The 65,692-nt window shown below is 33.6% G+C and overlaps 2 protein-coding genes across 2 annotated transcripts; one reads left to right on the top strand and one right to left on the bottom strand.

Moving 5' to 3' along the window:
- Window positions 1-6,781: 6,781 nt before the first annotated feature.
- LOC132718438 (protein sel-1 homolog 3-like) lies at window positions 6,782-60,417 on the bottom strand. Its single transcript, XM_060702138.1, has 24 exons — window positions 60,265-60,417; window positions 55,603-56,164; window positions 54,050-54,176; window positions 53,338-53,474; window positions 52,641-52,756; window positions 52,032-52,090; window positions 51,473-51,608; window positions 50,765-50,903; window positions 50,035-50,249; window positions 49,357-49,491; window positions 40,766-40,883; window positions 40,020-40,081; window positions 35,910-36,029; window positions 35,273-35,410; window positions 33,058-33,120; window positions 30,727-30,900; window positions 29,489-29,613; window positions 28,276-28,359; window positions 25,565-25,655; window positions 24,169-24,259; window positions 17,268-17,374; window positions 9,440-9,567; window positions 8,708-8,810; window positions 6,782-8,338 (listed from the first exon to the last, which is right to left on the bottom strand). The coding sequence occupies exons 1-24, from the start codon at window positions 60,316-60,318 to the stop codon at window positions 8,237-8,239; spliced, it is 3,186 nt and encodes a 1,061-aa protein (XP_060558121.1). The 5' UTR covers window positions 60,319-60,417; the 3' UTR covers window positions 6,782-8,236.
- On the top strand, window positions 19,122-23,995 carry LOC132718439 (uncharacterized). The gene is made up of 2 exons (XM_060702139.1): window positions 19,122-22,201; window positions 23,104-23,995. The coding sequence occupies exon 1, from the start codon at window positions 20,089-20,091 to the stop codon at window positions 21,541-21,543; it is 1,455 nt and encodes a 484-aa protein (XP_060558122.1). The 5' UTR covers window positions 19,122-20,088; the 3' UTR covers window positions 21,544-22,201; window positions 23,104-23,995.
- Window positions 60,418-65,692: the final 5,275 nt, after the last annotated feature.

The raw sequence follows: 65,692 nt of genomic DNA, 5'->3' as shown, positions 1-65,692 counted from the left end.
ATGACGAATATATTTTAGGATTGGGAAAATAAAATATCGGTGACATTACGGGATACATTAAAACATGATTTTATCTTCAGTGAATCAAAATGAATTCACAAACCCATGACCTATGGCGAAATGACTACCATAATAAGTAAAGATAATAAAGATTCATGAAAAAATACACTAACTTAAAATAGTAAAGCGCAAATTTAATCCCGTTATTAGTGTACGATATTGAATGTTGATAGCGACACGGCCTCAGATTTGTGTTCATTAAAAATTATTGTATAATTTAAAATTATTGTGTTTTGTCTTTTGTATACCTTCATTTCAAGTTCACATCAGTAAATAATTGTAATCATTGGCTATATTCACCTTTCAGGTGTTTAATGCTTAATAAATGTTGTTGTTGTTGTTGTTGTTGTTGTTGTTGTTGTTGACGACGACGAAAATTTACTAATACTGTTGTCAAGACAACAAATTAATTGATTTAATCAAGCCTGAGACACATATTATCAAAAATTACTTATGACTTGTCAAATAATGCAGCAGTTGCTTTAACTCCAGTAGTAATGGATTAAAATTTGTATAAAATAAGTAATCTTTGTTGTAATTTGGCAAATTACATATAATTATTATGCACTTGAAGTGTAAATAATTATACTGTCTGTAAACTTTAGATATTATCATTCTGATTTTTTAATGATTTATCTTTTTTAAACTGGAGGCATGTCGCTTTAAAGCCTGCATAAAACTTCCGGGTAGGCACAGGAAATAAAGGTACAAAGGTTTACATTTCCCCACTTTTCAGTAAATGTATTAAAGTGGTTCATATTTTGATTATCACATAGGAAAATTGTTGTTTTTTTTGTATATTATTAACATAGAAACTATAATAATATCGTGAATTAATTTTATCACAAGCTGGTCGTTGTTGAGCAATACACGAAGGCGATAGGAAAGTATGATTAGTAACAATAACATACCCACATATGATTGAATATGAAATATTTACATATCCATGAACAGATCGAATCTAGTATATACTAGTTCATGTTGTTTTTTACAGTATCATATCAGACTGAATAACATCTAAATTATAACGCAAATTTTATAAATTTTAACTAAGACAAACTATATTTTATATTATATGTCCCCGGCGTATAATCTTGATCTTTTGTTGACGAACAAAACTGAGCATTATGTCTATAAATAAGCCCGATCAGGGTAGTATTCTTTCGAATAAAAAAGAGATGTTTGTAAAACAAGCATGTTCCCCTCGTAAGCATGTCGGAAGGTACACGCAATGTTGTCAAGTTATAGGTCAAAAACAGTTTAAGGGCCAAGGGCCAATGGGTTGTGAAGTTATTTGTCATACAAGTTCAGTGTAACCTTTAACTTTGACCTTTGACCATGCGACCCAAAAATTAATAGGGGTAAACTAATAACAAAAACCAATGCACCTGTGAAGTTTGAGGACTTAGGGATTGTTGGTTGTTGAGTCATTGGTTGGAAACCATTTTGACATCTAAGGGCAATGTTACCTTGACTTTTGAGCCTTTTGTGAGCTTTGCTGTATTCCTTTAGGTTATCACCAAGCTTTTAGTTTAAACATAACCTACTAGATAGGCCTATCACCTTGGGTTGTTTAACTGTTTTCCTTCAGGCTATCATTGGGCTTCATGTTGCTAAGACCTACTAGATAGGCCTATTACCCGGTGTTGTGTGAGTTTTACTGTATTCTTTGAGGCTATGACCTGGACTTTAGTTGCTATAAGACTTACTAGATAGGCTTATCACTGTGGATTATGTAAGCTTTACTGTATTCCTTGAGGCTATCACCCGGCTTTTAGTTGGGACTTGACAACTAGATAAGCCTGTCACCGAGGGCCGTGTGAGTGAGTTTTACTGTATCCCATCAGGCTGTCCCAGGACTAGACCTACTTGATAGGCCTATCACCGGGGGTTTTGTGAGCAGCTTTACTGTATTTCTTGACGTTATCACCTGGCTTTTAGTTACAACTAGACACACTCGATATGCTTATCTCCAAAGTTGTGTGAATCTTACTGTATTCCTTGAGGCTATCACTGGGCTTTAAGTTTTGCGAGTAAACCTATTAAATAGGCTTATCATAGTGGGTTGTGAGCTTTACTGTATTTCTTATCACGTGGAAATCTCCCGGACATTTTGTTTGAAGCCACATTGTGCATAGAAGACCCTCCAAAACTAATACAAAAATGAATTCGAGTCTGCAGTGGAATCAAACACGTGTTGTTTTAACGATTGGCTCGGGAATATGTTCGGCTTTTTTCTTGTTTTTTTTTTACGAAAATTTATACACTTTATTTACAGAAAGAATAAATCGCCGGTTCAAAAAAAAAAACGATCATGCCACCCGGAAATCTCCCGGACATGTTGCTTGCGTTAGGATTTTGGGCCTTATATTGTGCAAAGAAGACCTTCCATACTAATGGGGAAACTTCTAGAAAATTGGAGGGTTAGTAAACAAAATTTCTTAGAAATAATTGCGAGTCCAAAAGGCGACCATTTAATGGGGCCTTAATTTTCTCGCGTTACAGCTTTAAACCTTATATTGCTATGAAGAAGATCCTCCAAACTAATTAAGTCAACATGATCATTCCGTGTTTTTTTTCTGTTTGTATGTTGCGTTCATTTTACAATGGCTAACTGTACATGACATCAATTCCTGTAACAACGTGCTCTTAAGCGCGTTTTTTTTGTCATACGCCATTTTATTACATTCATACCACAAGGTTGTAAGACTGTTGAATACTAAGAAATACTTTGTTTCGGAACCGGTCCTTTTTGGCATGCACAAGAATTAAAAGAACGTCGTTTCGAACTTGCTTATTATTGGACTGCATAATAAGAAAAAGTAGTTTCGGAACCGGTCATTTTTGTCTATATACATGTAAGTATATACACACAAAATAAAACAATGCTGGACATTGATTTAAACATATTTTATTGCCAAAAATAAGACATATACATACATGTAGACAGTTACAATACAATGACCTGACATATTTGGCAAAAGGGTTGACCCACAAGTTCTCTCAACATTAGCAACGGGTCTTCCCTGATGCAATAAATTACAATAAATTATTTTTCAAGAATGACTATCAGTTAGATAGAAGTAACAAAACTCACACATATATAGTACTTGGCTTTAAAAATGATTTTAGGTAAGAAAGAACAATAAAAATGATTAAGTGTACATGTTCTCTAGCTTGAATGGTATTTAACGATGTTAACTGATTTTTATATATTTGCGGTACAATGACTTAGAAAACATGTACATTTGCCGAATATAACAAAAACAAAAATAGATTTTGAGAAAATGAAATATAGAAGGAAAGAAATAGAGGAAGAAAGGAAAGAATCTTGTCTGTTGTTTTGCAAAAATGAAAGAAAAATACATTAATATTTATTGGGATTGTGCTGGTTTGATTTCAAAATCAAAAGCGTTTGCTTACTTTTATGAAATGCTGAACAGTCAAAAATATTTTATTATTATTTTCTAAAGACAACTCTTTGTTACCAACTAAAAGTAATTGGACATTTAAAGGGTGAAATTGCTTTAATTCGTTAAAAAGATCAATTCTCTCATTCCGATATTTCGGACAAGTAAACAAAAAATGGTTAACATCTTCTATCTCATAACCGCATGAACAATTTGCATCCTGTGACAAATGATTGCAGAATAAGTGGAAATTTAAGTTACTGCATGCATTTCTCAGTCTGCAGTGTAAAACTGAGAGTTTTCTTTCACCTGTAAGGTACCATTTGGAGTGTCTGTAGATCGAAAGGTTGATTTCTTTAATAGAGATTTAAAATGTGACAGAGTTTCTACAGATCTTGTTTCAGGTTGCAAGTTGTTCCATAGCATTACGGACGAAGGCACAAAAGAAGAAGGAAATATATGAGTCCGTCTGTTTAAAGTTGCAAAGTCTTCTGAGTTTCTAAGATTGTATGGTGTTGTATTATGAACTCTTTCTGGAAAAATATTACTTAAATAATCAGGAACGTCTCCATTATGAATTCTATATGTTAAAATAAGTTTTTGGTACGTTCTTCTATCAGATGGTGAGAGCCAATTAATTTCTTTATATAAATTTTGGAGAGAAACTGAACGGGTTAGGCCGCTTACGATTCTGGCTGCCTCATGCTGTATTATATCTAACGTATCTTTTTCATAATGTGTACACCCATCCCAGACTACAGAAGCATATTCTAAAAGAGGTCTAAGAAATGAAATATAAATTTGGTTTAGGGTTTCCCTATTTAGGGAATATTTCAGTTTTCTCATTGTACCTAGTAATTTAGAAGCCGATAATGTTATACTTTTAATATGATCGTGCCATTTTCCATTAGAACTAAAAGTTAAGCCTAAATGTTTATGACTTTCAACAAATTTTACCGGTATGCCATCAAATTGTAATTTTGGATTGTTAACGTTGGATTGTAAAGTAAAAAGAATCGCTTCTGTTTTGTTAGGATTAAAATCTACAAGCCATTTTTAGACCATAAGTTTATCAAAGCTAAATCATGATTAATAATTCCTTCTAGATCGAATATTGATGATGTTGTACAAGACAAAGAGGTGTCGTCTGCAAATAAACGAGTTATACATTGCAAATTTTCTACAATATCATTAACGTAAACAAGGAAGAAAAATGGCCCAAGCACCGAGCCTTGGGGGACCCCTGCGTTTACAGTCAGTGGTTGTGATAAAGAAGACCCTACAAAGACCTTTTGACGTCTATTAAGTAGATAACTTTCAATCCATTTCAACAAGTTACCTTTGATACCATTTTTCTGAAGTTTCAGAAGTAAACCCTTGTGCCATACTCTGTCAAACGCTTTAGATATGTCACAAAACACTACACAAGTAAATGTTCTATCATCTAAAGATTTAACTATTTGTGATATATATCTAATAATTTAAAAATCGTTGAATGACCTTGAAGGAACCCTGACTGTTTTGAATAAATCAAATTATTGGCTATTAAATGATTGTATATATGTTTATAAACAATTCTCTCCATTAATTTTCCTATACAACTTAATAATGAAATCGGACGATAATTTGAAGTTAAATTTGTATCACCAAAGAGGCATTACAATAGCTGATTTCCATATGGAAGGAAATATACACTCTGCTAGTGACCTATTTAGTAATAAACATAGGGGTTTACACACAGTACTACATATATTTTTGAGCAATTTTTGACTAATAAGATCTTCACCGACTGCTTAATTAATATCTAAATTCCTTATAATATCAATTATTTCATTTTCGGTTATAGCTATTTCAGAAATAATAGAATGCGTGTAATCATCTAAAGTGGGAAGGGTCTTGTCCGTATCGTTTAAATGAGAAATGGACGCAAACTATTGGTTTAAGCAAATTGCCTTCTCTAAGTCTGAGAAATATAATGATTCTGTTCCATCGTTATTTGTAGTCTTCAAAGGCGGAATAATTTCTGAATATCTTTCTGTTTTTATGAACTGGTGTATTAACTTCCAATATTGTTTAGGATTATTTGCATTTGTTTCTATTAAAGTGTTCTCTAAATTAGAATAAAACTTTTCTTTGGCATTTTTCTTTGGGTTTTTTCTTTAGATTGTTTACTTTGTTCCTTAAATGTTTATACATTGTCCAATGGTAAGTATTTTTTGTAGAAATTGCTATTGATTTTTGTCTATCCCTTTTTCTTGAATATAATCTAATTTTAGAGTCGTACCATGGTTTATCATACGGCCGAATTGTTACTTCTTTATGTGGAATAAATTTCTCCGTAATTTCGATTAACTTTTCTGTAAATAAAACAGCACCATCGTCAATATTCATATTATTAATAAAATTCCAATTTGTATTTGATATACAGTTATTTAAACTATTAAAATCAGCTTTATTGTATAACCAGACTTTTCTTTTTATTGTTTTATGACATCTTAAAGGAGATTTTAAAAATATATTTGTTGCTTTATGGTCGCTAATGTTAGAAGGAACTGGTAACACGTCACTATGTAAACATATTAAACCATCAGATATGAGTATAGGGTCTATAAGTGTAGATGTTGAGTTTGTTAATCTAGTTGGTGACGAAATAACATTTGTAAGATTGTATAAAAGCATGATTTGTTTAAGATAGGTATTGTCTATTATTTGATTCTCATTAATGTCACCTACAATTGCTATGTTTTCATATTTATCTAAAGCATTGTCAATCATTATTCCAAAATCATTCCAGAAAGCTACGGGTTTACTGGGATTCTATATACACAATAAAGTAAAACGGAAATTGCACGAAACTTAATTTCTAAACATATTGCGTCCACAGAATGCATTTCATACTCTACTCTTCTACTTGAAAGTAAATTTTCAGATACATAAATCAAAATTCCACTAGAATGAGCAGTTGCTGGACAATGGGCAAATCATTAATAAAATATAACAACTTTATAATTAACTCATTGCATTTACTGATTTAGAGATATATAATATGATGTGATTTCAGCACCTTAACAAATGAAAAGCTGTTTTATACTATGATGATATAATAAAAAATGTTTTATTGATTGTACTATGCATAATGACACGTTATATGGCCAACTATAATAATGCAAAAAAATTCTCGAATTTTCATTGGTTGTCGTATTTAGATATATGTTCTAAACTTAATTCCTATAAATTCATGCGCCCTGCTTTCATTTGTAGGTACATGAATAGTACATTTAATAATTAACAAAATGGCAGACACTAATAATAATAATTTGATAAAATACCTATTTTGCTCCAGAAATGCTTCATTTTTTCTCAAAAGTATTTTTTTTTGTTTTGGTTTCTTGTATATACACTTTTGTTTCTATTCGGCTATTAATAAAGTTATTGTGATTTAGTATTTTGTACAGAAGTCAAAATACTACTTTGCTTACATTTTGCCACTTTAATGACCAACAATTTCACACTAAGCGTTATTTTTTCAGATGATAAGCCCACATGCATCCACTTAAATCATTTTTTAAACATTTAAAAAACTCATGTGTGTCTTAGCTTAAGAAGAATATGTATTAGTTTCCGATGCCAAGCATGTCTTCGACAAGGCTGTCATAAAGTAAAAGAATCTAAACGTAAGAATCAAATGTTCACTGAAAAATATCTTTGCGCATGCACTATATTCGTGAATTTCCGTAAAAACTACTTAAACATGCGAATAATACAGTGATTGAATAAAAAGAATTTGAAATTTTATAACATCTGTAAATAGTTTGAATGTAGTCTTGAAATGCTTATATAACCCTCGGCTATGGCCTAGGATATTTTAGATCTTACTTTGGCTATATTCTCCTATATGTCTATAACCAACAGTATCAAATGTTAAATGCTTATATAACCCGAGCCGCTATGAAGCAAACATCCGTCGATGCACGGTTATATAACTGTTATCAGAATATTTTCAAAGATATCATATTATCGACAACTGCTATCTTATATTAAATCCTTTTTTTAATTTACAATATATGGATAATAATCATTTCTACAAACGCGATTATGGTGGCTGATTTGCGCTATGTTGTATTTTTGATCCACGGAACGTCGGACGAAATCACGAAAAATACGAAAGTCAACTTGTAATCCGCAGAGCAAAAATACAGCAGGACGCAAATCAGTCACCATACGTTTTAGAACAGAACAGAACAGAACAGTTCTGTTACGTTTTAGATGATGGTACATAATAAACAAATGTTTATACAAAGTAAAATAATCTTTTAAAAAGCTTTCTAACGAATCTTATATTGAATCTTATATTGAACACTTGCTTTGAAATGGCAACAATCAAGATAGTTAGTCCAATGTAAACAGATGTTACACACTTGATGCAATATGATGATTACTAAACATGTATTTTCGTGACATTTACCAACTAAAATGTTATGAACTAACTAATTGTGTTATTAACCGTACACGTCATACACTATGTATATTATCAATATTATCACAAAACACGTCTTGCGTGTAATCATTATATTCAAATACGTATCTTTCATAATAATGGTAATAATTTAGCCATAGATTAATTATGTTGAAAGATATCAGCCAATTAGCGTCGTGGCTACGTTTTCCAAGAAATCATATTTATTTTATCATCACGGTGGACTCGCGTTATATTCACAAGGTGTAGCTATGGAAGTTTGTGTCTATAGTTTGTGACAAGACTTGCGTTAAATGCTGTCTGTTTCGTCATAGTGTGCACGTATCTGTGTTCGTAATATTACGTATATTGACAATGCAGTCATAGCAGCGATTCCAGTGAAACTCGTTAGCTAAAAGAGAGAATATAATAAAATAACATATGTGAGCCTTTTACTACAAATCATGTATGTACAGTCTGACGAAACACAGACGTGATTAACAAAATTTGATTCACACACCTTAGGTATAAATGCTCAGGCTTGTTTGTTCGGGGGAAAGGGGGAGGGATTACTATGTCGAGATCCAATGAATTTTCATCAAAGTACAACATGTACAGTCGGACAGACGGACAAGGGTAAATCTATATGCATAAAAGTTATCTCTTTCATTATTTTTGTACTTTTTTATTTACGCATAAACGCATATATTATATTGCAACAGAAAGGAAGAGATACAAATTGTTCTAAATATGACATATTTTACATTTAAAAAGTTTATACCTTTATGACGGTCTCGTACTTAATCCAGAAAGCCAGCATCTGTATTCTCCACAGTGCCAACGAGCACGGCATATACGCTTCCGATTTCTTCGAGTCCTTGCATCTGTTAACAAAATATTTATTATTACGAGAATGTTCGTGAAAAATTTCGTTGTTTCTGGCGTATGTACACATTTACATATTAAAGGCCAATTTAACCTCAGAAATGCTTTTATTTTTCATTCCTCACAAGAATCGAGAGTGTAATATAATTTTCATATAACCAGATGAAAATAACTTTTTGTACTTTTTTAAAAAAAAAAACTTGAATTTTCTGTTTATTATATACTTTTTTCTTTTTTGGACTTGACAATTCTCAGGACTTCTCCTTTATGCTTGTGTATTGTCTGAATTAACTTAATTCAGACAATACACTGGTGTATTCCCGGTCTACTTTTTGTTAATTATCAAAAAGAAGAAGTCCGGCAAGACACCGGTGTAAATATGGAAAATATGATTCACTGCAGTGAAAAATAATTTTTTACAGTGAAAACACAGAAAATGAAAGTACACATTTTCATTTTATTGATATTTCTCAATATTGCTTTTATAAGTAAATAATAAAGAACATATATATTTCCAAATTATGATTTGAACTGGGTTTTTTTCTTTGTCCTATTTAATCAACTGAAAATAGTGTTATTTTTAGCAAGTATGAATGAGGACTGGCAATATAACCATATATGTACATACCTTGTATATAAGTGTTCCAGCAAAGTTATATTGTTTGATATTATATTGTTAGGAACATGCAAGGCTCTAAAATGTTCTGTCGGAACATCAGCACCTTCTTCAACCATAAATGCCAAGTTAAACAAAGCCTGAAAAACAGAAACGAATGTAACTGAAACAGACAACAAGGGCACTTGCAGGAAATAAGGCAATTTGCGGCTGTAACGGCATCATTCGCTTCTTATCGAAACATTAAGTTTACTAGTTCAGAAATAAGGTCGGATTCAGCATTTAACACCGAGGTTTAATGCGTAGTAATTGACCACCAAGGCCGTAGACCTGAGTGGTTTATTTTGTTCGTATCAAAGCGACAAAACCCGTGTTAAATAGCCAATAGTACAGCTCAGACCGATGTTATTTCCATTCTAACTAGATAACAAGAGGGCCAAGATGACCTTAGATCGCTCACCTGACCCATCAAAATCATCCGAGCTATTACCTAGACAAGCATCCTGACCAAGTTCGATGACAATTGAGTCAAAAATGTGACCACAAGAGTGTTAAAAAGGTTTTCCATGTTTGGACGTTGTGACCTAGTTTTTGACCCCAGGTGACCCATATTCGAACTTGACCTAGAAATCATCAAAACAAACTTTCAGATCAATTCATCAAAACAGTAGCCACTAGATTGTTAACAAGTTTTTCATTCCAAATGACCCATTTTCAAACACCTCCAAGCAATTACCTAGACAAGCATCCTGACAAGGTTTGATGACAATTCGGTTAAAAATGTGACCACTACAGTGTTTATAAAGTTTTTCCATATTTGGACGTTGTGACCGAGTTTTTGACCCGAGGTGACCCATATTCGAACTTGACCTAGAAATCATTAAAAAAAAACTTTCAGATCAATTCCCAGGATATTTTGATTAAACAGTAGCCACTAGATTGTTAACAAGATTTTTCTATTTTTAGCTCCTGTAACAAAGTTTTTCATTTCAAATGACCCATGTTCGAACTCATCCAACCAATTACCTAGACTAGCATCCTGACAAAGTTTGATGACAATTGCGTTAAAAATGTGACCACTAGAATGTTAATAAGGTTTTTTCATAGTTGGGCGGTGTGACCTAGTTTTTAAACTCAGGTGACCCAAATTTGAACTTGACCTAGAAATCATCAAAACAAACTTTCAGACTAATTTTAAGGTTATATGGAAAACAACAGTAGCCACTTAAGTGTTAACAAGAGTTTTCCGGTGATCTAGTTTTTCATCCGAGATGACCAATGTTCGAACTCATCCGATCAATTACCTAGAAAAGCATCCTGACAAAGTTTGATGACATGTGACCACTAGAATGGTAACAAGTTTTTTTTTGATATTTGGGCGGTGTGACCTAATTTTTGACCCCAGATGATCCATATTCGAATTTGACCTAGAAATCATCAAAACAAACTTTCAGACCAATTTCCAAGATATTTGGATTAAAACAGTAGCCACCAGTGTGTGTTAACAAAATTTTTCTGTTTTTAGCTCCTGTGACCTAGATTTTTTATCTGAGATGACCAATGTTCGAATTTATCTCAGCAATTATCTACAAAAGCATCCTGATCAAGTTGACGACAATTGGGTCAAAAATGTAACCACTAGAGTTTTAACAGAGTTTTTCCATATTTGGCCGGTGTGACCTAGTTTTTGACCCCAGTTGACCCATATTGAAACTTGACCTAACAATCATAAAAATAAACTTGCATACTAAATTCCAGGATATTTGGATCAAAACAGTAGCCACTAGAGTGTTAACAAGATTTTTCCTATTTTTAGCTCATGTGACCTGGGTTTGCATCCGAGATGACTCTTGTTCGAATTCATCCGAACAAATGCCTAGACAAGCATCCTGACAAAGTTTGATGATGATTGAGGCAAACATGTGGCCACTAGAGTGGTAATGATTAAAGGTGGACGGACGACAAACATTTAACGATCCTAAACGCTCACCATGCTGAGCTACAAGATCACTACAGCTATTTTTGTTGTTGTTGTTGTTGTTGTTGTATTGTGTTTACATCAGTAGTCGATAATTCAGTGTTCTTCCCATTTTAAATTGACGTCTTCCTGGCGCATTTATGAATGAGATAATTAGGATGACGTTATTACACTGCTGCGTAGTTTTTTTTTCTAATACAAATTATTTCAACAGATATGGATAAAAACTGTGGTGTAAGTGTTTATGAGATGTCAATTTAGTGTAATATATGATAATGAAACATTATAAGAATTTTAACAAATATTCAATAAAAATGTGTTATTATTGTTGCCGTTAAAGGTTGTATGTATCCCTTTTATCGGAGGGAGAACATGTATAAATAAGAAGTATCTTAAAACAAGAGGGCCATGATGGCCCTGAGGTCGCTCACCTGTATAAAGGCACCCGGAGCGGGGCCAGTTTAAACCCCAGGGCTTTTATTTGAACAAACTAAGAAGACACCCATTAGAAGATGTTTCACAATGTTATGTTTTTACTACACACACATGAAAAACAATGATCTACTCCCCCCCCCCCCCTTCAGGGCCAGTTTTTATTCAGGGGCTTTTATTTGAGCAAACTTGGTAGACACCAATAAGAAGATGTTTCATGCTAAACATCTAAGCTCTAACTCATTGGGTTTTTTAAAAGAAGATTTTTTAAGTTTTTTCTATACACATATAGTTAAAAACAATGACACCCCTGGGGCGGGGCCAGTTTTGACCCCAGGGCTTTTATTTGAACAAACTTTGTAGACACTTACTAGAAGATGTTTCATGCTTAATATCTAAACTCTAGCTATTTGGGGTTTTTTCAAAGAAGATTTTTAAGTTTTTGCTATACACATATAAGGAAAATCAATGACACCCGGGGCGGGGCCAGTTTTGACCCCAGGGCTTTTATTTGAACAAACTTTGTAGACACTTACTAGAAGATGTTTTATGCTTAATATCTAAAATCCAGCTATTTGGAATTTTTCAAAAAAAGATTTTTTTAGTTTTTGCTATACACATATAAGGAAAATCAATGACCCCCGGGGCGGGGCCAATTTTCACCCTAGGGCTTTTATTTGAACAAACTTGGTAGACACCCTATTAGAACATGTTTCATGCTAAATATCTTAGCTCTAGCTCTTTGAGTTCTTTAAAAGAAGATTTTTTAAGTTTTTACTATATGCATATAGGGAAAATCAATGACCCCCTGGGGCGGGCCAATTTTGACCCTAGGGCTTTTATTTGAACAAGCTTGGTAGACACTCACTAGAAGATGTTTCATGCTAAATATCTTAGCTCTAGCTCTTTGGGTTCTTTAAAAGAAGATTTTTTAAGTTTTTACAATATGCATATAGGGAAAATCAATGACCCCCTGGGGCGGGGCCAATTTTGACCCCAGGGCTTTTATTTGAACAAACTTGGTAGACACTCATCAGAAGATGTTTCATGCTAAATATCTTAGCTCTAGCTCTTTGGGTTCTTAAAAGAAGATTTTTTAAGTTTTTACTATATGCATATAGGGAAAATCAATGACCCCCTGGGGCGGGGCCAATTTTGACCCCAGGACTTTTATTTGAACAAACTTGGTAGGCCCTCATTAGAAGATGTTTCATGCCAAATATCTAAGCTTTAGCTATTTGGGTTTTTTAGAAGAAGATTTTTTAAATTTTTGCTATACACATATATGGAAAATCAATGACCCCAATTTTGATCCCCTGGGACTAGGCCAATTTTGATCCCAGGGCTTTTATTTGAACAAACTTGGTAGACACTTAATAGAACATGTTTCATGCTAAATATCTTAGCTCTAGCTCTTTGAGTTCTTTAAAAGAAGATTTTTAAAGTTTTTGCTATACACATATAAGGAAAATCAATGACCTCATGGAACGGGGCAAATTTTGACCCCAGGGCTTTTATTTGAACAAACTTGGTAGACACCCATTAGAAAATGTTTCATGCTAAATATCTTAGCTCTAGCTCTTTGAGTTCTTTAAAAGAAGATTTTTTTAAGTTTTTACTATATGCATATAGGGAAAATCAATGACCCCCTGGGGCGGGGCCAATTTTGACCCTAGGGCTTTTATTTGAACAAACTTGGTAGACACTTATTAGAAGATGTTTCATGCTAAATATCTTAGCTCTAGCTCTTTGGGTTCTTTAAAAGAAGATTTTAAAGTTTTTACTATGTGCATATAGGGAAAATAAAAAAAACCCTGGGGCGGGGCCAATTTTGACCCCAGGGCTTTTATTTGAACAAACTTGGTAGACACTCACTAGAAGATGTTTCATGCTTAATATCTAAACTCTAGCTATTTAGGTTTTTTTTCAAAGAAGATTTTTAAGTTTTTGCTATACACATATAAGGAAAATCAATGACCCCCGGGCGGGGCCAATTTTGACCCCAGGGCTTTTATTTGAACAAACTTTGTAGACACTCACTATAAGATGTTTCATGCTTAATATCTAAACTTCAGCTATTTGGGTTTTTTCAAAAAGATTTTTTAAGTTTTTGCTATACACATATAAGGAAAATCTATGACCCCGGGGCGGGGCCAATTTTGACCCCAGGGCTTTTATTTGAACAAACTTGGTAGACACTCATTAGAAGATGTTTCATGCCAAATATCTAAGCTCTAGCTCTTAGGGTTTTTTAAAAGAAGATTTTTTAAGTTTTTCCTATTGGTTGCCATGGCAACCAGAGTTTTTAATGGAATTTAAATTTTTGAACAACTTTGAAAGGGGTCCACCTAAGGATCATTTCTGTAAAGTTTGGTTGCAATTGGCCATGTGGTTTAGGAGGAGATGTTGTTTGAAAAGTTTGACGACATATTTTGAAGGACGCACGACGCACGACGCACGCAGAGTGGTGACAAAAGCTCACCCTTAAGCACTTTGTGCTCAGGTGAGCTAAAAAGATACCGAAATAAAACTGGTTAACTTGCATATGCTAGTTCTTAGTTTTCCATGCAAAGTCATAAAAAATGTTAGCATAGCTTGCATAACAATGACATAATAATTTCTTGTTGGGTTATTAATCTTGAAAAATGGAACACTTTAAGATGTATGTGTTTCTAAACGAACCTGTCCTGTCTCGGTTCCAACATATACGAAGTCGGAAGGCATTATGACTTTATTTATTAAACCCATCGGCGGCTGCACACTTTTTACTTCACATTTTATGATTATTGTACACTTAGAAATGTACACTTTAGGCCGCACAATTCACACAACACTACCATACACTTTTCTTCTTTCTAAATACGGCCATTTCATGTTTAATATGATATCTAAGTTTAATGCGGCCGTCAGAGAACATAAATTCACTTAAAATCCAATTTCGGGATTAATAATTCCATTTCGGGAAAAGGTTATCGTGAAACGGGAACTTACCGGAAGTTGATATTAACTGGGCGTCTGATGCCAAGATGTGCCTAGTTGAAAATAAAAACTTGAAACTTGAAAACTTGTCTATTCCTATTTTTTTTCTTTATTTTATGGATAAGTTGCGAAAAAAATGTAATTATTTTGACTGTAATTTATCAAAAAATGTACTAAATTCTATACTGTAATCAGTGAAAATGTTACGTAATTTATGAGTTATTCATCAAAAAATTGTGAATGCGCAAAGAAAACGAAAGTTCGCAAAACTTCGAATTTGTATAAATGCTAATTGACATGGGAATCCGAATATTTATTTGAATGGAAAACGTAATGAGACAGGAGACCAGAAAAACTGTTTTGGTAAACAAAAGTGCAGGTTACCTCCTGGCGTATTCCAAATATAATTGGACAGGGAACCAAAATAACGGATGAAGAACACCCATAATGATAGATCTCATTCAGGAAAGGTGCTGCGCACAAGAATGATAAAGCTATCGTGCATTATTTTTCAGTTATTGCCCTTTGTTATTTTTCATGCTTATTTCTTGTCTAGACAGTAACTCATCAAGTATTTACTGTATCAGGTATTCACTTGAAACTCAAAATATAACTTAGTCTCCGTTCGTCCGTCTGTCTTTCCCTCCGTCCTTCCGTCCGACATTTTTGTCCGGAGCTCAAAAAGTATTTGAGGTATCAACTTGAAACTTCATAGGGGATAGATCATATTTAGGAGGAGTACAGTACACATGAATGGTAACTCTACCCTGTATATTTTTCAGTTATTGCCCTTTGTTATTTTCAGCCATCAATATTCACATAGGTTTCAAATCTGTAATCACTTTAGACATCAGTTTTCATTACCAAAAGACCTCTTAAAATTGCATTATTCTGCTCTACTACATATACATTCTTCCAATAAGCAAACACATTTGGCGGGGGATGGCCATGTTATCATGGCTCTTGTTAATTTGAAAACACACAACGCAAAGGTTTAATGTTTATTGCAACGTGAGGATTTCTCCGTCAGAACCGACGCACAAGTATAATTAATCAAAATTTTCAGACCAAAGGATCGGTTTGTAATCTTAGAACAACAATTGCTCACAAAACTGCCTCCCGCGTTTATTTTGTTTTGAAAACAAAAGCTGCCAAACAGCACGTAAGCATTGCATGATCTCAATACAAGAGCACAGCAGTGGCGGGCAATATAAGCCCGAGTGTAAATTTGTTTGAATAATCAAAAATAATATTTCAATAAGGACAGAGACCCAATCAACAGATAAGTCTTAAAAATGTTTTATCTCAATTTTTCTTATGTCCAAGGTGAACGCATTTTTACCATAATTATGTTCCATGTTTCATAATGCTTTTATAGAGGTCTGTTTGGCAATGCTATATGCCGAATAAAAAGGCATAGTATTTATACAAAAGATGTATTTTCCAATACCTTTCTCTACTTAATATCAAATATGTAGAGGTCCATGAGGTAATACTACATACCAAATATCTAAGCTCTGGATATTGATATAAGTTTTCCTGTAGAAGTCAATATAAATTCTATGACCCCAATGGTTGGGTCAATATTGACCCAAGGACTACGATTTATATCAAATCTGAAGAGGTCAAAAAGGCGATGCTACAGGACAAATATTTCAAGTTTTCACAAAATAAGTCTGAAATGTCTTGTGCAAGACTTTATCAATTAAGTGACCGCAGGGGCGGGACTAATATTGATCCAAGGGGCATGATTAATGACAGTTTTGTAGATGTCAAAAAGGCAATGCTACATGTCAAATATCTAAGCTCTAGGCATGGTAGTTTTACAAAATAAGACTAGAATGTGTCTTCCTTTGCAGAATAAATTAACTATGTGATCCCCGGGCGGGGCCTATATTGACTCAAGGGACATGATTAATACCAGCTATTTGTGGTCCACAAAGTGATGTTACGGGCTTAATATTCAACCTCCTCTGGACATCTTACACATACTTGTAGTTTCACACAATAAGTCTCAGGATGTCATTTTCCTATATTAGTCTATATAAATCAAGTGACCTCTGGGGCAGGACCGATGCCCAAACCTGACTTCTGCACATCGTCTCATTATATGTAATATTTCTTCCAAAAGTTTTAATTTATTTCTATTTGTTCAAAAGATACTTAGCGGACACGAAAGTTTGAAATTCATACACAATGATCAAGTGTGGTCCTGACCTGAGGAAAGTCCTATTGTGCCATTATAGTTTGCATTGCTGCCAAGTATTTTCATTTCCTCCCACAGCTTCAAAAGATACAGACTGGAAACGAAAACTGCTAACAGACGGAAGACGGATAATATCGATTCAAATTCTAAGTAACGGAAGCTCGCCTGTGGCTGTAAAGGAACAAACAAACGCACTGGATTGTTTCAAACAGTTAATATAGAAACTCTTCTCCGTTCAATCTTACCTGAGGATCATTTTTCTTGGCGGCCTCGACATAGTTCTTTGCGGCTTGATGCGCGTCCCTTGAACCTCCACAGCCATACCAGTAAAAATCCCCCATTTTCAAAAGTGCTATAAATAGAATTAGAATCTTCATAAAAATAACTTTTAACATCTTATAAGTCCATCATGTCCCTATAATGCTTTTATTTTTATAACCTTAAAGCTTTTTATTTTTGGTGTACTTATTTTGTTTCCAAAATGTTACTCATCGGCCATTTACCTAAACAATCATTTTTTTCTGTTGCTTTATGGCAATTGGTACAGTTAAAAGGATTTTGTAATTTCGTGTGGAAGTCAAAATACTACTTTGTTTACCTTTTGCTACTTTATAGATAAATAATTTCACATTAAGCGCTACTTTCTTCAAGTAACAAGCAACGCTTTTAAACAATTATCTTAACGGAATAAAACCCACATGCTTGACCTTTCTAAATAAGTAAATATTTATTCGATCCTGAAGGATAATGCGCCTTTAAAGATACACTGATGTATGTATGTGTTGCATTTAGTTACAACTTACAATTAAACTGTCAATCATGTACACAATTCCACAGAAAGGCCGTAAAGCTACACGTTTTGATATTGAAATTGAATTTTATCATTAATTAATATAGTGTTTTATGCACATCATGTTCATTTTCAGTTGCGAGGATCCCTTGACTGTTATCGATGGGTTATCTCCCTTGCGGATGTTTGGTGGTACTTGTCGAGTGAAGGTTCACGTAAAAAACATGCATGTAACGGCAAATGAGGTCTTTGCGACAAGCCGCCACACTAACAAGTTCGAATTTCTTGACGCAATGGAATCCTTCTTGACGTAAAAAATAAAATCAATCATATGTTTTACATTTATAGATACAGTACCATTTTACAACAACAGAAAGACGAAATGTCAAAGTAAAGGCAAACTGTGAATCTTTCCAGGCATTCATCGCAATTGCAGTAAGGTGTCGATGTATAAAGTTCACCTGAGAGCTATATTCAAACTATTCACTGAGAGCAACATGCGGCGTAACAACGCATCCAGCATATTGGTACTTACTTAACAGTACAATTTTTATATTGAAATCAGGCAAAAATCAATTTTTGAAATATCAAGCGGCTTAAGCCATTCATCATTTTAGGGGAACATTTCTCTCAACAAGTACGTACCGAATAGCGAAAAGTGCAGACCATGATTAAGTCGACATGAATACATCATTGTAAGTTATTGTATATAATATATTGTTGATTATTTATATTATTGAAAGATTTGTATTGTATTACGTCTTTCTACACTATGTTAAAAGGAACTCCACTTAAAGATTTCCAGACATCAAATGTGAATTTCTAATATATATCACCTGGGGCACTTAGAACATAGATATTAAGAAATATACTAAGAAATAAATTGAAATCGCTTTTTGAACTATTCTTAGCCCAATTTTAGAGAAAAGCGTTGCGATGCCTCTCAATGTAAGGTCATTTACACAATTGAAATAATTATTCTGGAAAAAAAACTGGCTAGAGCGAATTATCTGAAATTTTGCACACAATTTATTAGGTTTTATGTACATTAAATAGAACATTAATTTCTGAAAAAAATATTACTTATGCCGTAATGTCTAAAGCCCGCAGTGAAGTTCTGTGATCTGTGAGTACTCATCTTTTCTTTGGTGTATCAAAACCTTGTGCATTCATCTTAAAGTCACTTTCAAAAATAAAATGTCCACAAAAATGTAAAAATTCTACCAGTAAAATACGATTCTTCTTATAACCATAACATTAGGGCAACACTCCCAATTTGTTATTGATAAGTGAACAATAGTATCAATATAAAACCTTAATCTAAGATATTGTGACCCAAAAGCCACATATGTTACAAAAGCAAAATAAGAATTGTTTCAATAGCAAACATTTGTACCATAACAAAATTTGTTCCAATAGCAAATATATGTTTCAAAAGTAAATGTGTTATAATAGCAAATATATGTCCAATAGCAAATTTGTCTTACAATAGCAAACGTGTGTCCAATAGCAAACATGTGTCAAAAAACAAACATAAGTTACAATAACAAAGAAGTCTTACAATAGCAAACATGTGTTAAATCGCAAAGATGTGTTCAATAGCAAATATGTCTTACAATGCCAAACATGTGTTAAATAGCAAAGATGTGTTCAATGTGTTCAATAAGAAAGATGTCTTACAACAGCGAACATGTGTCCAATAACAACCATGTGTTACAATAGCAAACATGTGTTCAATAGCAAACATATATAACAAATATAAAACTGTAACATTCATTCACAGTAATGTTTTTAACCTGTTATTTTTAATAACCTATCTAAAGTCTTATATAGCAGCTACAAATTTTTACTTTTATTTCTTAAATATTCAGCATTTTTTTGCATTAAAATATCAATAAATGCAATGTATATTACATTAAAATCTACATTATTCGTTACTTAAATTTAAAACTATTACTTTTTCTTCATGTAATTTTCGATTTCCAATCAGAAGTTTATTGTACATATTTTAATGATGAAGAGAAAACAGGTAAAAGCACACTCTTGTAAACAAAACATGCCGGAAAAAAACTTATGTGACCATTCCCATAAAACTTAAGATACAATTAAACACTCCTGTGATAGAAAACTTATGAATAACAAATGTTTCACTCTTCCTACTTTTGTATGGACATCTCAACCATTATTGAATTGTCGATATATCAATTAGCACATGTCTTCCTATATAAGAGAAAAAGTCTTCAAACCACTTCATTAGATACCATTCAACATTGAAGATGGAACAACCAGGGGCATCTGTAGACAAAGCCAAAGAATGGGTTGGAGACGTAATTGCAAGTGTTGGAAGATCTTTCCGAAGAACGCAGACAATGCCGCGGAGAGCCAAAATTGCGTCTTTTTACAGCAAGCAAAATTACCAAAGGAAAAGAAGCGCAGAGTTCGAAAATTTAAGGACGGAGGAATGTACCTACTTCAATCGCTTAAAATCATATTGGTCATCAGCATTTCAAGACAATGACGGACCTGAAGATGATGAGATGAATGGTTCTTCTAACAACGACGATAACGGGCCTGAAGATGACGCAAGACATGGTTTTTCTAACATCGAAAAGGGTTTTCATCAAAAAAATAATGCAAGTTTAGAAGTGAAAAATATAATGAAATCAACGACGGCTCATTCGTCAAGTTGTAGCATGTCTATTTCTGCCAGAGCCCTTGATGGATCGACGTCAAGTTTGTGCTATAACAGGATGTCAAGAAGAAAAAGCGAAATTGTACACACAGAAATTGTCCAAAGAGTTTCAATCGGGAATGAAAACGCCTATGGCCGTTTAGTATCTCAACAAAAAGAATCTACAGATTCTGGTTGCTGTATTGACTACAAAGGATCAATGGATGAACAGAAGTCATTTGAAGACGAACAATATTCATCTAAGTATTGGTGGAGAACAGAATTAGAAAATTTGAAACAAGATGATGCAATAGATGATGAGGAGTCAACAAAAAATGTTAGTACGGACAGTAACACAACGCCAAATGAAAGAACAAAGACGGACTTTGAAGAAACGTTTTCAAAAAATTATTCAGTGTTTTGCGAGAAGTTGGATAATATACAGAAGGCTGCCGGCGTCTCTTTTGACCAAGAATGTATGGCAAAATCTCTGTCTTTCAACCTCAACTGTTTGTCGTCTGCTTCAACAAAGAATAAGAATACATCAGTTTTGCGTAAAACACCTAAACCTGATGGAGTAATTACAATAAGCATGCAACATTTCCAAAAGTCACGACAGTTACGAATAATCTTACACTCTGTAGAAAGTTCAGTGGAGAACAACAGAAAAATGCTCTGTAAAGTTACACTCACGGGGAAGCGCAAACCGCAAAAAGGAAAATCACGGACAACTCGTTCTAATAACGGCAATGCTGATATTAAGAAGACGTTTTACATGAATTCTGATGAAGATTTGATTGGTTATGTACTGAATATACAGCTCCGCACAGTGTCAAGAATTTTGAAGCGACAGACCGTAGTTTGTGAAGCAAGTATCGCCTTGGAGAACATTGACCTTGACCTTGATACAACTATGACAGTCAAAATGTATGATCCCGATACCGTGAAACAGGTACTCATTTTTTTCTTAAAGTATATTTCAGCCGCGTCACGACAAAACCAACATAATGGGTTTGCGACAGCATTGATCCAGACCAGCCTGCACAGCCGCGCAGTCTGATCAGGATCCCATGCTGTTCACTATCAGTTTCTCTACTTGTTATAGGGTCTACTTGTTATACGGTTTGTAAGAGAACAGCTTAGACCCTGACCAGACTGCGCGGATGCTGGTCGCAAACGCACTATGTTGGTTTTGTCATGACGCGGCTCATTTTATACAGAAAATTTAAAGTTGATTTATTATAAGATCTTCTAACAGGATGTTGAAAAATGAAATTTTTACAGATCTTGTTCAAAAATAGCATCATAATGAATCCTCTGAACATAGGGGGAGATATAAGAAAATATGCCAAAATTAAGCAGTTGATAACTTTGAAAAGCTATAAGTTATGTTATGTTTCAGCACAAAGAGAGCAATAAATAAAAGAATCACATTTTAAAAGACACAAATAACGATAGTTTACTTATAAAAAACTGTATATATAGGTATAAAACTGTATAATTACAAATGGAAAAGTGTGCCCTTTCAATGGAATTTGCCACTTACACACGTGAAATGCACATTTTAATTGGAAAAACTCGTATATGCCAATCAAATACATTTTTTCTCTCTTATTTTTCTTCCAGGTTGGTAATGAGGATACAGTGGATATAATTTCTGAAAACAGGTCCATCCTTGCCGAGGCATCAGCCTTACTGTATGGAACATCGGAGACAAGGTATTGCTTAAATATGATTTGTGATTTTTAACTTAGAATTATTTTAAAGTAATGTTACCATCATGATGGATAGATGAATATCATATCTTTGCAACACTTCACATGTAAGTGAGGAGCTAAATAAAAACACATACCTTTTGTAAGGTAGCTGTATAGCTTTCACGTACCTTACCTTAGCTTCCTGAAAAGCTTTGCCATTCATTTAGTGAGGTAGCCATACCTTTAATAAGCTAGCTGTATAGCTTTCACGTACCTTACCTTAGCTTCCTGAAAAGCTTTGCCATTCATTTAGTGAGATAGCCATACCTTTAATAAGCTAGCTGTATAGCTATCACGCACATTACCTTAGCTTCCTGAAAAGCTTTGCCATTCATTTAGTGAGGTACATGTAGCTGTATAGCTTTGCCATACCTTTTGTAAGCTAGCTGTATAGCTCGTAAGCTAGCTGTAAAGCTTTGCCATACATTTCGTTAGTTATATGTAGCTGTTTAGCGTTACCAAACCTTAAGATAGTTATGAACTTTACCATACCTTACGTAAGCTTGCTTTATAGCTTTACCGTACCTTTCGTAAGCTAGTGGAATAGCTTTACTATAATACCTTTCGCAAGCTAGCTGTAACCCTCGCATATGCGGGTTTTGAAGCTATGGTATTGAGCGGGAAGTTATCCAAATTGAGCGACTTTACAAAATTGTCATTGACATTAAGCCTCATAAATTGAGTGTCACAACGTATTAATTAGCAGCAATCAAATTATTTACTTGGAGCAAATAGTTGTATTCGTTGAAGATGCTGTTGTTGATATGGTATAACAATATAAGGTCTGTTCGGAGAGTTGAAGAGTTCATATATTAGCTACGTCATTGAAACAGTTTCTAATGATACCCTATTATTTCTTTCAGTAATTCTAAAATGATGCGACATCTATCGCTCCCACATCTTCGGCATGATGGCGTCAATTTCAACAGATATCAAAGATCCATGACACTTGAAAGCAAATACCGTAGCCATCCCAGAATTCCTGACAACAAACTTGGGTCGCTTCTGAACACATATAGCATTTCACAAGGCACTTAATTGACTTCTATTTATAGCCACAGTGTGATGTTCTTGAATGGCAATCGCCATCTTCTTCTGTTGTAAATGTCAAACATTTTAACAGTAACAATGCTATGCTAGTATTTTACTATAGAATTTTTCATCGCCATGTATATATTGATGTTCAATTTCATTGTTTCTTTATTTGTTATTGATTTATTTGTTATATATGTATGTAAAAAAATAAAATAACAACTCACATTGACCAAATTTTACTTCTGTGAAGAAAAGGGTATGTATATCATAAGGTCGTGTGAATTTGGAATGTTTCTGTAATATACATGTAGTGCAGGAAATATCAATAAAGTGCTTAAGAAAACAAGTTGTTGTTTTTAGTGTTAGGCCTATATGTGCATTTCTTAATAATGCATTTGATTGGCCTAAACACTGCTCTATTATAATACTTTAAGTTTGTAGTTTGTTTCATACTTAAAGCATCCTTATTGACCGATCCTATAAAACTACGTCAGTATACGACAATCCTATTTTGTGTATCAAAACACAAAGAAAGTCCATTAACATCATCTAGTTATTTACTTTTTGTTGTTGCCATTCCTTTAGAGACAAGATGTTTACAAACAAAAGGATTGAAGTAGCGGCACTTCGATTTTAAAATTTGTTGCCAAATAATTGAACTTTGTTTTCACGTACAGTATCCTCAAAATTTTGTTTTTGCCAAATACATAATCTTTTTACACTTACCGTATGGATCAACAAATTGTTTCATTGCAAAAAAAAAATATCATTTTGTAACTTACCGTATGAATCAACAAATTGTTTCATTGCCAAATAAATTATCTTTTTTTATACTTACCGCTTGGATCAACAAATTGGTTCATTGCCAAATAAATTATCTTTTTTACATTTACCGTATGGATCAACAAACTGTGGCTCTCGTTGTGTAGACATATTGTATCGGCTCCAGATACATTCTTTCTCAATAAAACTCGTGATGCCATCCTGGAAAGAATAAAAGTATTATGGCATGATAATTTACAATTTGATTATGATAATAAAAGTGACATTGTGCTCATTTTTTCTTTGTCAAGGGGAGCTAAATTAACTATATATTTCAAAAGATTGACTATTATTAACGGTGATTGACCAACAGTTGATATTGAAATATGATCAGGATAAAATATAAATCTCCCTAAGTTAAAAACGACTGCACTCTTTTTTATGAATTAGATGTTACAGGTAAATTCCTTGGATATTTAAATGCACATCCTTGGGCCATCTGAGTACTTTATCATTCATGCAACAAAGCAACTGATAACATTAAAAGGAATAATGACAAAATGTAAACTTATTTTGATTTTCATCTGTTGACTTACTATATACCATTGGATGGGCATATTGTCACCTTAAAGTTTCCGGAAAGTAATTATGTTTCTCATAGTATGTATAAATTCATTTGTATTTCTGTGGCTATAAACATTTTACTATGTTTTATGCTTAATAAGTTGCGTAATAAACTTCGTACTCGTTTTAAAACAGGACGTTTGTTGGGGCAGGTATATTTATTTTGTCTAATGTACAAGTTGGAACGTTTACCATTGCTTTTACATTTTGGAAAATAAGTGCATCAAGCAGACTAATCTATTATGAACGGCAGTCTACTATAGTAAACGATTGTTTGTTTGTACCGGGGGATTGGCTTGGCTAAAGCTACATATGCGAAGTTCCGGATAAGAACTTTACAGGAGGTCTCTAATTTTTATAGAAATCTGTCAATAAATATATGGTTACAAAATGCACGTTGTTTATAAACACGTGTAAAACAAACATTGTTTATGGTACAGGGTAAGCATAAAATTAATAAATATGCGGTGGCAGGGACTTTGTTTCCACGTTATCAAAGTATTACTTTATTTGTTATAAAGATTTTGACAGGTTATATGGCACTATATAAACGATTGGTCGCATATATTACCTGAGCCGTTTAACGAGATAGTTATATTGCGAACAACCGTTTATATACGGTCATATTACCTGTCAAGAGACTATTGAACTACATGTAATATAATTATTATCATTATAACATGGAAACAAAATCCTTGCCACTACACTCAATTAAATACACAAAACCTCTGTTATCAAAGGAAAACATATTCATAAACTGCAGCCTTGTATACAGAATAATGATAACATCACTGTTACAAACGTGCATTTCAATAATGGTCGATAGAGGGGTAAAGCTGATTCACAATGGAACATATAACCACCAGTCCTTGACCACATAGCCTCTTACATTATCATTATTACCTTATTCTCCTCACATAACCATGCATTGTTGAATGACCCAACTTCAACACCGGCATCCGCTGCTAGAGCGTAGTAAAATAAACTTATGTCTCTGAAAAGTAAAATACTATAGTATATCAATTTCTTGAAATATATAAATGTCAACCTGTTGAATCAATGTAATGGTTACCCCTGATTTAAATTTGGAACAGTCCGTTCGATATTTAAGGGATTTCAATATCAAAATTGTAAAATTGAGCTACCGACAGTAAAAAGCCTGACCAGACTGCACGGATATGCTGGCTGGCCTGCCTTTATACTGGTAACAAAAACTAATCACGGTGTTCCAGCAGATTAAGTGTTAAAGTGGATTTGTCTAAATTGTGAACATTTTCTATAAGTATTTCAAATATCAAGTGAAGAAAGTTGCCTTGAATGTGAACGACAATTTGCCATAAAAGTAGCAAAATGAAAATCAAGTGAAATTTTGGCTCAATACTTTGTAGTAAATCAATATGACTTTACATGTAATGGTCAAAAAGCGAATGATAGTCAAACTATATAACCATTTCAGAAATGGTAACAAATCACCAAAAGTAAAAAAAGGAAATAATAACTAAAACAGCATTTTTGGGGGCTTAACGAACCTTAGAATGTTATTGCATTTACTATATGACAAAACCAACATAATGGGTTTGCGGCCAGCATGGATCCAGACCAGCCTGCGCATCCGCGCAGTCTAATCAGGATCCATGCTGTTCGCTATCAGTTTTTCTACTTGTTATAGGGTTTGTAAGCGAACAGCATGGATCCTGATCAGACTGCCCGGATGCGCAGGCTGGTCTGGATCCATGCTGGTCGCAGACCAATTATGTTGGTTTTGTCATGACGCGGCTCATATGTAGCGCAGTGAATAATTATATAGAGTTTATTTGTGTGTTTTGCATGTAAGATTGAAATATAATTTCACTGAGTGAACATCAGATGCAATATTTTCACGAGTGGCGTAGCCTTTTTTTTCACGAATGAAATATATTTCAATCATATATGTAAACCAAATAGATTTTCTTTTTATTTCATGCTTTTTAAGTGATTTTAAGTATTTTTCTACTGATTTTGCCGCTTAACGTCGCGCATTCTCCTTTTTGACGTTATCACATCATGACGTCACATCATCAATTTTTAAATATAGTTCTGTTAAATTTCTCTAATTTTGTTACATTTAACATGATGTTTGGAGACCTCGACTTTCTTTTCCTAAAGAAGCAAAATTACGTATGACGGCATTTATTTCTGCCTGTTATTCCATTTATTTATGATTTTTTTTTTCATCTGCATTCAGATATAGTCCGGCTACAGTGGAAATTATATTTTATAAATTTCAGTAGTGGTTTACATGTATCAGAATATAATCATCTGATATATTACAATAAAACACTGGAAAGCATGAAATAAACATTCTTTTTATAAAAAAGTGTTTAGTAGAAATATTGACAACAAGAGCTGTCACAAAGACAGCGAAGTTCGACTAATAAAATACTGGACGCAGTAAGGAGGACAAAACTATGAAAGAAAAATCAATTATGTATAATTATGCATTAAGTTATAGTAAAAAAATAACATTTGTCAACATAAATTCCAAGATCAAGGGGAATAATTCTTGAAATAGTCATGCTAGAGTTATGGACCTTGTCACACAACATTTGTGTAATGATAAGAAATATATATCTGAAGTTTGAAGTAGATACCTTAAAAAGTAAAGAGGTTATTGTATTTCTTAAAGAAAATCCTAAGTTCAAAGAGAGATAAATCTGTGAATATTGCTTCAAGAGTTATGAACATTGTCACATAAAATGTAATTGATGATAAGGAATAAGTATTTGAAGTTTGAGGTAGATACCTTTAAAAATAAAAAAGTTATAATAAAAAATAACATTTTTCTAGTAAAAAAAATCTAAGTTTATGGGGAGATATTTCTTGCAATATTGGCGCTAGAGTTATGAACCTTGTCACATAAGATGTGGATGATAATAACGTACATTGTAAATATATTTGAAGTATGAAGTTGATCCCCTTAGAAATAAATAAGAAACAGTAAATTTAAGATATTATTTTTTATGGAAAATTATAAGTTCAAAGGGAGATAAATCTGTAAATATTGGTGCTAGAGTTATGAACCTTGTCACATAAGATGGGGATGACGTAAATATATTTGAAGTATGAGGTTGATCCCTTAAGAAATAAAGAAAAAACAGTAAGAAATAGCATTTTTTGAGGAAAATTATAAGTTCAAGTGGAGATGAATCTAAAAATATTGGTGCTAGAGTTATAAACCTTGTCACATAAGATGGGGATGATGATAAGGTACATATATTTGAAGTATGAGGTTGATCCCTTAAGAAATAAAGAAGTAACAGTAAAAAATAGTATTTTTTAAGGAAAATTCTAAGTTCAAAGGGAGATAAATCTGAAAATATTGGTGCTAGAGTTATGAACATTGTCACATAAGATGTGGTTGATGATAAGGAACATATATTTGAAGTTTGAAGTTGATACCTTAAGAAATGACAAAGTTATAGTGAAAAATATTTTACTGCACCAAAACTTTAATCTAAAATCTGGACGCGGACGCGGACGCCGACGCCGGGGCGAGTAGGACAGCTCTCCATATACTTCGTATAGTCGAGCTAAAAACTAAATGTAAAAAGAAGAAGTTCAGTACATTAGTATACCTTTTCCCTTTCCGGTAAAATTGAAGGGCTTTTCGAAGCACAAGACCAATCGTGGGATTCTTCTCGGCGATAAACCGAGCCCACCTGTAAATTGAAATTGAAACTGTGTGTATATTAAAACATTCATACGCAGCAGATGACCTATAATTTGTATAAAAATAGATTTAATCACAATCATTGACATGTGCTCGTTAGTAGAGCAATATTTTGTAGTGAAAATTCTATTGTAATCCACTAATCTGATTATTCAAAATTAAAAGATCCGGGTCATGTAGGGATCAGGCTGTAGAGCTTCAACGAGTCAACTATACCCTTCCGGACCTACTATTTCGTATATTAGCCTCAGAGTAATCAAATATGGTCCAGAACCGGAACTGGAACTAAATTCCAAGGCAATAACAAGGTTGCTCAGTCTTAGAAAACAAATGTCATTGACTACCTTTCTTTCACTTCCAACTTGTGAGTATTAATTTTCCTGTTGACGAATTTCATTCATTTAAATTCCAATACTGTGCTAGTTAGTATGTATTTTTAAGATAGTTCCCGTTCATTGACATATTAAAGTGACAATAACGAGAACTGATAGGCGTGAATACGTGACGTAGAGCAACCCGCTACCGTCAATGGCCGTTGGGGCAACGGACCTTAAATGATCTCATACTTTTACACATTATCATAATGCTGGAAACAACTAATTTCCCAACCTTTGCTTTAAATGTCTTTACTTTTATCACCTTTTAATCGTAATCATTATAAACATTATCATCATAATAATGTTTCATTCACGTTATTAGAGGAACTCCACTGAGATTCAAAAGTCTAAAACATAAAACTTGAAAATCTTATATAGACCAGCTTGGTAACTTGAAAAAGAAAGATAAAAAAGAAAGATATGCAAAAGATAGTAAAGAATTATACACAGAAGTGATTTGAATATTGTATTTTTTATTTGCTTTCTTCTGTTTTAATTTTAGCCCGATTTGAGTAACGCTTTTCAATTTTGGTCATTTTTCACAATTAGAATTGTTAATCAGGAAAAACGCGGTGAGCGAATGATCTGAAATGTTGGACACAAGTTATTGCCCTTGACTTCCATCCAATGGATTTTTAATCTCGAGTCCCGCCGTGTAATCAAAAACCAAAGTGGAGTCCCTTTAACACCATAATCATTATTACCATCATGACCTTTGAGAAGACTGAGAAACTAACTTACTCTACAGCTGTGTATACATTACGGCGTTGTCTGCTCGTGCCCTTGATAGTCTGGTAGGCAACTGCTGTCCCGGCGTCTATCTGTCCACGTGATGCAGCATATATAAAGTAGTCCAATGCCAAGTCCTTGATGAAAAATAATAAAATCACATTTTAATATCGGTTCTCAAGAAAATACAAAAAGGTTGTGATTGACTGATTGAGTGAGTGATTTATTGATTCAGTGTTTGATTGAGTGATTGATTGAGTGATTCAGTAACTGACTGATATTTAAGATTGTAACTACATGACCTCAATGTCTTTTTGATCCTTTAATTTTTGTCACAAAAAATAACGTTATCCAGTCAAAGGCACTTCGTTTCAACTTAATTGCATTTATAATGTTGATTTGCCAAATTACTGATTTAACCCCTGTATAATAAAATACATTTTAACAAGAATGTGACATACCATTCAAATAAATACAAATGAGTTGAAACCAAATGCCAGTTAATCGAGAAGACTATTGTTCACAGACTATATATATAAAAAAGTTAACTTTTTCACTCACACGGCTTCAATTAAGTTCCAAAATTTGAATGTCAGAGCCTGCAAGATGTCTAAAGTTGGAAATCAAATTATATAGTGAAAGAAGGAAAATCATTACATTTTGGAAACAACAAGCCAAAATAAAGCAGTGAATGACTTCCAAACTCCCGGTAAAACATCCGGAATTCGTGTTATTTCTGTTTAAAACGGAGCGAGTAAAATAATTTATCATATTTCGCAAGAACTAAGTAAATTGGCAATGAAGAGACAAAGGAACATGACAGTTATGGTCTCAGCCTGGTACGGAATTAGACCGAACCCGTTGTAGTAGGTAGTTCTTTAAATTTTTGAAGTGGTCCAATTTAAGTTTTCTCTAGTCTGATCGGTCATAATTGAAGTGTATTTATTGCATGTGTGTAGTTTTTTTGTGTGTTATAGGATGACTTTAAAAGTTATTTTTTGTGTATTTTCCCGGAACTCATTTGTTGGCGGAAGGGTTAAAGATGTACCACGCACCAGTAGTCAGGAGTTTCCAAAGTGATGAATTTAAACAGTGTTAACACAGAATGGAGATTTCTCAAAAGAGTTGATGGCTAACATTATATTTCGGGCCTCTTTTGCCTTAGATAGTGTTGATGTAAGCCTCAAATAAGACTAATTTACTATAGAACAAAGAGTGCGAAAATTCACCAGGCCGACACCTTATCTTACCGCGTTCTTCTCTTTGTCCGGATAAGTACCGTATAAATGGAGTATACCCAGGTTATACGCTGCATCCGGGTTACCGAGTCTGTATGACCTTTCATAATATTCGGCTGCTTTCTTCATGTCCCGCTCAAAATTCATCGCGTGCCAACCTATAGCGTTAATTGCAGCTGGATTTTTCTGTAAAGGTAAATATTTGAACATCTTCCAAAAGTGTTGATCTTTATGGTTGTTGTTTTTATAGAACATACATGTATGTTTTGTACATGTTAATTAAAGTCAATAATTATGACAGTTTGGAAAATATTATTGCTTTCTATTAGCAGATTTTCCTCTTTTGTCAGTTTACTGAATTTCAATTCTGAACATGATAACAAAAAAGGGATGATAAAAAGTTTTATATGAATAGGCTTACTATTGTTATATCATTAAGATAATATATTGCATTTTAAGCTTCATACATTTTACTATGAACAATGTAAAAAGAAGAGGTAGATCTATCGTTTCAATAAAAGTTTGAGCCTAAGAAAAACTGGTTAACCTGAATAAGTTAGTTATTAATTTTCCATGCAAAGTCATAAAGAAATGTCAGCATAGCTTGCATAACAATGACATAATAATTTCTTGCAGGGTTATTAATCCAGAAAAAAATTGAGTAAACTCAATTTCTAACACTAACATCTACATGTACACAATCGGTAAGGCAATTTTTTTTCATAAATACTTGATTAATATGCAAAATTATATATAAATTATAAACATTTTATCAATTGGACACGTCAATAATCATAAATTATATTAGACATTTATTTAAGGGTATCTGAAACGTTCTGGTATTATTCTCGTTATTTTGGACAAAATGTAAAACTCAGATCTTGTGTAAAATAAACTCATTAAGTTTTTACCTAAAATAACAGTTCACTAGAAAATATAATGAGTGCAAGAAGTATTGTTAAACAGAACTTAAATATCTGAGCAATTTAACTATTAAGTTAAAGAACTATCCTGTACATTTTACTTTAGAACTATCCTTTACATTTAATTTCATAATGGCAATAACTGTCATTTACATTTTAGTTAAGAACCATCTTAGAATAACAAGAACAATCCTTTAAATTTTATTTGGCCAATTAGATTCCCAGATTTCATTTTGTAAGTTTAAAATGACCAATGAAAACTCTTCTTATATTCAGTTCTTCCATGTAAATTTTACAGGAAGTCAAACTTAAAACAGACCGGCCTTCGGCCTGAATAATAATATTAGTAAAAATTAAATACATTTGAAGGTCGAAGTCAAATATTCATTGAACAGATCTAAACGCTGGCAAGGGACTCCACTAAGGGTTTTTTTGGCATGACGGAACTGAAAATGTTTAGATGGAGGTCTGGACCAATTACAAATAATAGGAAATTTAAGATCATTCATTCCCTCACCTTATTTTAACAGAATAATCATTTTTAAAGTGCAAAATGACCAAAAAATGAAAATCCTTGCAACGATTTTCACTCAAATCAGACTAAGAATTGCGCAAAAAATCGATATCTAATTTGAGTATATTTCTTTATGCTTTGCATTTTTTCTATTTTAAGAGCTTCACTTGATCCATATAAGAATTTTAAATTTTAGTCAAGGAATGCACTCTCCTTACGAGCTTGGTGTCTTCTTGAGCTATGATATAAATATTATGAAATAAGGTGCTACCTATGGCGCGGAAAGCTCTTATGATTTATGATTTAAGCATAACATGTTTAGTGTACATGTTAACCAGATCTATCATGCAATTCGTTAATAAGTTAATGCAGGTATTTTGTACCGTAAATAGAAACAAATAAATTGGTGGTGTTCAACCTACCATCGAAAGAGGGACCACTGCGCATGCATCGGCGTTTGGAAACTCCCGTCTGCCATTTTTTGTTAATCTCTAATCACATCTGTTGTCTTTACATTATTTTTAATGTGCTGATTTATCAAGTAACGTTTTGCATTTATCATCGTTACTATAGTTCTTATGGATGAAATTAATGTTTATTTTCTGATTTTGTACATCATTCTTTCACCGGTAGTGTTATTTAGCATGCGCCTGCTAGCCATAGTCTGAATTATGTAGACGCTCATTAAAAGCGCTATCTATATTTAGCTCCAGTTGACACAGCTCTTTAGGTATAGGATATATATATTTTTTTTTGGAATTTTCATTTACTTTTAATTTGATTTCATTTGAATTGATACGCCAAATACATGTTATGTAAGAGTGCTACAGCCTTCGCAGGGCCTTCGGCCCCGCTCGGACTTTCCGCGTATTACGGAAGTAATATACATTTTGAGACATCATTTACCTGTTTTGCTGCTTTCTGTAACTCGTTAAGTCCTGCTTCAACATCTTTCTTTACACCTTGGCCCTGAAGAATATTAATAATCATAATATGAAATTAGGTGTTACCTATGGCGCGGTAAGCTCTTATGATTTATGATTAAAGCATTACATGTTTAGTGTACATGTTAACCAGATTTTGTACCGTTAACAGAAACGAATAAATTGGTGGTGTTGAACCTATCATCGGAAGAGGGACCACTGCGCATGCGTCGGCGTTTGAAAAATCCCGTCCAACATTTTCTGTTAATCTCTAACCACATATGTTGTTTTTACGTTATTTTTAATTTGCTAATTTATCAAAAAGGATTTAAAAGTAACTTTTTACATTTAATATCGTTACTATAGTTCTTATGAATGAAATGAATGTTTATTTTCTGATTTTGTACATCATTCTTTCACGGGAAGTGTTATTAAGCATGCGTCTGCTAGCAATTCTGAATTATGTAGACGCTCATTAAAAGCGCTGTGATATCTATATTTAGTTCAAAAGGATTTCAAAATGGCGGCGCCCAGTTAACTAAGGATTTTTTTCACAGCTCATTAGGTATAGGATATATATTTTTTTGAAATTTGCATTTACTTTTAATTTGATTTCATTTGAATTGATACGCGTCATACATGTTATCTAAGAGCGCTACAGCCCTCGCGGGGCCTTCGGCCCCGCTCGGACTTTCTGCGTATTAATTTGATAATTCAAATCAGTAACAATATCATTTCATTAGGTTTTTATGGTGCAGCTTTTAGAAAAAATAATTTATATGTATCAGTTAACTCTTTGTAATTTAACACTCAACCTGTTCTTGCGAATCTGACTAGTGCAGACCAAATTCATGGTCTTCACAGTTCGCTAATCAGTTTGTACATTATTTTTTATTGTTTTTTTTTTTTCAATAAAAAGATGAAAATTGAAAATTATTATTATAAGATTTTTAGAGTGGTAATGGTTAAAGTATATTTTGAGCTATTTGTGACTAGTTAACCTTTTTATCAGTACATTTACTTTGGTATAAACAATATTCTAAACATAAAAATAGCAGTTGATAATTTTGTTAGTAAACATTTTGCTCAGTTTTCTTATATCTTGTAACAAATAACGAAAGAAGTTTTGTTTTTGCTAAATCATATGATTTTACAGTTAGCACTTACCACTATTTTGTATACCTTCAATTTTTGCATACCTTTGCCAAAGCTACAATAGCATAACGAGCACGAGAAAATACTTGCATTTTTAGGTGTTCACTATCGTTTGCTCTTTAATTGGCAATTCGTGTAATTATATTGCTCTAGTATTTTGTATGAAAGTCAAAATATCGTTATCTTCATTTTTGTTATGACCGCAAGCACTGTTTAATATCTGACATGTTCTTGTACTGTTCAACATTTGGCATGTTCTAAATTCATTATGAAAACATTATCACATGTAAGGCCTTTCAAAAGACTAAAAAAATATTTCTGAAGCATGATGCGTCTTTGAAGTGTCATAATGCAAAGTTAATCGTTGTCAAGTTGAACTGAATATGCTAAAAAAAGATTGACTATGAAAATTGTCATTGACCAATTACTGATAAAATATAACAACTTTCTAAAGGATAAGAATATTGTTCATTTTTATCAATTGAATGTTAACGGTACATACACAATTTATCTGTGAGTCATGTGGGTTCTTGATTGTTCACATGAACTTAAAACAGTTACGGCAAAATGTAAAGTAGTTCTTGGTTTAAACATATGAGCCGTGTCACGACAAAACCAACATTATGGGTTTGCGACCAGCATGGATCCAGACCAGCCTGCGCATCCGCGCAGTCTGATCAGGATCCATGCTGTTCGTTATCAGTTTCTCTGCTTGTTAAAGGGGTTTGTAAGCGAACAGCATGGATCCTGATCAGACTGCGCGGATGCGCAGGCTGGTCTGGATTCATGGTGGTTGCAAACTTGTTATGTTGGTTTTGTCATGGCGCGGCTCAATTATTTATTCAACAAAACATTTAACAATGAACAATATTTACAAGTTATTTTTGACTTTGACCTGTACACCCACGATTTACACTTATGTCGTCATAATGTTGCCAGATGGATTTTTTATCTGTCAGCAAAACAGAAGAAAATCACAACAGTTATTTTTAAAAAGTACGAGTACAAGAATTATTTTTAACGCAGACGACACTTGTACCTACCCTCATCAGTACAATACCATAGTCATACTGGGATTGAGCGTCACCAGTTTCGGCGCTCATTTTGAAATATTCGACAGCAGACGCTAGGTTTCTCTTTAGTCCTTGTTGACCCCAAAACAATGCTCGTCCAATACGATTCTTCAAAAAAAAAATGAATTTACAATTTATTATTCATGATCCGCATAAAACTGATGTGTTTTTATAGATGGAATTCTGTCTAAAGAAAAAGATGTTGTAATTTGGTGTTCATCAACATCAACACGATGAACTTCCGTCCATGTGCAATTTGCAAACAGTCTAATAGATTGGCAAAGGACTAAGTTCCCATTAGTTAGATATAATTGCGACACCAATAGAACAAATTCTGTTACATAAAATTTGACGCCAATACCAAAAAAAATAGTTCTGTTTATACTGTAAGGAAAATATTTTTAAAAGCTAACTTTTGGGCAAATAAATAGTTGAGAAACAAAACAAAATAGGGCAGATACAAAGACCCGGATCATAACATTCCTAGCTCAATGAGGATTTAAAATGGATTTAAAACTTTATGTAAGAAAAACTCGAAAATACATGTGTTGTTGTTGTTTCAATTTTTCAGTGGGGGGTATAAGTAACTGTGAAATTTACTAGTCACCTGAGCAGAGAGAACGCCCTGTTTTGCTTGAAGAGTCAACCAATGAAAAATGTCTCCATCTTCGTCAGTCTGTTCATGTATTGCCGCTTCATCTGTCAGTCTTATTGACTCTGTGAATACCTGATATACAAAAAGATACATATACATACTCACAAAGTTTGTTTTATTTAATCCAAACATGCTTCTATTTACTTGATTGAACAAGCACTTGTCTTTGCTAGGAAACAATAGGGTTTAAACAACACAGACCCTAGGTTGAGGGACAGACATTTCAACAACTAGACCACTTCTCAAGCGTCCGGTACGGGCGTTTCAGTTTCAATATGCAGTTGCAAACCACAGGCCTCAAAGGTTGTTTGATATGAGGGACTGGAAATATTTATTTTGAGATTAATATTACATTTGATGTAGGTCTAGACCAATAACATTTGCGCAAAATTACATAAAATTTCTACACTCCTTTTTCCAGAATGATTATTCAGATGGTAAAAAATAATCCGAATGAAAAGCGTTGCTCGCTTTTTCATTCAAATCGGGTTAAAATAGCCCAAAAATATGATTTTTAATTTTGTCTGAATATATTTCTTAAATATCTTTTGCATATCTTTCTGTTTTAAATGTCAAAGTTGATCTATGTAATAGAATTCAAATTTTATGCTTTTAGGTCTTTGGACTTCAGTGGAGTTCCTTTAAGGAATAAGTAACGGGATCACATTTTTGTTTAGATAATAGTTTCTTATTTTTTAAGAAAGTGATGTGATGATAACCAACATGGTTCTCTCAGTACTTATTAACCTTTTCAACATGCTCGGGAAAGAAAGAAACATAAAGGCCGTAAAACGGAAAAAGCAAACTGTTTGATATTTGCTTGAAAGTGAAAATGACCATAGGACTACACTTGGAATTTAAAACTGGAAAACAGGATGAGTCTTTTTCTAGAAATACCTCGTAGAGATGACTCATCTTTTCAAAATCAGCGATCGTTGGATTTTGTACTTTAGCTTCCAGGTCATTGCTGCGAACAAAATTGGGCAAAAATGTTTCATGGCAAACTGTAAAACAGTTTAGTACAGTACTCGATGTCTACACTTTTGCAAAGAAGTGCTAGATACTTTTGATCATGAAAAAGCGAAAGACCGTAGGAGGGGTTTTATGATCAATCACAATGAACACAATGAAAGTGACCTGCACTGTCCGGAGATCGTCCAACGCTTTACCAATCAGTGAACTAACTGGGCGGTGCATTTATATGTATGATAAATGTAAAGGAGTCTATAAAAATCTTATTGTTGATGCATAACAACCAGTAAAGTATTTAGGTATCTACTTGTACGATTGATCATGTATATTGTCGTTTTCGAGCCTCTTTTTTAGGATTTCATATTTAATCTATCTTATTGTGTTCATCAAACTGAATTATTTCGCCCTATCGATACTGACATTAATTAAATAACCCAGTAAATTTGACAGATCAATTAACAAGGGAGAGCAACAATCATTTTATTTACTCTTCCGCACTTTATAGTCCCGCAAACCACTGATAAAGCGCCCAGGTGGGCACCGAACAAGAATGGGCGAAATTCGCAATGTTCTGACCATAATTGCAACTATACTCATTATTCAAATTGACGCCTAAACTATTCAAATTATCCTCTCTGGAATGAGAACTGAACCCGTGTCCACCCTGCAACGAAAGTTACGAAACCATTATTCCATCAGAGTGATTGATAATTTGAACGCTGTGAACAAGCTAAATCAAACCAGGTCAGCAACATTTTAGATTTGCCTATTTTTGAACGACCTCTAAAGTTTCGACTTTTCGCTATTTTCATATAGGACTGAAACCAGAGTAGCGGCAGCGTTTTAAGACACGTTAAGAAAACTGAAGCCTTCTAAAGACACCATATGTCATTATATAAAGACATTCATTAAAGTTACCAAGGTATTGGAGAAACTGTAAAGCGTTATGCTAATGAAAACCAGGAAAAAACATCCAGACTTTGTCACCATCCCCTTAGAAAGGAAAGATAAAACTACTGTTGGAAGTAAACAAGTTTGTTAACGGGAATTAAAGTAATAATAATGATGATAATTGATAAACATGTCTCTTTGTCAAGCTGCAACTTTGCGTTCATTAACACAATGATGTAGCTGGAATCGTGAAAAGTTAAATATTGAATGTTCTCAAAATTGCTACTACAATGTATTCCGGACGTGTATATATGTTTAAAAATGATTATTTCATTTCTTAAGTAGAATAAATCAAATACAAAAAATAAGGTCTGCTTATACTTTTACATTAACTGAAACGAAATCTTATTGCTTGTTTATGTTGTCCCAAAAAGAATGCAATTGCGTTCCTGTCAAAAAGAACAAAAATGAAACGGTATTCAAGAAGCGAAAAGGGTCCATAAAACGAATGAACAAACCAGGTTATTGTAAACGTTAATGATTCAGTGATTCAAAAGATGAATTCACAAGATTTAAAGTTGGTCACCAATGCAAAAGTCTAAATGTTGGCTCCATTTAATAAACAAGTTAAAAGTAACCCCGCCCCCCTCAGGTGTAAAGGGGGTAACAGGGGATTGAGTAGTGTTTTTACCAACAACAAGAGAGAGGAGCCGGGATTTGATATCCATAATATTATGTTTGCCGTATTGCTTTCAAATGTTCCTTATGGCTGTGTTCATATGTTTTTACTTCATAGTCTTTGACGTTCTGCATATATTCTGCAAGTTAAGTGCAATCTGCCAACAGACATTAGCAGCAAAGTATCTTTTAAAACTACTTCAGCAAAGCTCTAAAAGAAGAAACACAACAACTACACATTCCTTTTTGTAAAACCTGTTCTATGTTTCAAACACACCAGTAACTTTTGTTTGTTTTCTCAAGGAAAATTAACAGCCGTATATGGTTTCACCAACCTCTTTTTCGTCACCTCTCACGCCTTTTATAGCACGTCTTTTTAAGGGGTGTTGTGTAATTTCCTGTTGATTATTTATTCACCAGCAGCATAATATATATTGTTATACATTTCTTTACTACACTGAAATCTTGTAGCAACCGAAAAGCAATAGTAACAGCTCGCTCTGAATGTGTGGTGGTAAATTTATAATTCATAGGGTAGGACTTATATAAAGATTCTCCGTTCCAATAGTGACCGTTGGTACTCTAATGTGTTTCGACGTAAAGAATTAATTGTACCCAGGGCCCCGGCTGAAAGCACTACTAGAAAGCCGTGGGTTGGGATGCGGCTCAATTCGCATATCTTTTATCTATTGTCGTTTTAATTATCGTTTCTTTATTTGATAAATTAGCTTACATCACAAGCAAACCGCCGATTGAAACGATGATGTTCCAAACGTTTATGAGATGTAAAAAACTTGACTATTGCTAGACTATTACAACATCTTTAATTGGACTTTGTATTGAAATGTGGATCACCATTTAGCTCAAGAAACAGATCTAGACTTGTCAGAGTTGAAACTATTTATCGTAAACATATTAAAGCAGCATGCCTTCAGATTCTACTAACTTTCATGAAATTTTGAAAATGTTTTTAAAAGTATAATATTGTTAAGTGGACAAAGTTACCACATTGTAAACGACACTTTCAATCCACGAATATTATTAAAAAGAGGTCAGATTATGCAAAAATGGTCCTTACTGCGTTAGTAACGCAGTAGAAATAGGCGGATAAGCAAAACAGCCAGATTCGGTGGTATTTGTTTTTGGTTTCAGACAGATCACAGAGAGTCACGTGGTATAGGCACTATGGCTTGAACATTAACTAGCAAAATTTCGCCAAGTTGTAAAAGAATTTATAAAACATTCTCATTTTATTAACTTTGCTATTACTTTTTGCGAATTATACAAGTTGTTTTGGGGGCTTTTTTAATTTTTAAGTAGCACGCCTGTTGACTTCTTTCTTTCCTTTTTTGCGATAAAAGGAGTAAATTCTGTAATATTGTGAATTTGTACATGAAACATTGTACATTCAAAGTTTTACTCGGATAGTGAATATTTTCGCGTTTCACAAATTATAGATTTATTTTTCTTATTTGGAGGCGTGTCGCTTCAAAGTAAGAGAATAAGGTGTAAAAAACCTACATCTGTGTCTTTATGTTTTTCTTTGTCTGCATTGGTTGTATCGGCAACAAACTTGAAATAGCCTGAAATGTTTATTTTACTTAAATTACAACAGTATATGCATGTTTAAAATGAAGCAAAAACAGTTATGCTGACATGTCAAAATAATTTTCAAATAGACACTTTTCTGATATAGGGAGCTTTGTCATTAAATAAAACAAACTCATGACATTTGCCGTATTTAAATGTGGTGCGCTTTTAATATTAGAACCAGCGTGTGAGTATAGCCATGCTGGTTTGTTCAAAGCGCGACCCATGCCAATAGCCACGTTTAAATTTGTCGAAAGCTTTTGTAATGGAGTAAAACGTTGATAGTTTTGATGTTTATTTCGTTTTTTAACTTAATATGCTGAAACATAAAGTTACAAATAGCCAGCACATCTGTACTCTGTACTTAAATGTTTGTTCGTTTGTCGGACATGAAGTGTATCGAGCTTACGACGGAGGACAAGATCCCTTCACCATTAACCTGTTGGAACCGGAAGTGATAGCCCTTTGCCTCCAGTATAGAGCCATACAAGCCTGCAAATCTGTGTAGTCTGACCAGGCTCTACACTGTTGGGTGCTCAATATTTGCTATCCAATAATAAAAAGCTTTTCAAATTTGAATGGACTGTTTCGAGTGTAAAACAATTGCACAAATTCAGCAGGATAAGGGTTCAGGTCTTGTTTGTATATGTTTTTTTTTTCTTGCACGAGGAACTTACGGTAGCTCTGCTCCCAGTCTTCCGTGACACCATCAATACCGTACCTATGTTTGTGTCCAAGTGACAGGGCAGCCAATCTATGGTTGTCTAATGCAGCTAACATAAGATATGCTTGACTCTGTAAGATATAATGGGTGTCTATATTTTAAGTTTTAACGTTTTCTTGCCATTTTTGTGTTTGCATATTTAAACCGAGTCGTAAGGCGAGAGACCGAGAATTATTTTGCAAATAATCGTTTTTATACAGCCTTATAACCAGTCATGAATCTTTGAAACGAATATTTAATACAGCAAACTTTTTATATGAGAAAAAGAAAGTACTTAATGAATTGACAGCAGCCGTTAATATACATTGTAGTTTATATAAACGCGACGATTATCCAATGAAATGCGACGTTACAAACAGTATTATCAAAACATTGCAAATACACACGTACGTTACGCCATGTTTTCATTGGATAATCGTAACGTATAACATTTATAATACTGCATGTTTGTAACGTCGCTTTTCATTGGATAATGGTGACGTTTATATTATTAGTTATAAAGATTCTTGACAGGTGAATATGTCTAATTTGAATAAAAGAATTAATAAACTATGTATGAGAAGCTGCGTTCCCTATTATGGCACAAGTAATGTTGTACAGTGTACAGTTGTACAGTGTACATTTTATTATTATTTTCAGGAAATGCAAAAACGAATGTTGGACATGAAAAAGAGATGCATGCACAACATTGATATGCATTTTGTTTTTATTAATTATGTTTAAGTTTGTTAAATAACGCTAGTTCTAAGGAAAGGGTCAAATTCAACTTATCAATTTTGTAGCTATAACGTTTTGACTACGTGCAGATAGGTTTTAATCATTTCATTAACAGTTTTAAAATGCATGCGTTTTTTTCATTTAATTCATTCGTTGTGGCCACCTCTGGCTCAAAGTATTGCGTCAACGTGTCGACGCAAAGAATTGACGAAACGTTGAACAAGGTTATTTGGAAGATTGTTCCATTCCGCTATCAATGCATTTGTCAGATGGGGGATATTTTGTGGGGCGTGATGTCGTCGGACATTTCTGCCAAGCACATCCCAGATATGCTCTATCGGATTCATATCTGGAGACATTGCTGGCCATTGCATGGTATTGACGTTGGCTGTAGCTAAGCGAGCGCGAGTTATCCTCGCCTTACACGGCGGTCGGCATGACTGAGATTGTAACGATACTCGTCTGAAAACAGGACAGCATTCCAGTCACGTCGCCGCCAGTGACGGTGCGCACATACACACCTAATAGGGCCTGAAGATGGCGTAAAGTGAGAATACCGCCTGTATATGGGCGTCACGCTCTAACTGGGCGTTGTTGCGCGCGCAACCTATTGCGAATGGTTTTTGCAGTTACGTTAAACGCGGACGCGGTCAAGGTCGCCGGTCAGAACCTGTCACGTAAGTGAGTTAAAATAATTGCACGGTCGTCCCATTGGGTAGTTGCCCTTGGCCTACCTGGCCTTGGACCTTTGCCCCACCCGGCAGCATTCCTATTGCTAGATTTCTCTCTGCTTCTGATAAACGTGGTATTGTGAAAGCTCTCAAATTTAGAAGTGAATAACAATAAATTGTTATTGAACACATGTATAGTGCCTTACATCATTGTCAATCTGACATCGTTCAGCATGCACTGGGTTCACGTGCAAAAAGTAAACTTTTACGCTTAGCTGCATTCTACTGACAATACGCGGTCAAAACAAAAACATGTATAGTGTATCTATAGTATTGTTCAACAACATTGACCTGGCACTCTTGCATTTGACCCTGAAATCGGTATATTCCGTAACCGTTACGTTCTACTTTTAAATCGATATGAATGTAAATATCCAATTGTTACAATGGTGAAAAATTGAAAATCACTCAAGCGCAATTGACGTAAACCCTATTTCAGCGATTTTTTTTTCTTTTAATTTTTAAATTCCCATTTTCTAGAGACTATTGCAAACCGTTTTGTTCTGTGCAGTATCTGTGTAGTATCTAAAATACATGTAACTGCCTTTATAGCGTGTGTGAGCTAAAGCATAATTATAAGATTGCATAATGTCACAAGGAGTTGCGTTGAAAGATTCTGTAATGAAATAACAAAAAAATATAATTGTGTATAAAAACACCCTTTAAAGGGTATTCTAAAACCAGTTGTAGTAAAACGATTTCAAGTTATTTTTTTGAAAGTAAATTTTTAAAAAAAAATCATAAGGTAATGTTGGTAAGGATTCGAACCAGAGACCTTCAGAACGGTAGTCCGACATCTATACCAATACACCACACCTCACTGACGAGTGAAGTTAGAAAATGTATCGATATATTCGATAGATACTGTTAAATGACCTTTACGAAAGTTAATGAAGTGCCAGGTCAATATTGTTAGACAATACATGGATACTCACTTCACATGTTTTGATTTAAATCACAAATTAGAAAATATTTAAAAGAAGTCAGATTTCTATTTTTTTTTTGAGTACATATATTTCGTTTCCAGACTATTTAATATCAATCAAAAATTAGACGCGTGTACCATATCAGAAAAATATTTTTATGTTAATTTACTAATTTTACAATGGCCAATCAGATTCCGAGATTTCAGATTGTTATTTTAAAATGACGAATGAAAAGGTAGGTTACAGTTGCGCTCAAAATAGAGTCGGTTAGATTGACTTCCCCTGATGGCGTTGCAAATGGCATAAAAGTTCAAATGGGAGGCTACTGTTGCCCTAAAAATCGAGTCGGTAAGAGTTACCTCTCCTGATAACATTGTAAATGGCGGAAGGGTTCAAAAGGGAGGTGACTCTTTCGCACAAAAATAGTAAGTAAGAGTGACCTCCCCTGAAAACATTGCAAATGGCGTAAGGGTTCAAAAGGAGGTAACTGTTGAGCTAAAAGAATTGATTAGAGTGACTTCCCCTGATAACATTGCAAATGGCGTAAGGTTTAAAGGGAGGTAACTGTTGCGCTCCAAAAAGAATCGATTAGAGTGACTTCCTCTGATAACATTGCAAATGGCGAAAGGTTTCAAAGGGAAGTAACTGTTGCGCTGAAAAAATAGTCGGTAAGAGTGACCTCCCCTGATATCATTGCAAATGGCGTTAATGTTCAAAGGGAGGTTACTGTTGCGCTAATAATATAGTCGATTACAGTGACCTCCCCTGATAACATTACAAATGGCGAAAGGGGTCCAAAGGGAGGTAACTGTTGCGCTAAAATAAAGTTCATGAGAGTGACCTCCCCCGAAAGCATTGCAAATGGGGTAAGGATTCAAAGGGAGGTAACTGTTACACTTAAAAAAGAGTCGATTAGAGTGACCTCCCCTGTAGGCGTTGCAAATGGCATAAGGGTTCAAAGGGAGGTAACTGTTGCTCTGAAAAAAGAGGCGATTAGAGTGACCTCCCCTGATAGCATTGCAAATGGCGGAAGGGTTCAAAAGGGAGGTAACTGTTGCGCTAAAAAAAGAGTCGGTAAGAGTGACCTCGCCTGGATAGCATTGCAAATGGTGTAAGGGTTCAAAGGAGAAGTAACTGTTGCGCTAAAAAAAAAGAGTCGTTAAGAGTGACCTCCCCTGATAGCATTGCAAATGGTGTAAGGGTTCAAAGGGAAGTAACTGTTGCACTAAAAAAAAGAGTCGGTAAGAGTGACCTCCCCTGATAGCATTGCAAATGGCGTAAGGGTTCAAAGGGAGGTAACTGTTGCTCTCAAAAAAGAGGCGATTAGAGTGACCTCCCCTAATAACATTGCAAAAGGCGGAAGGGTTCAAAGGGAGGTAACTGTTGCGCTAAAAAAAGAGTCGGTAAGAGTGACCTCGCCTGATAGCATTGCAAATGGTGTAAGGGTTCAAAGGGAGATAACTGTTGCGCTAAAAAAAAGAGTTGGTAAGAGTGACCTCCCCTGATAGCATTGCTAATGGCGGAAGGGTTCAAAGGGAGGTAACTGTTGCTCTGAAAAGAGTCGATTAGAGTGACCTCCCCTGATAGCATTGCAAATGGCGTAAGGGTTCAAAGGGAGGTAACTGTTGTGCTCAAAAAAGAGTCGGTAAGAGTGACCTCCCCTGATAGCATTGCAAAAGGCGGAAGGGTTCAAAGGGAGGTAACTGTTGCGCTAAAAAAAGAGTCGGTAAGAGTGACCTCCCCTCATAGTATTGCAAATGGCGTAAGGGTTCAAAGGGAGGTAACTGTTGCTCTGAAAAAAGAGTCGATTAGAGTGACATCCCCTGATAGCATTGCAAATGGCATAAATGTTCAAAAGGAGGTAAATGTTGTGCTCAAAAAAGAGTCGGTAAGAGTGACCTCCCCTCATAGCATTGCAAAAGGCGGAAGGGTTCAAAGGGAGGTAACTGTTGTGCTAAAAAAAGAGTCGGTAAGAGTGACCTCCCCTGATAGCATTGCAAATGGCGTAAATGTTTAAAGGGAGGTTACTGTTGCGCTAATAAAAGAGACGATAAGAGTGACCTCCCCTGATAGCATTGCAAATGGCGTAAGGGTTCAAAGGGCAATAACTGTTGCGCTTAGAAAAAGAGTTTTTTTAGGGTGACCTCCCCTGATAGCATTGCAAGTGGCGGAAGGGTTCAAAGGGCAATAACTGTTACGCTTACAAAAAGAGTTAATTAGGGTGACCTCCCCTGATAGCATTGCAAATGAGTTTAAAGGGAGGTAACTGTTGCTGGACCAAAACGCCTTTACGAACGTTTAGTTGTCATTATATTAGAGATTTTCAACCATGCGACCACATACATGCATCGAGGACATGTTTCGAAAGAAAGTGACCACATACACGCATCACAAGATTCCCCTTGTCTTACGAGAAAGGGACAAAGATTTGTCCGCCCTTTTATTAAAGGGCAGACTAAAAATATGCCTTTGCCTTATTTATAAGGTGGCTAATTTTCACAGAATGGTTTATATACAACTGTAGTAATGCAAACCTAGCTGGAATCAGTTTTCGTCCTTTTAAGTCTGCTTTGAAATTTTAGAAATATCTTATATAATTTCTTGGAAAATTTTGAGTTTGAAGTATTTTCCACCTTTCGTTATTTGTATATAACATGAATTATTCTATTTTTGCAAACATGAACGTTTTATATGCATAAGATATGGGAGATAATACATTTCTCACTCTGTTGGTAAATATTACCCTGGGGGCATACGTATTTTCAAAAGTACGCATTTATATATCTAAATTTGACTTTTCCTACTTGTAATAGAAAATAATGTGATGGGCTGCAAGAAAAAATACAATATATAAGTTGTAACAATTGTCATATTCACATATTGCTTTTTGATCTAAGCTCATTCAAAATTTGAATAAATTCTAATTATACAGTTTTCAGTTTGCTTTTAAACATATCAAGCATATGCCTTTAAACTTTCATGTCAATTAAACACTTTTTAAGGACACACAGGACACTTAATTTCAAACAAAAGTTTATACTCGTAGGAAAGTTTGGTCGAAGTGAATTTTGTATTACCTGTAAACAAGGGGCAGGACGTGAAGTGGTTGCACACTTGGTTCAAGCGAGCGAATTGGTTGCAAACTTGACAAAATGGCAAACACGGCGTGATTTTTTGAAACGGGTGAACGAATTTTTGCCAGGCAAGTAGGTTTCTTTGTTATTTTGAAGTTCATTAGTATGTCTATTCCATAATGAAATATATATGCCACACCTCGGTTAAAGGTTTCAGCATCCTAGATTCTGTTTTGACCGAAGTTATTGAAGATATAAACTGATCATGTAGATATTTTGAAATTTGACATGTGACTGTTCTGGTCGGTTTTTTTCTCCTAATTTATTCAAATTTGTAAGTTTTTTAACTGCATTTAACAATAACAAAATATGTTTCTGTCAATGCTGTACAAATGGTTTTAGTTCGCAAGTCCGAAGATAACATTCAATACACAAAAATATATTGTTCAAGCACACTTTTGGTTGCAGACTTATACTTCAAGCATTTTTGGTTGCAAACTTTGTGTGTCAATAATGTGGCATGCATATTTTTAAGCGAGAAATAATTAGCAATATTAAGGCAATTATACCCGTTCATCTAATAAGAAATATATATACAAATTGTGCATGCGTGCAGATATATCCTAACACAGGGTCTTTCAAATAGATAGAAAACACAAATATGCTTAATTGAAGTTCATTTGTGTTTATCTTCATCATTTTTCTCCTCGATATACTTCTTTTCTTTTTACAAAGTCTTAGGACTTTTTTTTTATATCTTGGCATGACTAACTATAAAGGAAAAGAAGAGAAAAATAGCAACAAACAGCTTTCATTATTGTTCTTTTTTTTGAGATTTTGAAATAAATTTGATTGTATAGTAGATACAAACTATATTAACATTGACACACAGGGCATTATTCACATGTGTCTTTAAATTGTTCCTTATTATTGACCAATCGAAACATCTTCCAAATTCCCTAACTCGAACAATGACTTTAAGTAGTTTTGTCACATATCAGTCAATGTAAATTACCATCGTATATCAGTTATATTATGATCTAATAGCCAAAATAATTTTTAGAATACAATTGACATATAATTATGATATGTACATCAAATCCGAAATATTGTAAACAAGCATGTCATTTTAACTTTTGGTTTATAAGTACATTACATACTTTATGTCTAAAGCAACTGCTGATCTTTACATACGAAACAAACAAAATAAACATTTATTGTGGTTTTTGATAAACTTTGGAAAATTTTTTGCCGAGTAACATCGTATGTGAGCACATATCCTTATGTTTATAATGAAAATAATTCACTTACATACAGCAGTACTCTCACATACGTTTTTTTGTATGTAGTTTTCATTTGCATTTTACATATGATGACATATTTTAGAATTGAAGTATCAATAAATATTTTTCTTCTATGTGCTATTATTTTGTTTGCAGGCTTTTACTGATGATTATAGTATTGAACTGAGAAACCATGTAATTTGAAACATAAAAAGTGCATACTTGTTGTAAAAGAAGAAAGTATAAATAACATTTATAACAAAAAACAAGTAAAAGAACATAAATGTCAATAATTGACATTGAAAATAGGTCAATAAATATAAACTACTACAATCCTTTTGCAAAGTTGTACTATGGATTTCAATAGAATAAGAATAAGTTTGCAAACCAAAAAATGCTTGAAGTATAAGTCTGCAACCAAAATGTGCTTGAACAAGATATTTTTGTGTATTGAACGTTATCTTCGGACTTGCGAACTAAACCAATTTGTACAGCATTGACAGAAACATATTTTGTTATTGTTAAATGCAGTTCAAAACTTACAAATTTGAATAAATTAGGAGAAAAACCGACCAGAACAGTCACATGTCAAATTTCAAAATATCTACATGATCAGTTTATATCTTCAATAACTTCGTCAAACAGAATCTAGGATGCTAAAACCTTAAACCGAGTGTGGTATATATATTGCATAATGGAATAGACATACTAATGAACTTCAAAATAACAAAGAAACCCACTTGCCTGGCAAAAATTCGTTCAACCGTTTCAAAAAATCACGCCGTGTTTGCCATTTTGTCAAGTTTGCAACCAATTCGCTCGCTTGAACCAAGTGTGCAACCACTTCACGTCCTGCCCCTTGGTAAATGCTGTCAATCACGAAGAGCTATTTCGATGCACTCAGGAGGGAAATATTACGGAGCTTCAATGTGGATAAAGGAACGATACGAATAAGAAAATAATAGTGAGCTTGGTTTTCTGTTAGAATGTTAGAAAGATTCATAACAGGCAGCCTCAAAAATAAATGTTTGCCTTCAAGGGCAGCATTTTCACTTTAGACGCCTGTAAAGACACTCTGGGTTGATCTTTCTTGCATACATGACCTTAAGTGATGATTGCATCAGTGAAATATGTAAAACTGTATGTAATCTTATTGTGGCAAAATAATATATATAATAAAATTAGATTAAGTATAATACCTTTTATACCGATAAAACCGCTGGCAAACATGCTTGTAGGTGAAAGGCCGACACAAAATATTGATAAAAAAATCTGACCTTAGATTAAATATTAAAATAAACTTCTCGGTGTGTAAGATACGTCTTAAGCTGATGTTGTAGCTCGAACCCGCGACATCTGGGTAGGTGAAAAACGTATACAAATGTGTTTTACCAAAAAGGGGCTCTTTGGCATAAAATTGAGGTCCTCAATTTATAATACCGACTAAAATGACTTAAATTTCAGCCAAATATTTTGTACATCACAAAGTGTTTCTTAAACTGATAGTTAACTACTCCCCAGATCACATATTGGTTACAATAACGAAAATGATATTGTACATAAAAAATATAATCTAACTAGAAGATATATTTTTAACCTTTACAACATTTGAAAAGAACTATTTTGTGTCGCCCAAGTTAAGAAATAGTGCCAAGTTAAGAAATAGTGAACACTTTGCCGAAAAGATTGTCTAGTAACTAATGGCCGTTAGCCATAATAAAGCCCAATGTATGAATAACGAGTGTACAAGATAAAATAGAGTAAAAGAGTAACATATGTTTTTATATCAAACTAAAAAAACAACAGGAATTACCTGAATTTCGTCTGCTTTGATGAATATACCATTGTTGAGAATTGTAGAAATCATGTACATGGCGTCCATGTTTCCGTAGCACGCAGCTTGCTTAAGAACCGGAAACACAACTTGTATTTTCTCTAAACCGGCTTCCTATTTTAATACAGTTAAGGAATAGATCATGACTGTGTTTAAAAAAAAATACACGTGGTTCATGTGTACATAAACCGCTCGAAATCATTTTAGGTTTATGTACATACGTGTAGAAAACAAAATAATGGTAATAAGGTTTTTCATTCTGTGTAGGCTTCAATCATGTTGCCCTCAAAGTCACGTGATTGCCGATTTGGTATAAAGAATTGAAAGAAATACCCTTGTTGCCTTTTGAGTCAAAACAACATATTACCTTCATGTTTATGACACAAAACGCGTTTTCATCCAGTGGCTGCGCTTAGTTAAACACTAACAAGTTTTCATTATTAGTTATTTTCATTTATTATTAGTGTTGTTGTCAACCATTTGTAGTGTACTCGAACCCAATCCGTAATGTGACATGGTAACATCACGTTTTTGCTGGTGGAACTCACCCAATAGCACACCGACCGCATACCGGGTGCCAGGTTTTAGTTCTTCTGCTAGAACAATGTGGGCTATAAAAATAAATAAGGAAAATTAAGCAGCAAAATGTCATCTTACCAACTCAGTTGTTGCGTTCTTGTACAACAGGTCGGCTATTTCGCTAAAATCTACATTTCTACCTTCCCAAACCATTTTCTTGATAATTCTATCCACTTGCTTTCGTTTACGAGTTGTCCTCTTGCTTGTAAGTTTGCAAGTTGGTAAAGGTGAAACGGCCTTCCAATTGTCCATTGCCTTTTCAACGATCTCAACAAAGGGATGGCGACATGTCCCTTAAAATTTGGAAGAGGAATACGAAAATAGTTACATACAAATTCAAACGACTTTTTTCTTCAAGCGTCAATATGACGTCATACATTGTATTTGCATCTTTACTGATGTAAAGTTAAGTCAGAAAAAAAGAAAATACATCAGCAATGCGAAAATCTTAATGACAGATATTTTGTGCCTTTAATATGCTCATTTATATGAATATCAACTGTAAACCAATATTAAGTCAAGTTGCATTTAACCTTCCGGGTTGTGTTACCAATCACACACAACGGTACATAAAAATGCTTACAGTTCTTCCAACAGATGACATTACCGTCACACAAATGTTACTTAAAATTGATATTACTGTCATATAAGAGTGACACAATCGCATCTTCTCGGCTTTTTCCGTCAAACTTTGGATAATGAATAATACCCGAGATGCTCTGACTGAACGTGACATAATCATTTTTTGCGTATCTTCTAAGCAATGAAGCATAAACATAACGAAACCCAGACTTAAAACACTGCTTACGTTTCCTCAAGCTGACGTCATATTTTGATTTATGCACGTTGACTCTATCCGTAACCCAGTCTAAATAATCGCCACATTTTTTCTCTCTGTGGGTAAGCTGAAGCTCAAACATTGGATGAAACTTGCTTGGCATCGGTATCTGAAATATAAACAAGTTTACCTCATATTATCTTTATAACTGTATATCTTTACAGCACTTTATCCCTAGCCATGAATTTAGTACAATCTGACCTGAACCAGAAATGCTTTTCGAAAACATATCTACTTATCTTGTTTTTTTTCTGATTTAGTCAAGTTAAGCAAACACTATATGTTCGACTGTGACACAAAGTTTTTCGGTCCCGCCTCCTGGACCCTACCGTTGGTGGTGTCATTATACAAAGAAGCATGGTCGTCGGCTGACTAGAGCTTGAACTACTGATCTGTATGTTGAGGCACAAACACTTTAAACACAAGAACTCTGGTTTAAGTCGAGTTTAGTGCAGTGAAAGATCAGCATTATTGCACAACGAATGTTTCTGTACCCTATTACCAGTAATTTCCTTCCTTGTGACGGAAACCGGAAGTTAATTCGCATAAATCAATTAAAAAATTGATGGAAACTGTACAAATAAATTGTATCGGAATGTTTATCCCGGGATGTTAACCGGAAGTTAACTGGTAGATAACCGGAAATCACTGTTGGTATTTAGCTAAAAACAAACAAACCTTATCTGGATTTACTATTTTGTTTCTGTAAATTGTTGCCTGTCCAATGTAACCCCTGAAACTTGCCATGTATTCAGATCCACCAAAAGTGACTAGATCCTTAGCATCGTCATAAAATGTAGGCTCTCCAGCATGTCTGGAAAGAATCATAGAAAAAAATGTCTGCACACATACTTTATTTCGGCACTTTATACGTAAATGCAAAAAAAAATGTAGCATAACAAATATATATATAGGACCCTTTCTAAGAAAATAAAGCATGCAAAAAACCTTCCGGGGAAAATGAAACATGTATAAAAACTTTCTGTGGAAATAACACATGCAAAAAAACTGGGAAAAGATTCTGACTGATATATGACCTTGAGCCTAAACACTACAAAATTATGATAAAATGAGTTGATTACTTTCCTTCAGACAAATATATGCATGTGATTGATTGTTTTTATATTTTTTGTATTGGTAGCTCAAATTTCGGCATAAAACAGGGATTATGTTGCTTTCATTTTTTTAAATAAAAATACAATAAGTAATACACAAGAGCGCCCAATTATATAAGTACCTGTACTCAGTTTCTAATGTTTCTTTGAATTGTTCACCATAGTTGATAAATAAACGCCACTGAAACGAACAAAAACAGTTGTTTTGCATGTGTTTGGCATTGCTTAACCATGTAACATGCTAATTGTTTTCGTCAACTATTAATTGAGAAGTAAAAACTATTGGAAATTATTATACGGAAAGTATGTATGTACATGTACAAGTTTTGCAGGATTGTATTTTAAGTATGTTTAGTCGGAATAAGAAGAGGGAAAGTATTTAGAGGAGTTCAACCCAAACGTGAAACACGGACCTTTTACGAAAATAATAAGCGTAATCATGACAGTAATTTAAGTCTTCAAAAGTGCCATTGAAACATAATGTACAATGTATATTATCAATAATAAACAGTTTTTGACAGGTTATATGGCTCTATTTAAACGGTTGTTTGCATATATAACCCTACCCCGCTAGGGTTATGAAGAATCTTTATAACGAATTCATAATACGGCAAACGTATTAAAAATTAGAAGAAAAAAAACATACATCGACAAATGCCGTGAATAGAGTTTATATAAACGCTGCTATCATTCAATGAAAAACGGTGTATAAAATGAAAATATAAACGTACTGTTTGCATCTGAAACTGGACAATAACTCTAGTCCACTGGTGTTTAGGAATACTGAAATGTGACAAGCCGGCTTTGTGGTGTCCAGCTATATCTTGTATTTGAATATGAATTCGACCTGTAAGAAAAACCATTACTTATTCAATTGATACTGGTAATATCTAAATTTTTATGTTAACCTTTTTCGTCGCACCAACACTATAAAAGGCATATGGTGACTTTCCACCTTTACTGACCAAGGAAGACATCAGGTGCTCCTTCTGGCATTATTTCAGGCACTAAAGGGCACCTTGGAAGAATCACCGACGTTAGATAAGTTAGCTAGTTGCCTTCCTCACATGAAAAAAATCCAAATTGCCTGGCGGGAATCGAACTCACAGCGGTGAATTCGAAGGGCTAGTGGTTTGATGTCAACAACCTTAACGTGTATACAATGTGTAATAATTAGCAGAAGTATGCCCGTTTTAAGCGTTATCTGATGCTTTTTGGCAATAAATACAGTTATAGTGAATTAGTATCTTGTATGGAAGTCAAAATACTACTTTGTTAGTTTGTTTTCATTCGGCTTCTTTTCGACAAATTATTTCACATTTATCACATCTTTCCTTAGGTAACAAGGGTCTTATATTCTCTAAAACCATGTTATCTAATATAAAATTATAACCGATTAAAACAATAAATGTACATATTAGATAAAACCTTCCGGTGTAAGGAGCACCATAATAGTTCGGAATTGTCCATCCCACGTAAAACGATGCATTATACTACATAGCAAGCCTGGACGCGGTCGACCTGGACAGTATTCCAAAATGTATAGCCATATAGATATTGTAAATCTAAAAGATAAAAATAACAAAATAATGAGTAAGCAGTAAAGTAAAAAAAAAGATTTGCTTTCTAAAAAATTCTAAGAAAATATTAATTCATTAAAAGAACACTTATAAATATTCATGCTTTTATGCTATAATTACATATATGTACCATGGCTAAAGGAACTCCACTTGAAGTCCAAATGCCTAAAACTCTAAAATTATAAAATCTAACCAAAATCAAGCCATGCACTTAAAACGGAAAATTATGAAAAGGATAACAAAGAAATATACTTAGATATATTTTGGAAATCGATTTTTCCGCACAATTCTTAGTCGGTTTTGACCGAAAAGCGTTGCAACGCTTTTCATTTTGTGATCCTTTTGAATTATAAAAATGATCATTCTGGAAAGAAAGGAGATAGGGGAGGAGCTGAAGATGTGCACACAAATAATTGGACCAGACTTACATCAATTGGTACGAAAATCTACGAAAAAAATATTTCAAGTCCTGCCATGTGAAAGAAACGTCAGTTCAGTCCTTGTAAGGTGAAAAATTACATAAACATGCATAACGTATTATTTTAAGTGAGTGTACATACATTGGTCTTTCGGTTTGTTCTTGTCTCTCCCTCTCCAAGTCGGGGTTGTTAAACGGCAGAAATTGTCTATAGACGCCATAAGAATCTCCCCCGAGCACTACCGGATATTTAATCGCTTCAATGATCTCTGTAGAAATGATAAATTCATCTTTACATTAACTGTTCAATACAGATCACCAACAAACCCAAGTGAATGTATGTTGTAGTCAAATATACAATAACAAAGCAAAACAAGCAAATATGCAAGTTAAAAGTGGAAAGAAATGATCAAATGAGTCAGAAAAATGAGTAGTCATGTTGAAACAAAACGTATAAAAATGAAGTAAACTACTTAGTTTTTCCATTGAATCATTTTCGGTTACGGTGTACACATGCTATCACAGCTATAGAGAATTTAAAAGAAAATAGAATTTGAATAGACATTTACACCCTAAATATACAAAAAAATATGTCTGAAAGTGATATCGACGATGGAAATTCATTCATCAGAAGAGGAGCCAAAACGCAAACTTATAAGAATGTTTTCGATCAGTTGAAACCATCTAGATTATACGCTGGTCATCGTTACGATGCAAAATCTGAGGTTTCTTACGAAAACGATGAAAAGCAAGATAGTGACGAAAAACTTGACAATAACGCTGATAACGTTAAAAAACAAGAACATACTGACTTATGGGAATACTACATATCTCACCAACGAGACTGGGGATGAAGTGCGCTTAATAAAAAGGCTAGGAAATACTGCGATGAAGATCCTGATAGCTCCATTGAAGAAATAAGGAATAAGACCTTTGAAAAATTACAGTCTTCCTATTACAAACAGTTCTGAGAAATATATGTGGATTTTATAAGACTTAATTTAAACCTGAACCTTTAACCTTTAGATAAAGGAGAAAGGCTTATACATAGGCGAAATGTGCGCAGCACATCCTCTTTATACCCAAAGCAGTATCTTGATATTACATCATCTTAGGTGACCTTGACCCGTGACCCAATTACCTGGTTCATGTACAGTACATGACACGAATTCTCATGATGAACATTTGTGCATGAAAACCTTAAAGCATGTTATTTGAAAATTCCTCCATGCACGAATAAGTTATGGCATGGACAAGTTCAAACGCAGGCACACACAAACAACAAACAGCCATTTTGACAACTATGTCTCCTCTCGCAACCTCCCCCACACATATCACAAATGTAGCGCTTAAATAAAATCCTGGGTAAAATTCACTTGTTAAGTATACAAGAAAAATAGCAATAATATTAAAAAACAAGATCATTGCTTAAATTCCAGCAAAATGTAGAAATATTGTTAAGCAGTTTTCCTTTTAAAAGATCACAGCATTCCCTAAGAAGTAATAAGTCATGGAACACATGTAAAGGGCTAACTTGTTGACATGCAACTCAAGATGTTGGTTAACAAGTCATAAAAGGACCAATGTTAATCTTAGGCGCTAAACCATTTCCGCAGATGGTACAAATGTGAAGCTTCGTTGCTTATTAACTTGGGTCAAACAATATGTAAAACATACAACATCTGTAATATTTACCTTCTTCAAAAGGGCAAGTTGGTATTTTAACAGACGTTACTGCAGCAAGGATATTCCAAGGCCATGACTTACATTGTTTGTACAGTTTGTAAAAGGGTCTTGAAAATGGAGGTGATATTTTCACATTGTAAGACACTTTAACAGACGACTTTGTGTAGCAGTCACTGTTTCTATAACAAAATGGCCACCATTCGTTATCAAGCATCCATACCCTGACCTTTGACCTTGAAGTTGATGTCACGTGTTTGTTGAATGCATTGTAATTGTAGGCAACATCCGGCGGAAGTTTCAATTTCACTTTCTTAAATTTTATGCCAGAAAATTGTTCACTTTTACGACATTTCCACACTTTTTGAAATATTTTTTGTGAAACTTCAAGATTGATGTCAGCGACAACTTCCACGCCAATCAATTTATCATCAGTACACCGGTACTCTACTGTTACTTTTGTAGAAGCGCCCTCTATTGTTGTGAGATCCTCCATTATTTGAATATATTCGGCCATAACAGACGGTTCATTGCCAATAACGACAGCCATTGTCTTTGGATTAACTGCACTCCCCTGTATAACATAAACATACATAATATTTTAATGATTAATAATAATGCGAGGAAATGTAAATCTTAAATAATTATGTAGACATTTCAAACCGTTATTCCACCATATTTATGAAATTATATCCAAATGATAGGAACTTAAGTTTCGTCTTGTAATTAATTATGTGCGGAAGATGTTTATTAGTTTATATATTCTATCTTTAAAGAAGGGACTTCGCCGAGTTTTTTTTTACATGACGAGACTGGAAATTATTTTGCAAGACAAGTGTTCCAACTATGTAGGTCTACATCAATAATTCGTTCACTCCGTTTTCCCAACATAACTTCTCTAATTGTGTAAAATTACCCAAAATTGAAAAGCATTGCAAATCTTGCTAAGAATAGCACACACACAAAAAAGATTTTTTTATTTATTTCTAAGTCTATTTGCATATACATTGTATTCCTGTTTAAGAGTCCCTGTTGGTCAATATAAGAATTTCAGATTATATGTTGCCGGTATAACGTTAAGATTTTACTGAGGAAACAAGAGAAAACTCAAAACGCTTGGCTTGCAGCTCTTTATATAAGCTGGACTCCAAAATTTAATTGGCCAATCAAATTTTATCTTACATAGTGGCTAAAAACCTTCTATTACAACGCCATTTTTAAAAAAGCAGCAAGTATTGCTTAAAGCGCAAAGATATGATGATAATTAAAAATGTAAGTTTTCATGATTTCTTTAAAAAATCAATCATTTTGAAGGAGACAACAGTTTGTAATAATTCTCGGTGCAGTTTGTAATAATTCTCGGTGCATAGGTGTAACATCATAAAATACAAGTCAAGTTAGAATTTGGGTTGAGACTCTCAATTTTATAAGTCTTCATATTTGGTAAAAAAAATGACTTCCAGACGATTACTCTTGAAGAAGTAAACAGATTGTAATAATTTATGTAACATTATTAAATACAGGCCATGCTCAAATTTGGGTTCAGACTACTTGATATTTACAATATTATACCCCTTTTAATCTTCAGATATTCGAGAGAGAAAAAGTTTTCCAGATAAAGGAGTCAATGGATTGTTATAATTTTTAATACACAGATGTAATATCATAAATACTGGTCAAAGTCGAAATTGGGCTCAGACCGCTAAATTTTCACATAGTTGTGTCCCCTTTTTCATCATCAATTTTGCACAGATTATTCTTAAAGGAGTCAATTAATTTAAACTATTTTTGGAAGATTGTTTTACATCATAAAAAACAGGTCAAGATCAATTATGGAATGACGCCACTAATTTTTTACATAGTTATGGCCCATATTGAACTTTAATAAATATGTTGCTCTATATATAGTCAATGAATTTAAACAGATGTAACATGATTAGATACAGGTGGCGTTAAAATTGGGCTCAGACCACTAAAATTTTACATTGTTTTTTTGCTCCTTTTTGTCTTTAATATTGCAATATAGAAATAAAGAAATAATTTGGAGATGAGTTTTTTACGAGCCACTTGATTTAAAATATTTTTTAGAACCCGGCTGAAACAAATGAAATACAGTTTGAATTTTAATTTGGATTCAGACCACTAAATATTTACATAGATATTATAATCTGTTAAATATCAAAGAGATGGTTGGTTTCCAAATGATAACCATAAGGAGTCAAAGGATTGTACACTAATTTTTATAACACAGGTACCCTCTCATTTTTTAACACATAGGTACCCTCAAAGCACGACATATGCTTTTAATTGCGTTAACTAATTGTTAAGTTTGTAATATTTGTTACTTTTATGTAAATATTATATACTTAACGATTAACGCAAATAAAAGCATATGTCGTGCATATTTTAAAAAATGAGAGGGTACCTGTGATATAAAAATTTTAATGAAGAGAGGTAGCCCGTGCCGCTGCAAAACCGAAAGTATAGTGTTTTTATGAATTTTACATTTATTTTTGACAATATACTGTCATTTGTCCGAAGATGATATGTATATGAACATATTAAATATGTATGATGTATATATAATCAAGCCACAGGTTCATTTCAGCCCGAAAAATATGTCGAGGTGATGGGCGAGGCAAAACATGTCGATTTTTTGTAGCTTATTGTGAAGTTGCAGTACATGAAAAACGGGCACGTGACAAATCAGCACATAAATAAAACATTCTAGTGTTCCGTGGTATACATCTTTTCTACGTGTCATACCTCCTTTCCTTATTACAATGAAATTTTACTGGATTGTTATCCATCGCTGGTTTGTTATTAGCAGAGAATGACCTGTGCACGTACAAAGAGGGTACCGTTTCAGCAGATTACGCAAAGAGGGTACCGATATGAATATGCACCGTGAAGCGGGTCTGAACTGGCTTTTTTAAAAAGGCTTTATTTCACTTGGTTTTGTTTTTACTCACATCGACAGTTACAAGGTAACATGTTGCGGCTGGAGGATTTATTTACTCTTCGTGCCTAACATGAAGTTCTGTGTTATTGTTCCTTTAACCACTACAAATTAAATATTTCATTTATTTTTAAAAAAAAAGACCTTTATTATTACTTTAATGATGATTTCTTATGACAAATAATACAAAACTTTATCAAACATAATGTATCTTAAAAAAGCAATCAATCGACATGCCAAAGAACAAACATGTATTGCATTGACGTAATAAAATACATTAATAATTTCACTTATTGAACAGTATTCACATTAAAGTTAAGCATATCGAACAAAAAATGGAAAATGCAAAGTGACGGATTGTATACATTGTTCATAATAAAAAAATACTAATATAACTGATAAGCTAGGTTAGAAATACGAACAACTTAATTCGAAGCTTGAACCCGAGTGCAAGGGATGTCTGCAACTCAGATTAGATTGCCTAATTGCTCGTTAGGCTATATCACTAGGATTAATTTTGGCGACTGGCATATTTAACAGAATTATCAAGAATTTTATTCCAGTGAGTATTCAGTAACCATATTATTTCGTGTTATATGTATATCAAGAAAAAGACGAATTTCATAAAAATGGTAAAATACGATCATGTGCGAAAGTTTACGAAATCGAAATTCGTTTAGTGTGCCGTATCTTTTTTACGTGTAACATGTACAATTTTAATCAAAATTGATCCGAATGAAAAGACGCTTTATTGAGACGGATAATTTATGTGAAATGAAAATGATTTTAAATTTTGCTTAAAGTAGATTTAACTCCAGAGGAATGTTCTTAATGCATCTATTGATGAAATTATTGGAGATATAAAAGATGAAATTTAAGACTGATATCGCATTGATATTTACCATTATTGTACCATTATTGTACTGTCACCGTGTATTATCTAAGTTATTGATTTGTTGTAACACATGGCATTTAATGGGATAACAAATTTATCCTTATTGAAACCCATCTGATTTGTTACAAAACTAAAAACACACGAGCCCATAATAGAAATAAACGTTCTAATATGATCTAATCTTTAAATAGAAAACTTATCTATATAATTCAACGCGACACGTTTTTTTATTTTTTTTTTTTCATAAAAATTTGCTAGATCTAGTCTTGATTTATGTTAATTAATTCATATATTTTGTGACAGTATTCTGTATTTTAATATAGACAAATTATAATGGCAGACATTGATAATCTCCGTAATTACACTGAGCGTGTAGTCCACACTTAATTAATATGACGTTCATTATTCATTAATTTCAGTTACGACTGAATATTTAGAAAAGATTGATAAATAAAATCATTGTCACAATTTCTTCATATCGGATCCCTTAATATTAAACTCCATGATATTCGGCGCTCGGCGTTCGGAGCCACGTGCGCCTCGTGCGTTCCTAGTGTAGCGAATTCCTAACACTTTAAACGGCTGCGTATCCTGAAAAGACCCCGGTATCTAAACCAAGAGTATATACTGTTTAAGTCGCTTTTCTTAGGTTATCATATGCATGTACAATTTTTATTCCTAAAAATTATAGTCGGGTCTTTTCTGTAAACACGTTTCAGTACATCAACCTTTATTTTCCAAACTTATATGACATGTATTAACGTGACATTTGTTAATTAAACTTTGTCAAAAAAATAAATAAGTATTAAAGTCAACGTACCTTTACACCATTAAATCCTATCATTAAAATGAATAAACTTAGGTAAGAATACATTTTATCTCAATTTTATCAATTTGTACAGACGATATATTTTATATTTACGATGAATTTATTTGGAAACGACTTAAGTGACGTCACCTCCGGTAACAGCTGTGCACATGCTTATTGATTCAGTAATGCTTATTATTAGTTTCACGTGTCGCAAAAGTTTGTTCATTCGATGTGATTAGTTGTGTATTGAGTATATATATTTATATATTTATTTCATTTGTTCGTTTGTATTGTTGGCAACAAGGACAACAGATTAGGCCTAATAAACATATTGCATGCAACGCTTTCAAAGTAAAATGAAAAATATGATCTCTTCCGGTATGAAAACATTTAGACTACACGGGTACATTTACACGTTTACAAATTTTTTTCTCTATAGAACAAGACAGAATCTTCATTTACATCTCTTATTATTAACGTGGATACCAGTGATTGTGCTTATTCGAGAGCAAATCTTGACTCCACCGTAGGCTACTCGAGTCACGTGTTAACACCACTGTGACCCTTCAAGGAATCAAACCTGCGATCTCTATCAAGATCACGATGCAACAAAATATTCTTCACCGTAGCTTAACACCGTATTACCGGCGGCAGTGAGTGATGGCAGATCACTGCAGTGATGGCAGATATCTGGAAATTACCGATAGATACAGGTAGGTTATAAATTTGGTTGGTTTAATTATATTACACAAATACGGCCCATTTCATTGATATAAAACTATTGTCCATTGAATGGAGATACTGTAAGGTAATTTTGGACTCGTTTTTTCCTGTTTTAAGACTATTTTGAGCAGGTTAAAAGTGACAGCCTCGGAAAAATCCGTGAAAATGTATGTTTTCTGCTCAAAATATCTCAAGTTTTAAGTAAATGGCAGGATTTCCTGTTATCAATATAGACGTTCATCCATTGGGGTCACGCAAGCCAAATATCAACCCAGTGAGTCTTTTCTTGAAAGTTTTACAGACGCTCAATCTTGTCCGGTCGATGAAAAAAAGCTGCCGTTGTAGGCAGATACATATTATAAATGCTGCCGTCGATGGCAGAAATACCATGAAAGTGGCTAACATTCTGACAGAAAATCAAGTTCAATATTTTATCAATTCCTCTTTTCTTTGCATCCTTTTAGTCGGAATTGAGACGTTAAACTTTCATTTCTAATATTGTCTCAAGATAGAAAAGTTATTAATGCGGTATGTGCATCGAAAAAAGCTTTTTAGCAACATGCAGTAACAACACAAAAAGTGATGATTTAGTATGACAAAATTGCACTATAAATAGAGAAATGAACATGAAAAACTTCATTTTTCTATATTCATGCATAGGCTTGATCTGTTGTGTCTGTCAGTTACATGCATACAATACTATATGTATCTTAAGTTTAGCAACGCACTCCCTTTTTATGACATAACGCCAATTGTATATTACAGCAAGTAACTTCTGTAAGAGGATATTCATTTGCTAGCATATGACATTATTTTCTCGAAGTAATAATGTTCATCGCTTTATGACAAATAAAGGCTGAAATTTACTTAATCGGCGCAGATTATAAGTTATTAAATTGATGTAATAAAGGGGAGACTATTAACCTCGCAACTGGCATCAATGTATCATAAAACAATGTATGTTAATGTAAAATGGAAAGTTAATATTATTGACAGTTCAAATATTTTCCTATATTATCAAGTTCTTGAAAAATTCGACAACGTGGATTCATTTCTTTAAATTTTCATGTTTGTAATAGCGTTGTAGTTTGTCTTTGAATTACATTTACTATGCTAAACTATTAACAACAGTTCTAACATCACGTGCTCCCATTTAATTATATATTTTTTCATTCATTTTAGTTGTAACCATGACAACTTATAAAGATGAACCTTTCGATGATTAAGACGAGGCAATGGCTCCATTAGTTGGCTCATTTCTTGATGTATCTTTAAAGGAGACTGTTAATAGTGAGATATTTGACTGTGACATTTGTGGCAGAGGTTACAAGACCAAAGTCTTACTGAAAAGACATCTAAGAAAACATTCCAGCGAGGAAACATTTGAATGCACAAGATGTACACAATATTGGAGCCATTGCCTCACTGTAGATTTATTTTTCACTGCAGCGAAACATATTTTCCGTAGTTTGAATAGTGTCTTGCCGGACTACTTTCATTCTTAATTTAGGCAATATACAAAATTAAAGGAGAAGTCTTATGAATTGAAAGGTAAAAAAAAGAGAAAAAGTATATAACAAATAAAAAAATCTATTTTTTTTCCTATAAATACAGGATTTATTTTCATCTTGTGATATGAATCATCGAAAGGTTCATCTTTATAAGTTGTCATGGTAACAACTAAAATGAATGAAAAAATGTATATAATTAAATGGGAGCACGTGATGTCAGAACTGTTGTTAATAGTTTAGCATAGTAAATGTAATTCAAAGGCAAACTACAACGCTATTACAAACATGAAAATTTAAAGAAATGAATCCACGTTGTCGAATTTTTCAAGAACTTGATAATATAGGAAAATACCTGAACTGTCAATAATATTATCTTTCCATTTTACATTAACATACATTGTTTTATGATACACTGATGCCAGTTGCGAGGTTAATAGTCTCCCCTTTATTACATCAATTTAATAACTTATAATCTGCGCCGATTAAGTAAATTTCAGCCTTTATTTGTCATAAAGTGATGAACATTATTACCTCGAGAAAATAATGTCATATGCTAGCAAATGAATGTCCACTTACAGAAGTTACTTGCTGTAATATACAATTGGCGTTATGTCATAAAAAGGGAGTGCGTTGCTAAACTTAAGATACATATAGTATTGTATGCATGTAACTGACAGACACAACAGATCAAGCACACATGCATGAATATAGAAAAATGAAGTTTTTCATGTTCATTTCTCTATTTATAGTGCAATTTTATCGTACTAAATCATCACTTTTTGTATTGTAACTGCATGTTGCTAAAAAAGCTTTTTTCGATGCACATACCGCATTAATAACTTTTCTATCTTGAGAAAATATTAGAAATGATAGCTTAACGTCTCAATTTCGACTAAAAGAATGCAAAGAAAAGAGGAATTGATAAAAGATTGAACTTGATTTTCTGTCAGAATGTTAGCCACTTTCATGGTATTTCTGCCATCGACGGCAGCATTTATAATATGTATCTGCCTAAAACGGCAGCATTTTTTCTTCGACCGGACAAGATTGAGCGTCTGTAAAACTTTCAAGAAAAGACTCACTGGGTAGATATTTGGCTTGCGAGACCCCCGGATTTTTCCGAGGCTGTCACTTTTAACCTGCTCAAAATAGTCTTAAAACAGGAAAAAACGAGTCCAAAATTACCTTACAGTATCTCCATTCAATGGACAATAGTTTTATAGCAATGAAATGGGCCGTATTTGTGTAATATAATTAAACCAACCAAATTTATAACCTACCTGTACCGATCGGTAATTTTCAGTAGCGAGTAGCGCAAATTGCAAACAAATAATCCTTTAATGGTATTATCTATTTTTATGTATATTTATTTATTTATTTATTTATTACTTTTTTGCTGGATCTCTAGAAAAATGTAAAGTCTCAAAAACAGACCGTATCAATGGATAATACTTATTCAAGGACATGAAATAAAGAACAACGCCGATATATAGCACTCGTTATCCAAGTTACACTTTTATGTTATTATTATTAAGGTATGATCAATACTTTTGCTCTAAACCTACTACGCATAGAACTCTATGAGTCTCAGGACTTGATTTATCTATTTTTGAAGAAGCCCACAGAGCGGCATTTTCATCCCTAACTTACAAAATAATTCAATGCACGGAAGTGACTACCACTCAAAGTAAATAAAATAAAACAAAACATACATAACAGCGTTTGATTTATTCTTTATTCATGTTACTGATTCTAACTCATCCGATTATTGCTTATTACTTGTAGTTTGACAAATGTCTTATATTAGGTATACAGAATATGAAAAAAATAAAGTTTTAAATGTGTTAAATGTATATATTTGTTTGACGAAATACAAAAGTCACCCACAAAACGGTAATCAGGATGTCTTTCTCACGAATGATCTAAGAAAGTGAACAAGTTCCTGAACAAAATGTAATGCTGATTAAAGTATAATGTCGTAGCAGCCGTATGCGCTAATTCATTTCTTTAAATTTGATTGAGAATGAATTTTTTTGGTTTGTTTACATTCTGTGTTATTCGTTTTTGCAATAGCTTTGCACAGATCCGGCGTTACTTTTACGTAAATTGCACATTCCTGCGTTATTGGATATGCACGGTGATGCATGTGAATTTTAAACGTATAAGAGTGAGTTATTTTTGAAAAGTAACCGTCAAGTTACGCAACTTGCCATACATGTGTTACAAATGATAATAAAGATCGCCAACTCTTTTTATTTGGTGTTATTTTTTTTTGTTGACTGATAATAATCTATGTCTTAAACAGACCTGCACCTATTTTTCAAACGTGCATATTGATGCCACTTTTTAAATGTAAGTACAAAACTTGTTTTTAAACGAGTTCTTTTGTAATTTGGATAAAAGGGATGAAATTACTTAAAAAAAGTTTTCATTTAAAAATTTTTTAAACCTTTTTGATAAATTAAAAAATTTACAGGGATAAAAGTTTTCAGAATTTTTTTTAAATTTATTTTGCTGTTGATGTTGTTTTTTGCTGTTTTTTTTGGGTTTTTTTTTCTTTTTTTTGTTGTTTGTTATTTTTTTTTTTTTTTTTTCCCTTGAATATTTAAAAAATTTTCGGGATTTTCCCCCGCAAAATCTATTATTAAAATTCAAAAATAGACTTTTCTTTTTCAACCCTAAAATTTAGTTGTTTTTTTTTTTTGAAATTTTTTTCAAATTTTAAATTTTTTCAGGTTGATGGTTTTGCGTGGGTTTTGATTACTACGTGTATGATCTAGATCTCACAGAGCTATGATCATTCATTTCTAACAGTCGACATGATTATTACCTCCTGGAGCCATCACTACCTACATGCCATGCACGTAAATGATATTTAATACCCTTGCAAGGTTATTAAGTCCAATAAAATTTTCTTTTCTTTACGTGCATTCTTGTCTTGATTCAAAATTAAAGCGTAGGTGAAATATTTTTGACCATACACTGTCTATTTGAGCTTGACTTCCTGTGAAATACACAGGTAACGACTGTCTTAGGAATACACAGGGAAAACCTGTCCTGGGAAAACACAGGGAACTGTCCTGGGAATACACAGGGAACAACTGTCGTAGGAGTACACAGGTAACAACTGTCCTTGGAATACACAGGAAACAGTTTGTCATAGGAACTACAAGGGAACAACTGTCCTGTGAATACACAGGGCA

The sequence above is a fragment of the Ruditapes philippinarum genome, unplaced genomic scaffold (assembly GCF_026571515.1).
Source record: "Ruditapes philippinarum isolate M1 unplaced genomic scaffold, ASM2657151v2 ctg341_1_1_1_1, whole genome shotgun sequence".
Classification (NCBI taxonomy): Eukaryota; Metazoa; Mollusca; class Bivalvia; order Venerida; family Veneridae; genus Ruditapes; species Ruditapes philippinarum.
The sequence above is the reverse complement of the archived record's forward strand: the minus strand, read 5'-3'. Positions and strand labels throughout refer to the sequence as shown.

Excerpts from the sequence above, each read along its gene's own strand:
- LOC132718439 (XM_060702139.1), top strand. The coding sequence starts at position 20,089 with ATGGAACAACCAGGGGCATCTGTAGACAAAGCCAAAGAATGGGTTGGA.
- LOC132718438 (XM_060702138.1), bottom strand. The coding sequence starts at position 60,318 with ATGTATTCTTACCTAAGTTTATTCATTTTAATGATAGGATTTAATGGT. Across the intron at positions 51,609-52,031 it reads ACATTAGAAACTGAGTACAG|ACATGCTGGAGAGCCTACAT; the intron begins GTACTTATATAA and ends GATTCTTTCCAG. Across the intron at positions 29,614-30,726 it reads CGGACAAAGAGAAGAACGCG|GACTTGGCATTGGACTACTT; the intron begins GTAAGATAAGGT and ends TTTTTCATCAAG.